General features: G+C 37.5%; 1 non-coding gene across 1 annotated transcript; it reads left to right on the plus strand.

Moving 5' to 3' along the window:
* Positions 1 to 38279: 38279 nt before the first annotated feature.
* On the plus strand, positions 38280 to 38409 carry LOC139001403 (small nucleolar RNA SNORA18). The gene has a single exon (XR_011469994.1). It is a non-coding gene; the product is annotated as a small nucleolar RNA SNORA18 (small nucleolar RNA).
* Positions 38410 to 72089: the final 33680 nt, after the last annotated feature.

Here is a 72089-nt window from a genome sequence, read left to right on the forward strand (position 1 = left end):
CTACTAGAACAATTCTTACACTTTACTTATCTTTTGGCCTGTGTATTTTAGAATGAATTTGCATCAGCAAAACCTAAGGGTTTTACAGATGACTGATGCCCCTGAAAATGAGATTTCTTCCCTGTATTTTCTTTAATTAAAATGCTGCAAGTAAGGGAGCATTTTTATGTGCCAATCTTCATGTATTTTTAATGCTGGCATATCAGAGACCTCTGCTGCACAGATTCTGTCCTGTTTATACGAGGATTATTTAATACTTCAGGTTACCTCTTATTGAATAATGTTGCATAAATGATGGCCAAATGAATAAGAGGTCTTTAGTTATTGATACATCTTCTCCTGGTTTGTTTTTTGGTGCCTCATTTTTTTATATATAAAGTGTTAATATATATAAGTTGGTAATAATACACTTATATGCCAAGAAAATTCAAGTTGATGGGCTAGACTTGTAGACATAGAAAAGCTATTTTTGAAATGAGTCTTCATCTTGTTTTCATAGGAATCAGAACTTTGATAAGTAACATATCATCTTAGAGTGACAGAAAAAAACCTTTTTTCTCCACTAATTATTTGCTCTATTGTTTCAGATCACAGAAATGCTCATAAGCAGTTTAATAAAGGTTAGCTAGCAATTGATATGGGAAAGTTGGACTGGAACACGTGGAGTTCCTCTGGGCAGAATGGTTCCCAGGCTCTAGTCTGGTGGAGCTGAAGCATGAAACCACGGATGAAAGATGGTATAGTAAAAGGTAAAAAATTTATTGAGAAACTGTTGTAATGTCCCCACAAATGACACACAGGATACAAGATTATATCAATGAGTCATTTAATCAATAAAGCCGGCGACTGCGAGGGAGATGCGGCTCCAAATCTCGCAGTGCCCCCTTGGCAGAAACAACAGACTTATATAGGCAAATATCACAAAGGTATCGATTACATATCCAGGTTTGGAATGAGGACCCTGGTTTGCAAAAAGCAGTTTGTTACAGAAGCTTAGATTGAGCAAGTTAGTTATCTACAAAGATTAATTATAGTTTCAGGTCTTGGTACCACTGAGTCAACGGAAACATATTATCTGGAGCCACTGAGGCAATTTAAAGTAATTGTGCTGTCCTGGTCAGGTCTTGGGACCACTGAGTCAATGGAAACACATTATCTGGAGCCACTGAGGCAGTTTAAAGTAATTGAGCTGTCTTGGTCTCCAGGTGCGTAAGAATGTGTTTCAAAAGGTCAGTAAGACCACAATCAATGGGGTATTCAATCGAATGGTATAACTTATATAAGTTCAGAAAATCAAAATAAGTTTTCTATTATTTTAGCAAGAAAATAATTACAGAAGCCAGAACTTTGGGTTTAAAATATTAAATGGCAAATTTTACCCCAGATGGTTGCTATCATGCTTCAAAACAAGCACAGACTCCCACATGGGGAGGGGGCAAGAATACCACTGAGTCCCTTTTCCTTTGGTTTATAAAGGCTGCAGATCTTTGTGCCTTGATATCCCCTCTTATTGGTCACTATTCCCTTTGATTTGGTCTCTATAGCAACTCCTGAGCGCAAACCTCATGTGAAGTACACAGGTTCCCTCCTTCTTCTCCCTTATTGTTTTCTTATTCCCTTTGGTGTTCCACTTCCATCTCTGAATGAGGGCATTCCTTCCCTTTATTTTGTAAATGTGTACCTTCTGCAGTGACCAGCTCCCTTATTCTATGGAAATGTATCTTCTGCAGCTCTGTAGCCCTGTGCTTTTTCCACGGACTTCTTAATTCCTAAAATTTCCTAAACCTGCTTATTTTACCCCTAAAAACTCCTATTTTACTCCTAAAAACTCCTTTCACAATGACCCGGAGGGAACATTTTATCACCCTGTAATGATTACCTGTTTACAAAATCTATAAACATTGTAGACTGTACTCGCATTTAATCTTCTTAACATATTATTAATATATATATGTAACCTTTTTGGCTAAAATCTATACACATATCCTCTCTCCATCACAATTAAGTTATAACATAAATATAAATTATATATGTGATTATGTAGAGGGATTTAAAAAGACAAATATAATCATAAATAAAAAGTTATTAGATTGACTTTTTCCACAGATATCAATTTCAAAAGTGGTAACTTACCTAAATCTCCTGAAATGTGAAAATAAAATGAATATGTCTATAGCACTATATGCTGCAGTTTCTCTGTATTTTGTTTTTTATTTCTATGATTATAGAGACATTTCCAGATTCTATCCATGATTATTATTGTTTAAAAAATCAAGTACAATAGCACTGTTCTAAATGCTACAATATATTGTTTCTGGGATTCTATGAATAAACCTATTGTTAGGGACAGAAATAGAATATTGGAAATTAATTATAATTATAGGAAATATTAATCAAGCTCTGTTAACCGAGGTCGTTCTTTTCTGACTAGAAAGCACATTCTAACCTTGCTGAGAGTTGTGCACCCTAGAACATGGGGACTAACATCAGGATGCAGTCCCTCCTTCTTCTGGGAACTGCCTATCATTATGAAAAGATTTACAACCTCATGGGTGAAACAATCTAGTCCAGGAGGACTAGCCCCTATTACCTGTAATCTGTTCCCCGGGGTGCCCGGAGGCACTCACTCTCCTGCAATCCCCAATCCCCTACCCAACCCACATGACTTGTAACCTGTAATGATTATCCCATGCCTACTTTCCCATGCCTGCAATTCCTACTTCCCAACATAATCTTTGCTCTTCTGTCCAATAGAAGCTGTTGGCTTATGGTGGGGTGCAGAGCAGATTTTTGTGGGATGACTTGCTGCTCTCCCTACTGCCCTATTAGTTCATGGGCTGATGCTCAATCATTGAGCCACACTGGCCATGCCATTTTTTTTTCATGCTTTATTTAATATCGTGTGTGTAAAATCCCTTATTTTTAAACTCTCTGATTATTATTCAGTGACCCAGGTTTCAGATTTTTAAGCTCACTTAATATTTTATGTTTTCTTATTTAATTTATTTTTAGTTTATTTTACTTTTCAAACTGAATGTCATTATTTTGTTAATAGAAGTCCTTTGGAAGTTATTGATAATGATACTTAATAAGTAAAGCATGTAAGCTTAGATTAACTTGTGAATGAAACTTTGATAATATTCTATAATATTGACAGTGTTATTTTGAATACTGCTAATTTGTCTTTATTCTATAATTATAATCTTGATGTTTATTTTAGCAATAACATTATTTGGGAAATATTTTAAAATTGCTACATAGTTGAAATAATTTATTCATTTATTGTGAACTTGTGATTGCCTTGTAATAATAAACTATTATTTACATTGTCTATTTTTAAATGTATTGATCTATATTTCTAGATTTGTTAAATTTTCCTCTATATTTTTATTTAATGTTTTCTTTTCTAAATTTATGGCATTGAATGTAAAATGATGGTATTCAAATACTGCTTAAAATTTCTACTACTTTTTTTTCTTTATTGATTAAGGTATTACATATGCATCCTTATCCCCCCATCGCTCCCCCCCCCACTTGTGCCCTCACCCCCCTAGTATTTGTGTTCATTGGTTATACTTATATGTATGCATAGAAGTCCTTTGGTTGATCTCTCCCCCTTCCCCTCACCCTACCCTGCCTTCCCTCTGAGGTTTGACAGTCTGATGGATGCTTCTCTGTCTCTGGATCTGTTTTTGTTTATCAATTTATGTTGTTCACTATATTCCACAAATGAGTGAAATCATGTGCTATTTATCTTTCTCTGACTGACTTATTTAAATTAGCATAGTATTCTCCAGTTCCATCCATGCTGTTGCAAATGGTACGAGTTCCTTCCTTTTTACAGCAGTGTAGTATTCCAATGTGTAGATGTACCAGGGTTTTTAATCCACTCATCTACTGATGGGCACTTAGGCTGTTTCCAAATCTTAATTATTGTAAATTGTGCTTCTATGAACACAGGGGTGCATATATCCTTTCTGATTGGTGTTTCTAGTTTCTTGGGATATAAAAAAAATATATTACTTTAAAACAAAGCTTTCTTATTTTAGTAGAGTAACACTGATGGTCAATATTATTAATATATTTGTCTAAATCATTAAGCTTTTATAGCTTTGAGGAATACAATTTAAAAACTTAAAACATGTTATTAAAATGTATCATTTTGAAAATATAATTTTGATGAAAAATAATTCTAAACCATTTCTATCAAGCAATCTTCTTTCCTCTTTCATAATATTGAAGGCCTGGAACAAACAGGAAAACTGATATACACATAGCTTCATATTTGCTCTACATATTATCTTACTAGAGGCTCAATGCATGAAATTTGTGCAAGAATAGGCCTTCCCAGCCACGACGGCTACCTCGATCCCTTGCAGCCACAGTAGCTGCCTCAATCCCTCCCTCACAGCCATGGCGGCTGCCTTGATTCCAATGGCTGTAGCCCTGGTTTCATCTGGAAGGTTGTCCGGAAGGACATATGGACAGCTGTTTGGTCGATTTGCATATTACACTTTTATTACTATAGATTGCCAAAATTAACTCTTTCTAGGGTATATTTTTTATTAAAAATATATAATTTTAGGGAAAAGTTAACCTTTAATACATTTTTTAAATAAGTGAAAATGAACATAATATTATTATAGAATTCTACTTAAAATACCTGTCACACATTTTCTTAAATGGTATAAGTCTCTTAAATTTATGTGGTGACTTTAGTTTTCTACCTTTTCTTATTCCAACAGGTTATTTTAATACCTATAATATTCTTACAGCATTCTTACATTTAGTGTTTATTGTCCTATGAAACCATCCCAAATTCAAAGAATTATAAAAAGACAATGGAAAAAGGCTTGACTCTATGCTAGGAAGATTTAATAAATCATGGAATTTTTAGTATGTGGATAATGACTTGTGAAGCTGAGGACAAAAAGGGGCCACAAGCTAATCTGACTACCTCATGCAAGGCCTGCAGGGCAGCCATGCAAACTCAGAGACCTAACAATTTTGGATGGCCTGAAATTAAAACTCTTTAAATTAAAAATCAGTCTATGGTGGGAAGTCATGTCCAACACAGGTAACTTTCCTAAGAAAGATCAACTTTGATCTTAACTGAGCCTATTGTCTTTTTGCATCTACTACAACATGGTATGTCAGGGTAACCTACAATCTCCCTTTTCCAAAGCCCCCAGGGAACAACCAAGGTACAGGGCTGAGACTACTTTGTTAACTATCCTCTACCAATCTCTGTAAAAGAAACCTGTGTCTTATCATTTTACTTTTTATCCAATCCCAGAGGTTCTCTCTCTCCACATTTGCTTTCTCCCAACTCCCTAATCTATCACCAATGGGTTTCACGTAAGGCACTCATGTATTCTCCTTTGATTATAATTTATAAAAAAGGGTGAAAACTGCCATTCTCCAGAACATCATCTCAATTCCTTGAGATTCTGCTTCCTGGCAATTTTCCACAGTTTGGCTCAAATAAACTCACAAAAATTCTTTTCAGGTTTGAATGTTTCTTACATTACCAAACCTCACCTTGTAATTTAGAAATTATATTTTAGTTTTAATTCCACTGTATTCTGCTTTAATATTTTTACTCATGACCACTTCAAAGACACTAAATTCTACTTGCTTTCTTTTTTAAGGTCAATCAATTAGTATGTTTATTATTTATTTCCCCACAATTTCTGTGTCTTCTTCATATAGAAAAAAAAAAGATATAATATTTTAGAATTAATAATTTCTTACTGCATATATATTATTTTTTAAATGTTATATCATTCAATAGAGCATATATTTTAAATGCACAACAACATAATGCTATAATTATTTATTTTGAGTACTTGACAAAAATCATATAAAACAATATTCCTGTGTACTTATTTTTAAAATGTATGTACCAGTGTTACCGGTTAATAATGCGGATTTTTTTCAATAGATGGAGTTACACATATGTTGATATATATGCAATTTGATATGTATGCTATTTTGTTGTATTGACAACAAGCTTCAAAACTTCATATGTCAAATTTGCTGAAGGTGTTAATATCATAGATATTTTTATGCTTAAAAATGTCGAATTTTGTGCCAAAAAAAGAGCATTTGTGGGAATTTTTAATTCATTACTTTATTTTGAAGAAAAAGTTATCGTATACTTTGGGAAGCTTATGGTGAGCATGCTCCATCTCATGATACTTGTGAACGCTGGTTTAAATGCTTTAAAAGTGATGATTTTGATGTGAAAGACAAAGAACGTCCAGGTCAACCAAAAAAGTTTGAAGACAAACAATTACAAGCATTATTGGATGAAGATGTGTATTAAACTCAAAAACAACTTGCAGAAAGATTAAACGTTGCTCAGCAAACAATTTTCGATCTTTTACAAGCAATGGGAAAGATTTTAAAGGAAGGAAAATGGGTGCCGCATCAACTGAACGAAAGACAAATGGAAAAGGGAAAAGTCATCAGTAAAATATTGCTTCAGCCCTAACTGGTTTGGCTCAGTGGATAGAGCTTTGGCTGCGGACTGAAAGATCCCAGGTTCAATCCCGGTCAAGGGCATGTACCTTGGTTGTGGGCACATCCCCAGTAGGAGGTGTGCAGGAAGCAGCTGATTGATGTTTCTAACTCTCTATCCCTCTCCCTTCCTCTCTGTTAAAAATCAATAAAATATATTTAAAAAATAAAATTTAAAAAAATGTTGCTTCAACGGCACGAAAGAAAGTCTTTTTTGCATCGAATTTTGACTGGCGATGAAAAATGGATTTATTTTGAGAATCCCAAATGCACAAAATCATGGGTTGATTGCTTTGGAAAGAAGACAATGCTCTGCGTTTGGTGGGATCAGGAAGGTGTGGTGTATTATGAGCTTCTAAACCCAAATGAAACCATTAATACTGATCGCTACTGACAACAAATAATCAATTTGAACCATGCTTTGATTGTGAAATGACAAGAATGTGCCAGAAGACACGGCAAAGTAATTTTGCTTCGTGATGACTCACCATCACACACTTCAAAACCAGTTAAAGACACGTTAAAAGATCTTGCCTGTGAAGTATTAACCCACCTGCTGTATTCACCAGACCTTGCTCCTTCAGATGACCACTTGTTCTGATTGATGGCAGACACACTTTCTGAGCAGCTCTTCAAAACGTACAAAGAAGTGGAAAATTGGGTCTCTGAATGGTTTGCCTCAAAACAAGAAAAGTTCTATTGTGACGGTATGCACAAATGACCTAAAAGATGGGGCAAATGTGTAGCTAATGATGGACATTACTTTGAATAAAGCACTTTTGATGTTTCTCTTGAAATTATCGTGTTTTCTTTGACTACAAGATCTGCATTATTAACTGGTACACCTAGTATCCTTGCTTCTAAATGTTTTGTATATCTTCTCTTAAATTTCAAGATGAGATTAAAGAATCCTTCAGATCCATGATATTCCCTCAAAGAATGCAATTTTTGAATTACTTTAGCCTTGAGCATTTTATTCAATATTTTGGTTAAAGCCAGTATACCATATGACCAATCAGTTTTGGCTTTCAGCTTTCTTGATAGGGGATATAATTTTTCAACCACAACTTAAAAAGGAAAATAACTCCCTTGAAAATTCTTCTCAGAATTGCTACAACCCTCCTAAACTTTGTTGCTTACTATATCATGTAGTCACATATGTCTGGGGTTCCTAGTTCCAGCTTTGCCAGTCACCTCCATAGTAAAACAGGAAGAATCATGCCACCTTAAAACATTTGCTTTGTTTTGCAGTGCCAAGGTGATTGAGTTACCATAGGTTTTCTGTTCCTTTTCACTATTTGTATAGTTGAACCTACAACTTAATTACGTCAATTCACTCATTGAAGAATAAGTAAAAAGTAAAATCATGACTACATCCCTTGTTCAGTATTGCTGCATATGTAACCAGTTACCACAAATTTTGTGGCTTAAAGTAACGCACATAATTGTCATCTCACCATTTCTGAGTCAGGAGTGTTTGCATACTATGCATGGATCCTCTGATCAGTGTTGTACGTGGTTCCAATGAAGATATTGGCCAGGTGGAGTTTCATCTATAGACTAGCCTGGGGAAGAGTAAACTCTAAGTTCATTGGGAAAAGTAATTCCTTTGTTTGAATGACTGAGGGTTCTTGGCTAAAGGTCACCTGTCAGGTTCTAGGCCACTTAGAATTCTGTGACCCCACTCAGCTTCTTGCGGCCAGGACTTCCTCAGCATAGCTATTTCTTCATTAAACCAACAAGGATAATCTTTTACTGTAGTCTACTAAGACAAAGTCTTACATGTCATAGCATAATCAAAGTAATGACATCCCTATAGTCCCTTAGAAGTGTCAAATTCTGTTGGCCTGAAGCAATGTTTAAGGTATCAAGAAGTAAAATTTAATAATGGTGTTTAACACAACTATTGTTTATTTTAAATATAACTTTGGTTATTTCCTGTTATATTTTTACTATTTTCTAAATTATAACAATATATTAATACACACACACACACACACACACACACCTCTGCAAACTCCCCCCAACAAAAACAAAACAAAACAAAAAAACCAAACTTATACTAGTAGAAGGGTCCAGTCAGTTTGAGGGAAATTTCCCTTTAAATATTTCTTTTAAAACTCTCATATGCTTTAGCTACCAGCACAGTTACTGAAGAAGTTGTGTAAAACATTCATCCTTAATGGGCTATAGATGGAACATTGATCTTAAAGTCTTGGAGGAAAAAAGATAATGGGGTTCACTTATTTAATTTATTCTAAAGTTGACATCAGAATACAACATTTACAGTTCTTAATAAGTGTTGTGATTTCAAGTTTTAAAAGAAACATTTCTGTTTTAAATTTTAACCCACTGAACAACATATTCTTATTCTTTTCCTCTAATCTTAGATTCTGCTGCCTCTAATCCAAAATTACATTACATATATTAGTGGCCTGTTGTACGAAGATTTGCACAATAGGCCTTCCTTCCCTGGCTGCCGGCACCGGTTTTCCTCCCGGGACCCAGGCCTTTGGTCCAGCCCCAGCAGTGAGGCTTGGTTTCTCTGCTCCAGGTGCTCTTAGCCCCTCCTTCTTTTTTTCCACCTCCTTGAGTGGAGCCCAGGCCCCCAGCCCCTCCTTGAGCAGAGCCCCAGCCCCTCCTTGAGTGGATCCCAGGGCTGGTGGGAAGCTTGGCTTCCTCCGTCACTGGGAGCAACCCCAGCCTCCTGCTTGCTCTAGCTCTGTGGCTGCCGCCATCTTCAGTAGTCTTCAGTCTTCACTCCGCGCCTGCGTATGCAAATTAACCGCCATCTTTGTTGGGTTAATTTGCATAGTCACTCTGATTGGCTGGTGGGTGTAGCAGAGTGGTGGAGTGATGAAGAGATGGTTAATTTGCATGTTTCTCTTTTATTAGTGTAGATAACTTAGGTTATTAATACAGAGAAGAATTTGCAATGGATTATCAGATTTTCTTTAAAAAGTAAGTGACTTTTAAATTTAAAATAACCAAAATTCAATGAATTTGTAACATAAATATTTGAGAATTAATAAGATATATTTGATGAAACTCTAATTAGAAACAATAATAATATTTACCATTTTTGTTTATAAAGCTAAATGCATGTAATAAAGTTGGCAAGAAATTTCAGGCACTAGCATAATCAAATAGTTTTGATAAATCAAATATGTCTCTGATATTATTAAGCCATTTCAAAAGAAAACACCACTTGTGAACTAATATAAGTAGTGATAATTACAGCAGCTAGAAATAAAGTTCATCTTTCTTGTTTGTCCATTAGAAATATTGCCCCCAAAGAAATAAATATGATTTTTAGTCATTTACCATTTGAAAGACATGTAACAAAGTAAATTTAGAAATATAAAAAGATTTTGTATATTTCTATATCAAAATAATTTAAAGTTATATAACTGTCCATATATGTGAAGACTATCATTGACTAAGTTCTTTAGAATCCACTAGGTCCTTAAATAACTCATATGTAGTGGGAAACACAGAACATACAACATTGAAAGGAATTTTAGGAATAAAATAGGCAGATTTAGGGAGTCTTAGGAATAAAGAGGGTCCATGGGAAGGAAAGCATAGGTGAAGGTTTGGAGCCACCAGAAAGCACACAGTCACAGAAGATAGAAAGGTGCCACAGATTAACGGGAGAGGAAGACATACATTCACAGAGGATAAAGAAATGGCAACAGATGCTGGAAGAAGGGAAACATATGTTCAGAGGAGAGAGAGGAATGTTATGAGATAAGGGTGAGAGAAAGAGGGGGGGGCACCATGTGGGTTTTGGACTTTGAAGCTGATATTCTAAAAAAGAGTGATTAATTAGAAAAGCACAAGATCATAAAATGGGGAAGGGGTCCAATTAGAAGGAGGCATGAAAGAACAAAGAACTACAGCCTTTACTAACCCTATCAAAACCCACTACATGGGAGTCTGTATTTGCTTCCAATAAATTTCCACCCTTTTACTAACAAGTTCTTTAAGTCTGAGACTTTTATTCTTCTAACTTTGTGAACCCACAAGGGGAAGATCCACTCCATGTACCCCACGTTTCAATATGACCCTTGGGTAGCAGTGGAATAAATGAAACATTTAAAGGAACATTTGGGTTGTAGCAAATAATTAAGACTGGTTAGAAACCAAGCCATCATTATGATTTTGTAAAATAATAGACATTTTTTAAGCCTTAAAGTAGAATGTATTTTATAGAAAAATAATTGGGCCTGAAGGACATATATATATTGCCCTGTAATAAAAAATGACCAGAAAGGCCTTAAAATTCCTCCAAGCTTGACCAAATTTTGGACTGGCTTCTTCCTGATACAAAGTCCCTGATCTCCTTTTTCCTAGATCCTTTACAACAGAAAACTTGCAAGTTTTTTCTCTGTCATTATGAGATTAAACTTTTTAAAAATCTTCTTGCTAGTTTTGCATCCTAGGACGATCTTTCTCAAGGACCCTGAGGCCACCGTTTAGTTATGTGACCATCAAGAGAGATAGTAGTGCCCTGTGGCTTTCCATGGGAAGGTGGAAATTTAACTTCAGCGGGAACCATGCTCTTAGTTGTAAAACTACTTCCTTCTTCAGTGAGGTAGTTTCCAACCTATCATGCTGATAAGATAAAAATTATTCTTAAGTTAGGTAAAGACAATTAACAAATACAGATAGCCTATGAGCCCTCCACCCCAGCTCTTAAATATCTCTGCCATTAATTTCAGTGGAGCTGAGTTTCTACTCTTGGTCTATGTTCTACAGGTGTGATCAATTTCTGCTACGTATCTTGTGAGGTGTGATGTCATTTTCAACAGTAGGATTAACTAATAGAGCAGCGGTTCTCAACCTGTGGGTCGCGACCCCTTTGGAGGTTGAACAACCCTTTCTCAGGGTCGCCTAAGACCATCCTGCAAATCAGATATTTACATTACGATTCATAACAGTAGCAACATTACAGTTATGAAGTAGCAATGAAAACAATTTTATGGTTGGGTCACAACATGAGGAACTGTATTTAAAGGGCCAGAAGGTTGAGAACCACTGTTAGAGTGACAAACATTTTCCTTTATACATCAAGTAGAGGCCCAGTGCTGGAATTTGTGCACTAGTGGGGTCCCTCGGCCTCGCCTGCGGTATTGGGCCAAAACCGGCTCTCCAACATCCCCTGAGGGGTCCCAGATTTCGAGAGGGTGCAGGCCAGGTTGAGGGACCCCACCAGTGTATGATTGGAGCTGGGGAGGGATGTGGGAGGTTGGCCAGCCAGGGAGGGATCATGGGAGGGCTCCAGGGAATGTCCAGCCCATCTCACTCAGTCTCTGCCTGACCGCAGCAGCAAGCTCACCTACCAGTCAGAGTATCTGCCCCCTGGTGATCAGTGCATGTTATAGCGAGCAGTTAAGTGTCCTTAGCATATCATTAGCATATTATGCTTTGATTAGTTGAACAGATGGCCAGACGAACAGAAACTTAGCATATTAGGCTTTTACTATATGCTAAAGGCCCGTTTCAGGAGGATTCCTGCAAGTATAGGGCTTCCTGCGGCTGGAGCGAAGCAGAGAAGGGAGCGAGACCCGCTGAGGTGGGCTTCGCTCCTGCCCCGCCGCCCGGCTGGTTTCCCTCCCGCCTCCAGCCTCTGCTGCCTTGGCTCCGTTCCTGTCTCCACCACCTCTACTTTGCTCCCTTCTGCAGCGCTTTGTTTCCACGTTGTCTTCAGTCTTCGTTCCCAGCCGGTATATGCAAATTTACCGCCATCTTGGTTGGGTTAATTTGCATATAGTCACTCTGATTGGCTGGTGGGCGTAGAGAAGGTATGGTCAATTAACATCTTTGTCTTTTATTAGTGTAGATGATTTTAAATGAAAGATGTCCATAGCTTGAACTTTTGCTTATAAATTATGTCCTAGCAAAGCAGAAATTAAAGGTGTGAATAAAATGATAAAGCAGTGCCAATTTTTTTGGCTAAACCTTCTGTTAAAAGGAATAATAGGAAAGAGATGTGCAAAGGATGATGAAAGATATTTTTAGATAAGGACAATAACTATGATCACTAATGTTTTTCTAATTATGTATTTGCCTATTTAGCAAATAACTGTATACCTAAAAATAAAAATTTAAAATTCTTGCAGGCATTAATTTACTTTTCATTTAATATAGAGCCATACACAATAAGATACAATTAAGTAATAATTTAGAGCAGAAAAAAATGAATAATACAGGACACAACATTTTACAAATTCCAACCATATGAGGTTAGAATTTGGAAAAATATTTGTGAAAATGTAAAAATTACCTGGGTCTTGAACTATGAGAAGAAATTAGAAAAATAGAAGAAAAAAAAGGATAGTGTATTCAAGAAAGATACAAATTTCCTGTAATATTTTTTTTTTTCTGATATATCTCCTTTGGAAAAAAAAAAGAAAAGAAAAAAATAAACAAATGGGACTACATCAAGCTAAAAAGTTTTTGTGCAGCAAAGGTAACCTTCAACAAAATGAAAAGGCAAACCATTGAAAGAGAGAACATATTCAGCAACGATGTATCTGAAAAGGAATTAATATCCAAAATGTATAAAGAACTTATAAAAATCAACACCAAAAAGACCCAAGCAATTCAATTAAAACATAGGCAAAATACCTGAATAGACACTTCACCAAAGAGGACATACAGATGGCCAATAGGCATATGAAAGGGAAACGGAAAAATTGAACTGGTACGCATGATGTTCCTCTGGGCAGGATGATTCCTAGGTCCTTGTCCAGTGGAGTTGAAGAACGAAACCATGGACAAAAGGTGGTATCGTAAACAATGGAAATTTATTGAGAAACAAGCACAGACTTCCACGTGGGAGGGGGAAAAAGTCCCACTAAGTCCTACAGTTTATAAAGGCTGCAGTTCTTTGTGCCCTGCCATCCCCTCTGATTGGTCATTATCCCCTCTGATTTGGTCATTATAGCAACTTCAGAGCTCAAACCTCACGTGAGGTACATGAGGTTCCCATCTTATTCTTCCGTATTGTTTACCTATTCCCTTTGAGCTTTCCTCTTCCTCTGAATGAGGGGCTTCCTTCCCTTTATTTTGTAAGTGTATACCTTCTGCAGCTCCCAGTTCCCTTATTCTATGGAAATGTGTACCTTCTGCTGTTCCCAGCTCCCTTATTCTATGGAAATGTGCCTTCTGTAGCTCTGTAGCATTGAGCTTTTTCCATGGACCCTTTAATTCCCAAAATTTCCTAAAACCTGCCTATTTTACCCCTAAAAACTTTGTTCAAAAGGATGCTCAATGTCACTAGTCATCAGAGAAATGCAAATTAAAACTACAATGAGATATAACCTCACATCTGTGAGAATGGCTATCATCAATAAATAAACAATAAGTTTTGGTGAGGATGTGGAGAAAAGTGAACCTTCATTCATTCTTGATGGGAATGTAGATTGGTGCAGCCACTATAGAAAGCAGTATGGAGTTACCTCAAAAAAGTAAATATGAAACTACCTTACGATCCAGTGATTCCATTTCTGGAAATTTATCTGAAGAAACGTGAAACACTAATTTGAAAGAATATATATACCCATATGTTCATTGCAGTGTTATTTACAACAGCCATGATCTGGAATCAGCCCAAAGGTCCTTCAGTAGATGAGTGGATAAAAAAGCTGTGGTACATTTACACAATGGAATACTACTCTGCCATGAAAATTTACCCTTTTCGACAGCACAGATGGACCTGGAGAATATTATGCTAAATGAAATAAGCCAGTCATAAGTATCATATGATTTCAATTATGTATGGAATTTAATGAGCAAACTGAACTACCAAGCAAAATAAAGCTCTGGGGTTGGGTAGGGGTAGTGAAGGACATGGAGGGATTGAAAAAAAAAAAAGGGAGAGAATTATGGACATGGAAAACAGTGTGGTGATTGTGTTGTGGAGGGGGATTGTGAGGTGGAAGATGGTTTAGAGGGGGTAAAGGTGATGGAAAAATTAAATTTAAAAAATAATATAAATTAATAAAAGTTTTCCAATCAAGGCTGGCCATAGTACATTTTCTGGATTACCTAGAAGGAGGAAAGAGGATAAGGACAGATTTCGTAGGCTTTAAAAAAGTGGTTTACTTATAGAAGAATATAAAACCAGTAGACTTGAAGTACCTATGTAAGCTGATTAGTTGTAATGAGTCCTGGACTCTACAATTTGGCAGTGTAACAAGTGGTGGAGAGTGCTCAACTATGAGATCCTCAAGTGTCATGCTAGGGCAGATTTAAGTGTAGCCTACATTTGGATATAATGAGAGAAAATCAATTTCAGTAAAATATAAATCAAATTATCTTTAATTTCTTACATGCAAATTTGTACAGTAATCAAAAATATTTAACCTCAGCATCTTCCTGTTAAATAAAGACCCTACCAAGGAAAGGTAATTTTTATATCTAGAGAGATTCACACTGTTTTGAAAGCAATTATGGGGACTATTTATTATGAGATAATTTTTAGATGATTCAATTTAAAATATAGCCAGAAGCTAACAATTTAAATGGACTTATTCAGATAATGATCACTATGGTTAGTAATCTCTATGTAGATCAGTGAATGACAAAGATTTGAAATAATTAATGCCAGTAATTCAGAGTAAAACTCTGGCATTAATTCTTAGTCAACATTCACATTTTCAATGCTTACTCAAACTGCCGCAACACCTCTAGAATCTAGAATTCATGGATATAACTCCTATGTAAATTCATCCCTCATTTCACCACATTTCTTATTTTTCCTCATTGTTTGATTTATTGTTTTTCCTCATAACACCTTGCCTGTCATTTCTTGAGATTATAGGTATAGGCATTATAGATGTCTATGTTCAATCTTTATTTTGAGACAGTTTTCACTGGTTTTTGTAAGATAAAAGGCAATTGTAAGAAGACACAGAACATTAAGCAAATAAAATAATTGTGAAAGGAATGTCTGTTTTACTTGTTTAACAAGCTACCTATTCATTTTGTTTTTGACAGTTATTTCTGAAGAATATCTTTAATAAATATTTTATGTGTACAAAACAACAGAGAGTAGAAGACATTACTGGAAATGTTTTAGTACATTAGAATTCTTTTAGTATAAAAGAATACCACAGATTTTAAAATATGAACTAATTTTGAGAACACAAAAATAGTTTCTTTCTAAAGTTTGCTTTAGTCTCTTGTGGAAAATCACTTTTGAAAGTAAAGTTTTCTCTGACACCTTTCCCATTAATCTCATGCTGCAAAATGTTTGTAAAGAGCATATTTAAATGATGAGATTTTATCCCAGGATTTGGCAACAGAAAGGGAAGAGGATTCCCTTTCTTCATCTTTGATATACATTTGGGTGCTGTCAGAATTTGCATCTTAATCAGGCATCACCCATAGGAAAATCTTTTAGGAATTTATCTTTGAATCCCTTGTAATGGAGGGGAAATTTTATTTTTATTTCTTTTGCTTTTTCTGGAACTGGCGATGTGATGAGAATGCTTTTTAAGAAGTGCTCTGTAATATTCACCACAGTAAAATGGGTACATAAAAACAAACAATAACCAAAACAAAAATGAAAATAATTTTCTCATTAGGTCTTCTTTCATCTCCCTTGTAATAATACACACTGTGTTTTTTTCCTACTTCCTTGGAGGTATTCATTTTGTTTGTGTAGTAGGACTACTTTTTCCCCCTAACAATTGCTTAAGAATAGGCAATTGCAGTGCATGGTTTATGAGAGAAAGTGACAATGTGATTCTCCTTAACCCTTTCTATTTGGCTTTATAAATTTATTCAATATTTGATTAATGGTAATTTCACCATGTTTCTAGAAATAGTTGATTGGTACTGGATTTTTCTAATGTGGTCACTTAGCGTTACTTTTTGTGACTTCAAGGGAGAGATGGCAATGCACAAAGGAGGAGTAAAGTTTAGATATCTATCTATATATATATATATGCCTAAGCTACCAAACGATCAAAACAACTAGAATGACTAGAACTACCAGTCACTATGACACACACTGACCACCAGAGGTCAGGCGCTCAATGCAGGAGCTGCCCCCTGGTGGTCAGTGCGCTCCCACAGCAAGAGTATCTCTCAGCTGAGACCTGTCCTGGTGGCCCACCAGCCCCACGGCAGCCACTCACTCAGTAGTCCTGTAGGTCCAATCTCTGGAGAATGGGCCAGGCACTGATGGACCAGTGCTGACAGCACGATCCCGACAGAGCTGCCAGCCTCCTGGAAGTCAGCCTCGGGCACTGTGGCTGCTTCCCCTCCTAGATGCTCCACAAGGAAGAAACAATATACAAGCGGCTGCCAGGTGGCTCCTGACAACTGGTGCGAAGCATGAAAGTCAGCAGGACATATCCAGATCCTGGGCCAGCAAGGGCATCCCACCACCTGCCCAGAGGGCTGATCACGTCCTGGCTCCCCAACATCCCTGTCAGGACCCCACCTGTGCATGAATTTGTGCACCGGGTCTCTAGTCTAGTTAATAAAACACTTTGCCTGCAGAGATGCCCCTTTGCTGTTGCCTTACCATAAGCTTGGCCCTGTTTCTGCAGGCCAGGCCTGAAGAGTTCTAGATAGCCCTTAAGTCAATGGAAATGTGAGTCTGACCTTGAAATCCAGTTGGAAAGCTATTTTTCCCCATGGATATAATTATTTCTCTATTTTCTCTAATTAAATTGATAATTGGCCTCCATTAACCATATGTTTTGTTTATTTTCAATTTAGTGATTAACCTGGGGAGGAAAGAGTGGGTCTGTACAAAACCTTAGATGTACAAATGATCACTATGGGGAAGAAACAGAACATATTTCTACTACCTTTTCTGTGGTCAAACATTGAAATAGATATTGTAGGTAAATTAGAATACTGAGTACAAAAATGACATTGGGGGATAATTACTGTGTATATTATAATGAGGAGGACTTATCTTATGTAATTTACAAATAGTTACATAAGAAAAAAAGGGATCAAATGGGAAGCCATTTCTTCTGACACATGCAAAAAACCCTTGCTGTTTTATGGCATCTTCTCCAGAATTTACATATTTAGAGTGTCCCAAAATATGTATACACATACTGAATAATTATAAAGCTAAAGTTTGGAGAGAAACCAAGATGGCAGCATAGGTAAACACCGGAAATTGCTGCCTTGCACAACCACTTCAAAAATATAACTAAAAGACAAAACGGGCATCATCCAGAACCACAGGAAGGCTGGCTGAGTGGAAATTCTACAACTAGAAGGAAAGAGAAAAGCACACTGAGACTCAGAGGAAGTGAAGAATTAAAGTGCAGAGGTACAGAGGCGCATGTGGAAAGGGCTGGCAACTGAGATACGGTTGTCTTTTTCAATCAGGAGGGAGTCTCAAGCTCCTGACTGCTCTGAACTGCAGTTCCAGGCGAGTCTCTGGAGACCCAGACTCATAAGGGGAGAAACTGGACTGTCTGGCATCGGTGGGAACCTGAGGGCAGCTTTCTCTCACAGGTGCTTGCAGTGATTCCTACAGGACACTGAGACATGGGGTCTCTTAGGGTAGGACTGAGTATCAGCCATAGCTGTTTGCTCCACCCTGTTGAATCCATGAGACCCCGCCCCACCCAAGCTGCAAGCAGAGGCTTTTGCATATGAATGGCCTGGCCCTTTGCAATCTGAAAATTACCTAACAAACTGCAGCTGGGTCAGAGAGACCCAGAACATCCAAAAGAAGGCCCAAGGCCCCACAGCAGCTTGCATTGCTTCACAGCTGGGCCTCATCTGGGCACCTCCAAACCCCAAACAAGGAAGAGAAATCTGAATATCTCTCCATAGCTCCTGCTGGGTAGCCTCAGGCAGAGGCTAAGTTAGCACCTCCTTAGAGATCCAAGAGCCAGTGTACCCAGTGGTCAGAGTGGGACCATCCAGATTAAAACTCCTCAGATCCATAAGGGACACACTCAGGGGGCAGACTCAGTGAGCACTAAAGCCCCACTGAAGCAAGTCTTGCCCCTAAGGGTGTCTCCAGCACAGAAGTTCTCCCACTGTAGACACAGCTGATTTTCACAGCCAATTGGCCTGGAGGTCAATTCCTCCCTGTGATACCTAAAACAATCAAGGCTTAACTACAACAAGACTGTGTACAAAGCCCACAAAGGGGTGCACAAAGAGTGTCCACCCCAGGTAATAGGGGAGGCTGAGCCACTGGGCCTTAGAGGACACCTAGCACATAAAGCCACTCTATCAACACAGGGAAGCATAAAAAACTCAGAGACAAAGAAACAGGCCACAAATGACAGAAATGGAGGAAAGCAAACTACAAGATATAGAGTTCAAAACCACACTTATAAGGTTTTTCAAGAATTTTCTAGACCCCACCGATAAACTTAGTGAGACCCTCAAGAAATCTAGTGAGACCCTCGAGGATATGAAAAAGGACCAACTAGAAATTAAGTATACACTGACTGAAATAAAAAATATTATACAGTGTTCCAACAGCAGACTAGAGGATTGCAAGAATCAAGTCAAAGATTTGAAATACGAAGAAGCAAAAAACACCCAACCTGAAAAACAAACAAAAAAAATAATCCAAAAATATGAAGATAGTGTAAGGAACCTCTGGGACAACTTCAAGCATACCAACATCCGAATTATGGGGGTGCCAGAAGAAGAGAGAGAGCAAGATATTGAAAACTTATTTGAAGAAATAATGACAGAAAACTTCCCCTACCTGGTGAAAGAAATAGACTTACAAGTCCAGGAAGCGCAGAGAACCCCAAACAAAAGGAATCCAAAGAGGACCACACCAAGACACATCATAATTAAAATGCCAAGAGCAAAAGACAAAGAGAGAATCTTAAAGGCATCAAGAGAAAAAAAGTCAGTTACCTACAAGGGAGTACCCATACGACTGTCAGCTGAGTTCTCAACAGAAACTATGTAGACCAGAAGGGAGTGGCAAGAAATATTCAAAGTGACGAATAGCAAGAACCTACAACCAAGATTATTTTACCCAGCAAAGATATCATTCAGAATTGAAGGTCGGATAAAGAGCTTCACAGATAAGAAAAAGCTAAAGAAGTTCATCACCACCAAACCAGTATTATATGAAATGCTGAAAGGTATCCTTAAGAAGAGGAAGAAGAAGAAGAAAAAGGTAAAGATACAATTATGAACAACAAATACCCATCTATCAACAAGTGAATCTAAAAATCAAGTGAATAAATAATCTGATGAACAGAATAAACTGGTGAATATAATAGAATCAGGGACATAGAAAGGGAACGGACTGACTATTCTCAGGACGGGAAAGGGGTGTGGGGGGTGCGGGAAGAGACTCAACAAAAATTGTACACCTATGGATGAGGACAGTGGAGGGATGGGTAAGGGCAGAGGGAGGGGTGGGAACGGTGGAGCGGAGCTATGGGGGGAAAAAAGGAACAATTGTAATAATCTGAACAATAAAGATTTAATAATAATAAATAAAAGAAAGAACAGTGTAGAGAGGGGAGAAAAATGGCATAGCCATTAATATACATGTCTAAGATGCAAATTAAATTATGCCTAGAATCTTGAAAAAGCTTAAAGGAGTGTGAGTTAAATATTTTTGCCTATTCATTTATATTTATTTATTTTTAGACATTATTTTGTTAGCATACATAATACTTATGGCATTATAATGAATTTCTTTTCTTAGTGAGATATTGCAAATATAAATTGATATATTCTAGTATTAATACACTACAAAATTTATATATATACACATATACATATATATATAATTGATTTCAGTCAAAAAGGGAGAGGAAAACAATGATATGAGAGAATCATTGATGGGCTGCCTCCTGCATTTCCCCCACTTGGGATCGAGCCTATAATCTGGGCATGTGCCCTGACAAGGAATCAAACAGTGACCTTCTGGTTCATAAGTCGATGCTCAACCACTGAGCCACAGCGCCAGGCTTATGGATTTTTAGAGAGAGAAGAAGGAAGAGAGAGACAGAGCATTGATATGATGTAAGAGTAAAACATCAATCAGCTGCCTTCTGCATGTCTTTTACAGGGGATGGAGTCCACAACCTGGGCATGTGCACTGACTGACTGGGAATCGATCCACCAACTTTTTAGTGGACTGGATGATGCTCAACCAACTGAGCCACACATACCAGGGCTGAAATTTAGATTATAACAAATTGTACAAGATACTGATTCATTTTTAAAGCAATAAATATAATTTCTCTACTTCTAATAATAGAAGAAAATACTGCAATTAACACATGTAGTTGAAAGATATGTTACATATCTTTCTTACATCTCTCATTGACCTTAAACCCACTGTTACTTTTCCTTGCTTTTAGGTGTCTATTTGTGGGGTTTTTGTTTGTTTGTTTGTTTGTAGGTAGCTACATGCCTAGATAAAGTTTTGTTTTTTTCTTTTTCTCCAGAAGAGCTCAACAATGTTTATTTCCAAATTCATGTATGTTTAAGGACACAGAAATGTAATGTATTTAAAGTATTCTCTATTCATTTTATTACTAGGGAACTGAATTTGTATTTTACAAGAACACCATACACATTGTAAACTCTTTAGTTTGTTCATAATATCTGCCCATTGTCTACTGAAGATGTGACTTTATGCCTTTAATATCTGATAGTTTTGCACTATTCAACTTAAACAGGTTCTTTTTAAAATTTATTTTATTTTTCAATTATAGTTGACATTCAATACTAGATTACTAATAGTTTCAGGTATACAGCATAGTGATGAGATATTTATACAACTTAGTAGGTGATCACCCAAACAAGTCTAGTATGCACTTGGCGCCATGCATAGTTATTACAATATTATTCACTACATTCCCTATGATGTACTTTACATCTCCATAATTATTTTGTAACTGACAATTTATACTTTTTAATCCCTTCACCTTTTTCACCCAGGCCCACAAGCTCCCTCTCATGTAAACAAATACTTTTAAACAAAATAAAGCTTTGACTATCATTTAGGGTGAATAAGGGTAACATATAAAACTAGCAAATTTCTGTGTGCAAGAGCTAGAATTGATACCATTGTAATTAGCTAATCCTATCTAATAAAAGACAAAAAGGGTAATTGAACTTATCTTCGCTACACTTCCCATTTGCTAATCAGGGCGATATGCAAATTAACCGCCAACAAAGATGGCGGTTAATTTGCATACATAGGCGCCAAGCGATGAAGCGAAGCTGGCTGGACCTGGGCAGGAGCAGCGAGCGAAGGCTGGCGAAGAGCAAAGAGAGGGGCCCGCCTGTGCACAGCGAGCCGGGGGCTTAGCTAAGCCTTAGTGCATACTCTCCAGTGGCCCTGCAGCAGGGCATCCTGGCAGCCTCCTGACAGGCGGGCGGCGGGGAGAGCCGAGTGGGGCAGTGGCTGCAGGGAGCCATAGACGGGCAAGGCGGCCGGAGCCAAGTTCCCGGGGGTCTGAGGAAAGTGCCTGACAGGAGCCTGGACTGCAAAGAAGGAAGAGGAAGCGGCCACGGGGAGCTCTTCCAATCCCCCTGCACAGACACCCTACCAAAGCCCCCGCACCCCCAGGGGGACGGGGAGGCTGACCAGACAGGTAGAAGACCCAGCCTTGGGGGTAGCTGCAGCCCGTATCTCCGACTCCCAATCTCTTCCCCTGCCACCCCCGCCAGGGGCGCCCACAACAATAGCACACCTGCGACAACCCATCAGCACCCCTGAGGCACCCAAGGCCCATGGCCTGCCGCTGCTGGGACCCTTTGCTGGGGCCAGGCACGCCTCTCCTCCCTACAACTCCAGACCCCTGGCGGGTGAAGGCAGGCCTAAGCAGCCCCTCAGGGTCAGACTCATCCCCTCCAATACCCCTTCCCGACAGCAGTTGCGCCATCTCCGCAGCAGAAGTGCACTGAACCTTGCCGGGGGTGCAGCTAAACCTGCCCTCCTAGCCCATCTGGCCCCACCCTGGCCTGGCCCCTGCCCTGCTCCAGGAGATTGGAGCCCCGCCCTGAGCACATACAGCTGCGAAAAGGCCATGTACAATTTAAAGAATGGTGCCAAGTGTGGAGGTTTGACAGTTATTCCCCCTTCAGCCTTGCCACCCCCCTAGCGCCCCTCTAGCACTCCCCCCTTCCCCTAGCCAGCGCTTCCAGGACGACCACCGCTACAGGGCTGCTGGCCAGAGCCCGCCCCTCCGAGGCCTGTGGAACCCTCTGCAAAGCTTCCATATCTACAGTCCCAGGAAACAATCATGCCCTCCTCCCCTAATCAGCACCTCCTACCTGCAAGGGTACCCGTGGGCTTAAAAATAACAATCCCTTCCCGTTTAGACATCACTTACTTGATGAAACATTTCTAGGTTTATTAGCTCAGAACCTCCTCATGACAACCCAGTGAGGTAGGCGGAGAAGAGATTACAATTCCCATGGTATATGCGTATATATTCAGAAATGAAGCTCAGAGAGGAAAAGTGTCAAGCACAGTGGTTCCCAAGGTGCAGCACACGCCCCATGGGGCGGGGGGGCGGGGGGGGATTTGATTTTATGTGGGGACCATTTCAGAATGAGTTAACAGTGAATTTTTTGCATTTCTTATGGTTTGAAGGGGCCTCATCTACAGCATATCCTATATAATGAAAGGCTAATATGTAAATGACCGAATGGTGGAATGACCGGTCACTATGCTGTGCGCTGACCACCAGGGGGCAGACACTCAATGCAGGAGCTGCCCTCTGCTGGTCAGCGTGCTCCCACGGGGAAGAGCCACTCAGCCAGAAGCCAGGCTCACAGCTGGCGAGCACAGCAGCAGTGGTGGGAGCCTCTCCTGCCTCGGTGGCAATGCTAAGGATGTCCGACTGATGGCTTAGGCCCACTAAGCCGTCATTTGGACATCCCCCCAGGGCTCCCAGACTGTGAGAGGGCACAGGCTACACTGAGGGACCCCCCCCCCCCTGCACAAATTTTATGCACCGGGCCTCTAGTTGTTAATAATAGGAAAGGAGCAAAAGAATGACCGGACATTATAAGCATGGCCATTTGGGGCCACTTCACAGGAAGCTGTAATTTCAGAGAACCATCAGTCCATTCCCTGCAAATCGCTAGGGAAAGGGACTAGACAAAGAGGAGTTAGGTACATGTGCAATAAAGTCAGGGTGACATAGTGAAGGTACCTGTCATTCTAAATGGGACAGAAACAATCGGCTAGAGGGGGTTGTGCCACAAAACTCTGAAATTTGGGGATTCATAATCCCAAGACAAAGAAGTTCAGTCTCTTGGCTTTTGTGTCTCTCTTGCTTCCACCTGTGTTCCCTTTATTGTCATGAGGCCGAACGGACTCCACGTGCAATGGACTGATGGTCTATAACTGAGAACACAAACTAAGCTAAGCTAGGCTGATGCTGGACTGGACTATCGGAACATGGAACAGAAACTCTGGGCAGCAGCTTTAATCCTAGCCCTGCTAAAGGCACAGCTGGACTTCCATGGCGAGACAAAGGAAATGGGACCTTGGAAACTCAGGGACTTAATTCCATGCAAACAAATGCCACTCATTCTCCTGTGCAAGTCTCAGAAAATTCTTCTTCTTGTAACATTGCAAGAAACTCACTTCCAGTGGCAACCAGTGGGGACACAAAGAGCTCCCTATAGATAAGAGAACGATATATTCTTGGAACTAATACTTTATTTAATTAAAAATTATCTTATGAATCTCTTTTTCTCCACTTCTGAATACTAGAATTCGATATCCTTCATAAGATAAAAATTTTAATTCCAACCCTGCAATTAATAACTTTAGAGCAAAGCTCAATAGATATCAGCCTTAAAAAAAAAAAAAAAGGATATCTTCAAGTCTCTAATTAACTAAAGCTAGCATAATTTACCAACAGAAATACTGGATTTTAACTTTGCCAAGGGGTAGCTTTAGGGCATGATTTAATGCAATAGTTTGCCATCCAAACAACTATCAAATCAAAGTCTATTAGCTAATACTCAGTAGGAAACTGAAGGTTTGAAAAGTGTGCTAAAACACCCCTGAGGTGAAGATTGATGATTATTTTATCTAAACAAATATGAGTGAGATTTATTTTCTTTTAGTATCTTTGTGACCAGAACATCAATGGCTACAGACTCATTGCTCTGTAGCTTGTTTTCAGTATAAGAAAGCTACAGTGAAAAAACGTCTAGAGAATTTAATTGCACTTGAGATTCTATTACATTTCCAGATAGAGAAATTTCTACCCAACACACATTATACAAATGCACTCATTATGTATACCACAGAGTTACTGCATATATGTTGCCTTATTTTACCAAAACAATAAACTTTTCCTATTCAATAAACAATCTTGAGTGAAAATAAAAATCACCAGTTATTTATTGACAAAGGGTTATTATACATTAAAGTGTGTTTTAATGAACCATAAAATTATGACTCCTTTTTGCCATGGAACAATTTTCCTGATGATTTGCAGGATAAGACAGAAGTAGTTACTTCTCTGAGAATAATTTTACCAATAATTACTTAGACTTTAAAAAAAATGATTTAGTTCTTTTAAAGCTCTCAATAGTATTCTAGACAATGATATCTCTGGACAGATTCTTTTGGTGCCACACTCATACTCTCTTGGCCCTTATGGTTCTACCCATTTTTTGTTAAATCCAATTGACAAAACCTTTGAACCTCTGAACCCCTGAGATTTTTTGGCTGAAAGAGCCTGCTCTGTCCACAGGCAAGGCATGTAGGAATTGCCAGAAGTTATACTCACCACCACTCAGAAACATTCTATAAATTACTGACAGGCCCAAATTAGGAAAGCACTCTGTCAAAAACAGTTGTTCAAAAAACACATAAATGTGAACTAGAGTCCGAACCAAGAAGGCTGAAAGTTCCCCATTGCTTAGCTAAACTTCAGACAGGCTCCTTCCTTATTTTGAGCCATTGGCATCTTTTTTTCTTATTGTACTTCTTTAGAAAAATTTTAATTGTAAATCTCTTTTCTGACCCTTTGAGGTGCAAATCTTTTCAAAAGTGTTTTTTTTTTTTTTTTTTTTCCTTTCACGTGGTACAACCCTTACTATCTTTGTCAAGGACCTAGGAAGCAATCTTTTGAAATATAATCATAACATAGATAAGGCCCCTACTCCCTAGTTTCTGTAGGAAGATCAAAGCTCAAATAAACTGGTTTACAAGCTTTTCCTAAAGCAAAAAGTAAATTTATATATTGGTTTTCAAATATCCTGGTCAAGAATCTCCTGGAACAAACAGTTGTAAAGATGCAGTAAACACAAAAGATACTACATGGTGTGACGTGATGGCTGTGGACGTTTAAAAAGATGTATGTAAATGATTTGAAATTCCTCTAATTAAAATACAGAGTCTCATTCCTCTCTCCTCAATATGTGCCAGAAATAGTGACTTGGTTCTAATATAGAAAATGCAGCCAAAGGGACTGGTTTATAAAGCTACAATATGATCCACTGGGCTTCCACTAGGGTATCTCTATTATGGAACTCAGTAACCATATTTTAGGAAAGCCTGGGCTATGTCTCAAGGCAACATCCTTAACCTATTGAGTAATTGTCAGTCTTTGAGGCTTTTACTTGATGACCTAGACCAGTTGTCGGCAAACTCATTAGTCAACAGAGCCAAATATCAACAGTACAACGATTGAAATTTCTTTTGAGAGCCAAATTTTTTAAACTTAAACTATATAGGTAGGTACATTGTTTGCTAAAAACGTCCTCAATCTGATTGAGGTGCATTCGCTGAGGTCGACCCCTTCCAACTCTCCCGTCCACACTCGTCTTGTATACTTGTTTCGTCTATCTCCTTTCGTTCATCCTCTCTATGTGTCCAAACCATCTCAACATACCTTTCTCAATCCTCGACACTACATCTTCTTTCACTCCACAACATTCCCTAAAATTAACTTAATAAACTTTACTTAAAGTTTTAAGTCTTAGTTAAACTATAGGTACATTGAATAAAACTTGATATCATACTTAATAACAATATTATTTATTGATAAAATTAAATTCCTTACAACTTACCTTACAATATCCATAAAATTAAATCATGACAATGACTGACAAACACTAATGTGAACAATGGCCTTGCATCTCCTTGGAAAGTTTGGGTAAGTCAGGTTTGTATGTTGTTGTGTTTAATTTTAGGCATGATTCCAGGTTCTCATCAATAAGACGACTTCTCAATTTACTCTTGATAAGGTTCATGCTTGAAAATGATTGTTCGCATAAATATGTAGACCAGAATAAGGAAAGAACAACAAACGCTAATTTTTTCAGTTGATTATATGAGTCAGGAATACTATTCCAGGTGTTAAAAATCAACATATCTTCCTTCTCCAGGTCTTTCAAAGTAGACCACTTGTGCCGTGAACTAAGTTCACATTTGTTTTTCTCCAGTATTTCTATATCAGCACAAAGACGTTCAAATTTCGAGCTCCACAGTTCTTTGTTTTTTAAATCCAGCAATTGCATTTCAAAGTTGCCAATGTCAATATTAAAAGACGAAAAATTTAATTCTGTTAGAGTAGCATTGAGAGGTTTTTTAACAAAGGCGTTAGCACACATGGTATTTTGTGGAAGAGCCACACTCAAGGGGCCAAAGAGCCGCATGTGGCTCATGAGCCACGGTTTGCAGACTACTGACCTAAACATTGAGGAACAAAGACACACAATCCCTGGTGTGCTCCATCCAAAATCTGGAACCTCATAATCCATGTGTGTTGTTTTACAACACTATATTCTGCAGTAAATTTGTTCTACAATAGTATATAAATAAAACAAATGTATATATACTTTCACAGAAGAAGAATTTTTATTAAGATGTTTCATAAACCTGATAAAGAGAGGTAGTTTTCTCAAAGAACATTGAAAAATATTTAGTAAAATATGACCTCTTGCCAAGACCGGTTTGGCTCAGTGGATAGAGCGTCAGCCTGCGGACTGAAGGGTCCCAGGTTTGATTCCGGTCAAGGGCATGTACCTTGGTTGCGGGCACATCCCCACTGGGAGGTGTGCAGGAGGCAGCTGGTTGATGTTTCTCTCTCATCGATGTTTCTGACTCTCTATCTCTCTCCCTTCCTCTCTGTAAAAAATCAATAAAAATATATTTCAAAAAAAATTTAAAAAATATGACTTCTTTTCTTTCTTTACTTTTTTTTTCTTTATTTCTTCCTCTTTTTGTCCCTCATTCTCTTCCTTCCTTCCTTTCTTTTTAAATGCATATCTTAATTTTAGAGTACTTTTCATTCCACAGAAATATTATGAGCAGAATATGAAAATTTCCCATATATCACCTGCTCCACACATGAATACATTCCCCATTATCAACATTCCCACCAGAGGGGCACTTATGCTACAATCCATGGACTTACATTGACACATTATCATCCAAAGTCCATAGTTTATGTTGCAGGTAATTCTCGGTGTTGTAGATTCTATGGATTTAAACACATGTATAAAAACACGTATCTACCATTATATTACCATATAGAATAATTTCACTGTCCTAAGATCCTTTGTGCTGTACCTACTTATCCCTTTCTCCCATGTCTGCAACTACTATGAGACTTCAACAGAAATTTATTTTCACCCTTTAAGAAAACATAGGGTTGACTATAGCCTTGAGAAAATGCTGAATACATAACTTTTATTGCTTAATTGTTAACGTTGAAATGTTAAATCATGGTTACAGTTTTGCTTTCTCCACAAAGTCATATAACTGGAATCATGCACATGGAGCCTTTTCATATTGGCTTCTTCCACTTAGTAATAGGCATTTAAGTTGGTGCTGGCAGTATTCTATATTTTGGCATTCTACTAGGCATCTTATTGTTGTTTTAATTTTTATTTCACTTATGATAAATGATGTGAATTTTTTTCATGTGGTTATTTGCCATCTGTATGCCTTTTTTGGTGAGATGTCTAATAAGGTCTTTGGCCCATTTTTTAATCAAGTTGTTTGTTTTCTGATTGAGTTTTCAGAGTTCTTTTGATATATTGGATAACAGTTCTTCTTTTTAAGATTTTTTAAAATTGATTTTTAGAGATAGAGGAAAGAAGAGGAAGAGAGAGAGGGAGAAACTTCTTTGTGGGAGTGGAGTATCAATTGGCTATTCCTGCGTCCCTCTTACCAGTTTTCAGCCAGCAATTTGGGCATGTGCCCTGACTGTGAATCAAACTGGCAACCTTTCACTGCACTGTTTGACACCCAAATAACTGAACTACACTAGCCAGGGCTGGATAATATTTCTTTATCAGACATGTATTTTGCAAGTATTTCCTTCAGTCTGAGGCAGGTTTTTCATTTTTTTAACATTATCTTTTTGTGGCACAGATGTTTTTAATTTTTAAATTTTCCAGCTTACCCATTATTTCTTTCATGGATCATGCCTTTGGTGTTGTTTGTAAAGGGTCATCCCCATATCTAAGGACATCCAGATTTTCTCCTGTTATCTTTCAGGATATATTGGCAGTGACCATGATGACTGAAACAACCAGTTGACCGAACAGCAGGCTGCATGGGGCGACCAGGCAGGCAAAAGGGGGCGGGGGGGGCAGTGAGAAATGACCAGGCCAGTGGTGGGGGGGAATTTGGGGGCGACCTGGCTGGCAGTGGGATGGGCAGTTAGGGGCAACCAGGCCAGCAGAGGGGGGCAGTTAGGGCTGACCAGGTCAGCGGGGGGGGCGGGGGGGGGGAGTTAGGGGCAATCAGGCCAGCAGGCAGGTGAGCAGTTAGGAGCCAGTGGTCCAGGATTGTGAGAGGGATATCTGACTGCTGGTTTAGGCCCTGGGATCAGGCCTAAACCAGCAGTTGGACATACCCCGAGAGGTCCCGGATTGTAGAGGGTGCAGGCTGGGCTGAGGGGAACCCTCCCCCTGTGCATGAAGTTCTTTCACCAGGCCTCTAATTTAAATATAAATATTCAGGGTATCCCAAAAATGTAGACACACTTTAAAAGCTGATAGCTCAATTTTGGAAATGAAATGTGTTTTAATTTTATACACACATACATACATTGAAACAGAAAACTAAAATCTCTTAACAATCTAGTAATACTGATGCATTTCTGGAAGTATAAAACACTATTATTCAACCAAAAGAAAACAGCATAATCAATAACAACATACAAAACACATAAAAAAGTAATTGCTGCAGAACACCAATCCAAGGTTAATAAGTGACACTTGAAAATTTCAGAATACTTAACATTTCAATGGAGACTAATTTTTATCAGAAAACATTGAAAAAATAATGACATATAATATTGGTAGATTTCATTATATGATGTTTAATAATTACTGATTAGCCCACACTAAACCCTATTCATCTAAAAAAAATGGCACAACTAGAAAATATTTGTAAAATTTACAACTAGGCCTTAATGTTCTGCAAAAAAAATAAAAGAAATATTGCAACAGAAAAATAGAGAGAGAACAAATGCAGATAATTTACATAAGCAAAAATAGATATAATTAATAAATAATTTAAAATACTAACCTTGGAAGTTATGGAAAATTCTCAAAATTGCACAAAAATAAAATTTATTTCCTAATTGTAATGTGTTTTTAGAAAATCATTCTTAAATATATCTTATTGATTTTTACAGAGAGGAAGGGAGAGGGATAGAGAGTTATAACCATCGATGAGAGAGAAACATCCATCAGCTGCCTTCTGCACGCCCCCTGCTGGGGATCAAGCCTGCAACCAAGGTCCATGCCCTTGACCAGAATTGAACCCAGGACCGACCCTTCAGTCCACAGGCCGATGCTCTATTCACTGAGCCAAACTGGTTAGGGCTAGATAGTCATTTTTTTATAGTTTTTAAGTAATTCTTACATATTATTTTTGCTAAAATATTGTTTTAGCTCCTACAATCTTTGTTAAACATATTTAAAGCATTAAAAGTTGATAAAACTGGATTAGGTTTTTATAATTTTATGAACCATTTTTGATGAAAGTTTAGATATAATCAAAGGCAATACAGACAGAATTTTTTTAAATGGAATAACCAGAAAGGAAATATGTTTTAACCAATTATGATACAGCAATACAAATGAATAGTATATAGCACTGAAATATAATTTTTACTTTAATGAGATAGGGACAAATGTTTGAAATACAGTAGCACATGAGTAAAGCAAGTGAATTTATTATTTGCAAAATAAGATTTCAATTTTGTCATATATATAAAATGTATATATGCATCTAAGACAGATTTATATCAACCACATTAGTTGTGGACCTCTATATTTGTGGACTCAATATGTATTTTTAAATTCTTTCCAACAAATTTTAAATTTGTAATCAGGAAAAATATAATCCAGTGTTAAATATTCTTTAAAAATTTCAATTTTTTCAAAAAAGAAAGAAATTAACAATCATGAATAAAAGTCAGAGATATTTTATTTTGTTAATCCTCACCTGAGTATATTTTATTCCATTGATTTTTAGAAAGAGAGTGGAAGGGAGGGAGGAGAGACAGAAAGAGAGAAACAACTATGTGAGAGAGACACATTGATTGGTTGCTTCCTGCATGCACCCCGACTAGGGCTAGGGATCCAGCTGCAACCAAAGTATGTGCCCTTGACCAGGATAGAACCCAGGACCCTTCAGTTTTGGAGCAATGTTCTAAGCACTGAGCAAAACCAGCTATGGGGAGTCAGATATTTTTATAATTATCAAGCTAATTTGCACTATTTAATAGTTTATGCACAATATAAAAGACAAATATTTTTAAAGTATTGAAATAAACCTTTTTGATTAAGCATGAAATCATTTCTCAATAATTTCTGAAATAAATAAACAAGAATCAGGGTTTTGACATAGCAGGAAATCAAACAAATATCACCCCCTGCATAAATTTGGTTCAAATGATGCTTTTAAAGTTAAAAAATAATTTTAAGTGTATTTGAAAATTTTATTACATCATAAACAAGAAAATAAAGGCCAAAAGCAGTGCCTATACTGTGCTTTCTTTATATATTGTAATGTGCTGGAAAGAAAAACTATTTCTGTTTAGCTGTTCAAAACTGTTTTTGGTTTCTTATTAAGGTGGCAGAGCTTTACCTCTGGAAGCCTGGGGAAACACTCAGCAGGATTTAACTTTTTATTGTGGGTCAAAACATTTTCCCTTCAGGTGAAAGTTTGCTTTTTATTTGTGAGAAGGAATCCCCTGGTGAGCTGGGTTTTAGCAGAAAAAATACAATAAAACATATATCTTGAGAATGGAAGGTATGCACAATTGAAGATTTACCCATTATCTATATTATAAAAAACAATAAAACATTCTTTTTGAAGTAGATGCCAGAGTTTTGCAAAAGGTTACTTAAATATAAAGCATTTAGCTTTGTCTTCACATTATCGTAGTATTTATGGATTTTATATAATGTTAAGTTTCAAAGTCCTGATTGTATTCTCCCTTCTATATTATTATTATTATTTTTGTTTCCCCTCTTTTTTGCACTATAATATCTATTTTACTTTTCTTCTTCAAAAAAATTATTATTTTTTACTGATTTCAGAGAGAAACATCACTGATGAGAGAGAATCATTGATCAGCTGCCTCTGGCATGCCCTCTCTACTGGGAAGCAAGCCCTCAACCTGGGGGTGTGCCCTGACCAGGAATCAAATAAGTAACCTCTTGGTTGAAGGGTTGACCCTCAACTACTAAGTCACATCAACCAGGCAACTTCTCTTCTTTTTAAAATTTTATTTTTCAATTACAATTTTACATTCAATATTATTTTGTATTAGTTTCAAGTATACACCATAGTGGTTAGATAATCATATACTTTACAAAGTGATCCATCCCCTCCATATTTCAAGTACCCACCCAGCACCATTCATATTATTACAATACTAGTGGTCCGGTGCACAAAATTTGTGCACTGGAGGCAATGTGTCCCTTAGCCAGCCTGCACCCTCTCCAATCTGGGATCCCTCTCACAATCTGGGACTGCTGGCTCCCCCCAACTTCCCTCCCCTGCTGTTCCAGTCACCCATAACTTCCCTCCCCTGCTGGCCTGATCCCCCCAACTTCCCTCCCCTGCTGTCCCAGTCACCCCCAACAGCCTTCCCCTGTAGGCCTGGTCTCCCCATCTGCCCTCCCCTGCAGGCCTGGTCCCCCCCAACTGCCCTCCCCTGCCAGCCTGGTTGCCCACAATGGCCCTCCTGTGCCGGCCATCTTGTGGTGGCCATCTTGTGCCCACATGGGGGCAGCCATCTTGTGCGTGGCCGTGACAGTCAACTTTATTATATAGGATTATGACTATACTAGAGGCCCAGTACACGAAATTCGTGTACTTGGAGGGAGGTGTCCCTCAGCCTGGCCTGCATCCTCTCGCAATCCAGGACCCCTCGGGGGGTGTCCAGGTCCCCTTGCTCTTTACTGCCTGCCTGCTTGCTACTCCTTACGACTGGGCTTGCTGCTCCTTAGCAGAGGTGGAGAGGCTCCTGCCACTGCTGCTATGCTTGCCAGCTGTGAGCCTGGCTTCTGGCTAAGTGGTGCTCCCCCTGTGGGAGCGCAATTACCACCAGGGGGCAGCTCCTGTGTTGAGCATCAGCCTCCTGGTGGTCAGTACACATCATAGCAACCTGTCATTCCACCGTTCGGTTGATTTGCATATTAGCCTTTTATTATATAGGATTCCCTATGTTGTACTTTATATCCCCATGACTATTTTATAACTTCACATCTATACTTTTCAAACTCTTCACTCAGCCCCTCAATCGTTCTCCTCTCTGGCAACCATCAATCTATTTTCTGTATCTATAAGTCTGTTTCTGTTTTGTTTGTTTGTTTATATTGTTCTTTAGATTCCACATGTACTAGTAAGTGATATAAAATTTGTCTTACTATAAATCATTTCACTTTGCATAATACCCTCTAGGTCCATTCATGTTGTTACAAATGGCAAGATTTTGTTCTTTTTTATGGCTTCCTCCCATATTATTTAATTCAGTTGTAATTTTTCTATAAACCATATTTCCCTCTATCGTACTTTCTGTCACAAAGATGTTAATAATTACAAAATTAGTGTTTTGTTTTTGTTTACTGGACTTCTGCTTTCAGAATTCCTTTGACAATGTACAAGATTCTGCTACCATAACTTTTCATTCTCTATTAGGTATAGAGATTTCTGGTTAGTTGAAAATCTCTGCAAAACTTCCGTTTTTATTCTATCATGTACTGTATCCACTGAAAATCATTCAAAATTCTTTTATAACTAGAAACTTATAGCACTTTGGCCTTTGTTTCAGCTCAAGCTGTAATAACAAAATACCCTTAAACTGGGAAGCTTAAATAACAAACATTTTCCAGACTTCTGGAGGCTGGGAAGCACAACATAAAGGTACTTACAGAGAAAAAACACTTTCTTCTCTCTTCTTCTTATAAGTTCCATTCTCAGGATTTCACCTAAATTTAATTACCTCAAAAGACCCCTACCTCCAGCTCAGACAGTGTGGTTCAGGAGTTTAGTGTTGACCTATGAACCAGAAGATCAAGGTTCAATTCCCGGTCAGGGCACAGGCCCTGGTTGTGGGCTGGATCCCCAGTAGGTGTGGAGGAGGCAGCCCATCAAGATTCTCTCTCATTACTGATGTTTCTTTCTCCTTCTCCCTTTCCCTTTCTCTCTGAAATAAATAAATAAATAAATAAATAAATAAATAAATAAATAAATAAAAAAAGACCCCCACCTCCAAATACCAAATTAGGAATTTGGTCTTCAATCAATGAATTTTGGAGACCATAAACATTCAGTAAAAAACAGCAATAAATGAAACGATTTTTAAATTTTTTTCTGTGTTGAGAGTAATACATTACTGATAATTTTTTTATTTTTATTTTTTATTTTTTTTTTATTTTTATTTTTTAAATATATATTTTTATTGATTTTTTTTTTACAGAGAGGAAGGGAGAGAGATAGAGAGTTAGAAACATCGATGAGAGAGAAACATCGATCAGCTGCCTCCTGCACATCTCCCACTGGGGATGTTCCCGCAACCCAGGTACATGCCCTTGACCGGAATCGAACCCGGGACCCCTCAGTCCGCAGGCCGACGCTCTATCCACTGAGCCAAACCGGTTTTGGCTGATAATTTTTTTAGAGAAATTCTGACTAAAAGCCAAAAGTTACTATAATTTTCCATGTTATGTAGAAATACTTACTGCAAACAATTCTGAAAAATATAAAAAAGATGTCCAACTGCTATTTTCATAGAGAGTATCTAAATTCAAAAAACAATATAGTTATTTCATATTTTTTCCTCTAAATAAAAAACCATGGGAGACACTGATTTCATTAGAAAATGAAATAGTGAAGCTATAGGGAGATTTTAAATATTTATATAAAGAAATATGTAATTTGATGCCATTAAGTTGTTTTAGGGATTGGTGGACAGGTACTAAAGTAGGTATGAAAGAACAAACTGCAGAATAAAATATACAGGTTAGAATATTTTCACCACTTGGTGTCTATGTGGCCTTGAAATATATTTTTTTAATCCTCACCTAAGGATATTTTTTCCATTGACTTTTAGAGAGAAGAGGGGCAGGGAAGACATTGACCTGAGAGAGACACATCCATTTGTTGCCTCCTGCATGGGTCCCGACTGGGGCCAGGGATCGAACCTGCAACCCAGGTACATGCCCTTAACCAGGCTTTGGTGCACAGGCTGAGGCTCTAACCCCTGAGCAACACTAGCAAGGGCTTAAAATATTTTTTAACGCATTATACCTTGGCTTCTACATCTGCAACATGGGAATAATAATAATGATTATGTGGTAGATTTGTCAGGAGTATGAAATAAGACATCTGTAATGGTAAATTTTATGGTACTTGAATGGGCTAAAAGATCCCGCATAGCTGGTAAATCAGCATTTCTGATTGTGTCTAAGAGAGTGTTTACAGAGAAGAAGAACATTTGAATTGGTGGACTCAGTAAAGAAGATGGTCTTCACCAATGCAGATGGACATCATTCAATCTGTGAGAGTCTGAAGAGACAAAAAAATCAAGGTGGTAAATTTGCTCCTTTTGCTTAAACTGAGACATATATTTCCTCCTGCCTTCAAGCATCAGAACTCCTGGTTCTCAGGTATTTTAATTCATATTGGTGGTATTTATATAACCTAGCCCCCCAGTTTGGCTTTTGGACTTAGACTGACATCACTGACTTCCATGGTTCCCATGCCTTTTAGACCCAGACTAAATCATACCACTGTTTTCCCTCATTCTCCAGCTTACAAATGTCAGTTCACTTCTCTGACTTCATTTTTTGAGTCAATTTCCTATAATAAATCTTATCTATATATCTTATCTATATCTATCTTTCTATCTATCTATCTATCTATCTATCTATCTACTTATCTACCTATTTATCTATCTATCTAATTTCCTACCGATTTTGTTTCTCTGGAGAATCTTTACAAAGGTCAAATTAAGGTGCTAAAAATAAACTCTTGCATAGTTGATTTTTATGAATCAGTGGTCCATAAATATTATTTATAAGAATAAATATAAATTATTTAAAGTCTAAATTCAATGTTTGTATTTATATTAGAGAGAATAACAAATTAAATACTTTTTTGTAAAATATTTCAATATACTCAATGCAAAGTTAACATTCAATTGAATGATTTTTAAATAAACTGAAGTAATAACCAAAATATAGCTAAGAAACTTCAACATTTGTAGTATACACTATATCATATGAAATAGAAATTTAAAATAATTGCTTTGAGGTTTTAAACATATACCCAAGATTATATTATTATAGATTCCCATTCATAAATGAATTCCTTATCTTGAAGAAAACAATATTTTAAGAATGCCTAAAATAAATATTTTAAATGAAAAAAAAATTTCATTCAATAGGATGGCTGAGTTTATATTGTGCCAGTCAATTCAAATTCAAATAATTTCCAAACCATAAAGACTTAGATAAAAAATGCATTAAACATTTTATGGAGTTTGATATCCTATGTATTATGCAGTAAATACAAGAAGATCTCACAGATTTATTGTTGCTTATTCTGTTTGTTTTTATTATCTTCCATTTATTTCTCTACCTTGGGTTAGGTGGGAAAACTATTTTGATTAGTGTATAAAATTCATTTGCCCCTAAAAGTTGAATAAAAGGACAAATCCTGTGGTCACTGGTTTGCCAAAGGAGAAATAACTAAAGATTGATTGTCTGAGGGACAAGTTAGCTCACTAAAGTATTTTATTGCATTGAGTTTTCCCTAATAGTTTGCTAGAAATAACATGAACCCACTGGCAGGTCTCAGCCTATGCAATCCCCTCAGCTTTAACTCAGAATTCCTTTGTAAATGAAAGAACTTTACTCTTTCTAGAGTTAGAAAGATATGCTATAGGAAACTTTTAATTATAAGGAATCAAACTCAATAGAATATCAATCAATTACTAATTCGTATAGGTAGTAAACATCTTGCGTTACTATTGAAAAAATAAGTTAGTAGCTTAATAAGCCTATATCAATTTTCCCCAGTTTTATAGAATGTGCTTAAGTGTGGCTTTGTCTACTGATAATTGACTTTCTGCAATAATGCTATTTCTCCCTGATTTTTTGAGAAACAATTTTTGTATTTTATATGTTTAAAACCATGTTTCTTTTTCAGTTATTTGAATGACTTATATGAATTCATTGAGTATATAGAATTTACTTATGATGGACTTTTCATCTGGGCCTTACTATGAAAATATGCTATTAAATAGTACTGGCATATTGCTATCCACAGATATTTTTTTTTCTATGTTTAAACCACTCTTTATTTTGTTGTCCTAACTGGAATAAAAGAACATGAGTTGAATATTTCAAGCTGTGCTGGTATGTATAATTCATGATTAAATTCTCCTAAACGAAATAGATAAGAAGTACTGAAAGCTATAAATGAAATATTTTTATGCTTAACAGAGGAACTGTGTAAAGATCTTTTAGGTCTTTTCTCCACTGATGCCATGAAGAATTATAAAAAATAACAAGTCACTAAGAAATCAGCGAAGAGAGACAGAGAGAAAAACAAACAAACAAAACAGAAAGGCAGAGAAAGAGGTGAACAGAAAAATAGATAACTATCCATATAAATTGCAGAAATACTTTTCTCACAAATAATATATAAAAATGTTAAATTTGGGCACAAGATATTTTAGTCTTACTGATTGCTTCCATTTATGCTGGGGATACAAAGTGATTGATCAAGTTTTTAAAAAGAGGACATTGCAAAATATCTTTCAAAACTACAGAATGAAGCATAACTGGAATCAGTTCATTCATGTATTTAATTGGTTATTCATTTAATTGGTTATCCATGTATCTTTATTGAGTGACCATCACTTTCCTGGCTTTCTGGTAATTAGGTTATATGGTTTACAAATGGAGTGACTATATAATTTACCATTCAAACTAGTTCACTTTGTTTTTGTTTTTTTTTTAATATTTTAATAATTTTTATTTCTTAAAGTATTACAAAGAGTATTACATATGTCTCCTTTTTCCCCCCCCTTGACATTCCCCCGGCCCCTACCCCCCGCCCCCCCCCCCCCCCCCCCCCGCCCCGTGTCTTGTGTCCATTGGTTAATCTTATATGCATGCATATAAGTCCTTCCAAACTAGTTCACTTTGAGTATAAAAAAAAACCCCAAACCAAAAACAACAACAAAAAACAACACAAAACACTGATACACAGGATGCTGAAGAACCAGTTAGAAAAAGAGACTCTGATTGAGGTCTATCCCGATGGGTCTTTTCTGTAGACTTACATCGTTGGAAATGCCTCATAGAATAAATATGTTGTTTCCTTTATTCACAGAACTGTGTGTTAGATCTGTGGGAAGGAATTACAAGACAGCTGCTAAAACTGACAGAATTAATAATCTAATTTTTTAAATCTTAGGTATTTTTATATATCCTGAAGATCTGTACTATTCTAAGGAATGATAGCTTAGGAGTAAAGATTTGAACTTACTCATGTTTAGAGGGTGTCTGAAATTAAAAAAACAGTCAGATCCATCTACTCAGACCCTAACCACGGCCCTAAAGTAAATTGCTTGAAGAAATTAGTTCCCAACAATTATAGGTGCAGAGTTTTAGAAGTATGTCCATATTCAAGTGTAGATCAAAGAAGCTCAACTAAAAGGATTGTGGACTGACTGAAATGACATCAGGATTGAGAAAAAAAGGGAATAAGATGATTAAGACTCAAACTCAGGAGGAACTAAGGCAGTGGAAGAACTCAGAACATGTGAAATTCCTTAAATAAAAGTTTATTAACTTAAAAAAAAGAAAAGAAAATGAGACTCTGGGTATATGGGGTCAAGATGGCCACAGAGGTAAACATGGTACTTGGAAGCTTCCAAAACAACATCAAAATTACAACTAAAATGTAGGAAACCATCACTTAGAACACTAAAAACCTAGCTGAACAGAAGTTCTATAAAAGGATATGTACAAAGAAGACACTCAAGGCTAGCAGGAAGGGCAGAGACACAGGACTAGCTGTGTCCACCTGTGGCAATCCCTTGGCTATGAAAGTCCAGTCTAAGGATGAAGGGATCCAGGCCCTACACCAGAAGCCCCAGCCCAGGGTTCCAGTGCCAAGAAGAGAGTCCTCATAAAGTCTGGCTGTGAAAAACCAACAAGGAATGTGGCTGAGTGAACTGTGGAGTCTGCCTCTGTACAGTGGATCCTCTGTTGCAATTACAGCTGGTCCTCGCAGCCTATCAATCTGAGAGTAAATCCCTCCCAGTGAAGTGCCAGCATCAATCAAAGCTCAACTATAACAGGGCAGTGCACACAGCCTGCACAAGAGGCTTACCTAGAGCACCCAGCTGGGGTGAATGAAGAGGCTGTGCCACTGGGACCTACCAGACACCTGCTATATAAGGACACTCTTGTAAGTCCAGGAGATGTAGGAACTCTGCCTAATATGTGGAAACAAACATAGGGAAGTAGGTAAAATGAAGAGACAAAGAAACAAGTCCCAAATGAAAGAACAGGAGTAATTTCCAGAAAAAGAGCTAAATAAAATGGAGGCAAGCAAACTATCATATATAGAGTTCAAAACAATGGTTATAAGGATGCTCAATGAAATTAGTGAGAACTTCAACAGCATAAAAAAAGGACAAAGAAACTATTTAAAAAGAACCAGTCAGAAATAAAGGATATCCTATCTGAAATGAAGAATAAATTATAGGGAATCAACAGTACAGCAGAAGAGGCCAAAATCAAATCAGCAATTTTGAAAATAAAGATGCATCTAACAACCAATCAGAACAGCAAAAAGAAAAAAGAATCCAAAAAATGAGGAAAGTTTAAGAAGCCTTTGAGACAACTTTAAGCATACAAACATAAACTACAATGTTGTATAGTGTATTAGAAGTATGTATAGGTTGAAAATAACCAAGTTGTATGAGGCCATGAACAATTTTTCAAGAAAATAACTTCAAGCTGAATAAAGGGTAACATTGATTAGATTAAAACTGTGTAATATTGATTAAATGTCAGACTTAGAAACATACTAAAAAAAAACTAAAACCCCCAACTAAATGAATCAACCAGTATAAGGAAAGATTACACAATATCTTCATAAGAAAAAGATAAAACTTGTGTGTGTGTGTGTGCCCAAAGTCATATAGTAGGTAAAAAGAAATAACTACTTTGAACCCTAGGTTCATATTGTTATGAAAAACTGCTAAAAGACCATAAAACTTTTGTTAGCCTGATAGGGTAATCTGACATGGATTAATACAAGGAAACAATATAGTGTTTTCTATTATAAATATAACATTTTTTTCTGAAGAAGAATCTCTGGTATCTGCAAAAAAGTTCAAGGAATTGGCATTTCTCCTGGATTGCCCCTCATTTTCAGGTTCAATCACACCATTGAACTAGGACACAGGATTTTGCTATCTTGTTATACACCTAAAAGGATGTTTAGAAACTCTTAAAAGAGGAGATAATCCACATAATACAGAGATAGTGCATTTCCCTGTCAGTATTAAATGCTTTAGGTTATTTTGAAGAGTCATAAGATAACATTTTAATATCTTTTAGCAAGTAAGATTTAAAAAGTATATACATATACAGGCACACACACATATATACGTATGTATCATCTAAAATTTTAAAGAAATAGTTCTTGCAAAAATATTCTCTCAAAATATTCTAAATATGTTTCAATATACATAATTGTTCTCTCAATATTTTTATCTGTTAGCATTTTTATAGCTTAATGGATGGTTATAAGTAAAAAAATAAATGTAACATCGAGGTATAGGACTAAATATTTCCTCAGAAATCTATTCTTATTGTATAGAAAAAAACTTTAAGATGCTTTATGCAAAGTTATTATCTAAGAAGCATTGAATACACATCTATTTCATGATGCATATACATGTGTTTGTATATTGTCACGCTCATCCAATGACTATTGTCTAAATCCAGTATCCTATATAATAAAGAGGTAATATGCAAATTAACCATCACACCCTTGCTCAAGATGGCTGCCCCCATGTGGTCACAAGATGGCCGGCAGGGGAGGGCAGTTAGGGGCAACCAGGCCAGCAGGGGAGGGCAGTTAGGGGCAACCAGGCTGGCAGGGGAGCAGTTAGGCGTCGATCAGGCTGGCAGGGGAGTGGTTGGGGGTGATCAGGCAGGCAGGCAGGTGAACGGTTGGGAGCCAGCAGTCCCAGATTGTGAGAAGGATGTCTGACTGGCCATCGGACATCCCCCGAGGGGGCCCACTTTGGAGAGGGTGCAGGCTGGATTGAGGGACACCCACCCACCTGGTTGCCCCCAACTGCCCTTCCCTGCTGGCCTGGTAGCCCCTAACTGCCCTCCCCTGCTGGCCTGATCACCCACAACTGCCTTCCCCTGCTGGCCATCTTGTGGTGGCCATCTTGTGACCACATGGGGACGGCCATCTTTGACCACATGCACCGGGCCTCTAGTGTAAATATATGTTGTTTTGACTAAAGACCAGTTAAATAGCCTCAGCTCACAGTTTATATGATCATACTTTTGAGTCCTTAATCTCCAGTAAATTTCAGCCATCCATCTACATGGCACTCTTTAAACCTGACATTATAGGAAACTTCCACTTCCATGGTGGTACTCACAGCATTCTCTTCTCTTCACATCCCTTGCCTTTCATAGGTTCTAATTCTACATGATTAATCAAAACCTCCTTTTCTCTCAGTTCAGCAATGCTCTTTTATTTTTCTAATCTTTGATTTCTTTATAGCTAACTAACACTCCCTGCACCTTCCCCTAAAACTTCCTCATTTCACTTTCATTGCAATATTTGTCAAACAGCTATGGAGAATCCTGCCTCACCTGTCACTCTACTTGCTATTGGTTATGGCTATGGAGTTGATATCCTCTGAAATTGTACTCAAATTCCACAAAATAATCATAAAATGTTTGTCAGTGTATATATATATATTTCTTTGGTGGCTGTTTCTGTTCTTTTATTCCCTGAATCCCTCACACTTTTATTCTGAAGGTCTCAGTTTATGATGTATTTAATGAAATATGGCATTATAGAAATATGCCCTCATTTCTCTTATTTTCCACATTCACTGAAAAGATAGTTATTTAGGGAACCAACTCATTTGAAAACATGAAATTTATTCTTTTTTAAAAAAAATATATTTTATTGATTTTTTTACAGAGAGGAAGGGAGAGAGATAGAGAGTTAGAAACATCGATGAGAGAGAAACATCAATCAGCTGCCTCCTGCACACCCCCTACTGGGGATGTGCCTGCAACCAAGGTACATGCCCTTGACCGGAATCGAACCTGGGACCCTTCAGTTCCAGGCCGACGCTCTATCAAGTGAGCCAAACCAGCTAGGGTGTGAAATTTATTCTTATCAATGTGCAGTCTTTATCAATTAATTTACTATAGGCTGTGTTTTTCTGTATGTTATTCAGGAGGGTACTATCCTTCAACTTCAATCATTATTGTCTGAAATATCTAATTGCAGAACTTTATTTCATTCTTATTCTCCCTTACCTGTGGGGATGGCGAAAGTGCTAGAGGCATCATTTCTTCATTGGGACTTCGGATCAAACAGACCTCTTGTTGTATAGTGCTACATGTTTTTTAATGCAATTCTTGCTAAATATTTCCTGAGCACCAGTGGTTCCTGGCTTATGAAATAATAACTTCCATGTCCATTGATATACTCTCAATAAACACCAGGTGCTGCATTCAGTTGTTTATCATTTTAAGCTAAAGAGATATGTCCCACTTATGAAATCTCAGGTATTATTAAATAAAGAAAATTTAAATGTTTTTGAATTTAGAGTACTTTTCTTTTGTTTCTTAAATTATATTAATGTACAAGTTTATTTATTCATTCAATAAATATTTATCAAAAAGGAGGATATAAAAGAAAAACAAACAAACATAGGTGTCAGAGTTATAAAGATCTGGCTTTGATTTTCATCTCCCTTACTTAGTAGGTGTTTGACTTAGATAGGTTATAGAATCTCTTTAATCTTCAATTTTCAGATCTGAAAAATAAAAGCAATGATTTCTATCTCATAAGACCATGAAGACTAAGTTAGAATAAATGCCTAGAATACATTGCAAAATGTGTAAGTAAAATCACATAGGTGATAAAGGGATAAATTAATATTCTGTACCAATTTATAACAACAAATTTAGTAAATTAGGTAACATAGAAAATCCATTAATGACATCAACGGTCAAAGCTCACACAAGGAAAAGTGGATGACTTACTAGCTCTCTATCTAAAAAAGAAATTGAAATTGTAGTTTAAAACATTCATACTTTAGTCCCAAATTGCTTCTTTGGAGGATTCTTCCAACCTGGAAGGAAGAAATTGTAATTTCACATATATTTTTTCAGAAAATTAAAGAGTAGTACATTAGAATGTAATATATTCTACAAGGCAACCATTATCCTCACACTAACACCAGTGGAGAACAGTATCCCTCATAAACATAGGTGAAAAATTTCTTAACAAAATTTTGGCATATTGATCCAAAAATATTATCATCACTAATTGAGAATACATGATTATTTCTTTAACATTCCAAAACTTTCTAAATGATTATGTGAATCTTTGTTAAGCTGGCACCACAGTTTCATTTCTCTTTCTGCCCAGAGAAAACCTACTCTTTCAGATGTTTTCTTTCTTAACAAATACAATGCATCCTAAAACATGTCAACTTCTGGCTCCAAAGGACAATAACTCTGATAATATCCATTGTCAATTTGCTTCCAACACAATCTTTAATGATTGAGGTAAGTGTCAGAAAGATTGTGCAACTTGTCACGGTTTCACAGATAGTAAGTGCTGATATTTAAAAGTACAGTACCTGAGTCCAATGTCCAACCTCTCCGTAGCCTTACTGGGCTGCTGTAAGTCAGTGGTACAAGTACAGTGAATGTGTGGTAAGCAAAACACATACAAATACAAATAAAAAAGAGTTACATGATAAACTGAATAATATTATTAACTCACAGATTAAATTAAGATAATGTTTTGCCAATATTTTATTTAAAGAATATCTGCTTAATTTCAAATTTAAAATATAATTCTGTCATCCTCATATCATTATCATAAGTATGACAATTTATAGTTTCCCTGAAAACTTATTTTGTGACAAGTGTAGAAAAAATAATTTTGTTTCCATTAGTTAAATAACATCACTAGCTTTATCTGACTCATTAGCAAGAAATGCTAAACAGCCTGAAAATGTTGTAAATTTGTTTGTTATAGTAAATTGTTTTCAATCAAAGTATTATAAAATCATGCTTACGTTTATTATTAAGATTTTTCTTTCTGAAATTAGATAGTCAAATTAGGATAGTCATTTGCCTATATTAGAATGAATGCTGTGTTCAATTCTAAATCACACATTTATAATATTTTAGAACTTAATCTTATTTTAACCAAAGCATAGCAAAATATGAAATTAATCACTAATTATTTTTAAGGCATTGTTTTATAAATGGCTTCCACAAATTTTGGAATTTAGATTTTAATTGTAATCAACATTAATTATATTCTTGATTATTTTGGATTCTAATATAATTTTAAGGGTTTTTGCAAAATCTTCAAAAACAAGGTAATAGCTTTCCAGAAAGTCAATTCTGGCACTTGGGATATGCATGCAAAAAACTGACAAACCGAATGCAACAGAACATTAAAAAAAATGACTAATAATGAGTTACCAAATAGGACTTAATTGGCACTGTAAAACAATTTAAAGTCTTTTTCCTCATTGAATTTCATAGCTCATTGAATAGTTAACATTGTTTGTTTTATATCCTTTGGGTAGTGCTTGTTCTCCAAGCTAGATTAAAATTTATTCTCATACTACATCCACAAAGGAGGGCAGCCAGATAGTTTCCAAATATGCTGGAAAATTAAGTAAAGTTTTTATGTGTTTCATTTCAGGGTAGCTTTGAAAGGGGGGAAAGATAGATTTCTGAAAGGCCATAGAATTAATTTCCAAAGGTTCGATATTTTAGCACCATATACAACTCAAGGACATTTGCAACAATCAAATAAATGGTGGTTTCTTTCATCATTTTCATCAGAACATTAGAGTACCTACTTAGAGATGCAGTTTTTCAGACAAAAATTTTCATACATGCCCTTAAGGTCTCTCAAAGCAAAACTACCTCCACATTTTCTGTATCCTTTGTTGTATTGCAGAGCAATTTCAAGTTCTTTCATGAGAAAAGTTATTGATGTTATCTGTTGGTAACTCTGCAACTCATAACTGTAGATATTTAGTGACTACTGCTGAATATGTGGGATAGTTTGGTACATAATTCATATTGCCTTTCTCTATATATGTATACTTTCAAAAAAGTATATATTTCTCTGTGTAAGCAAAATAATAGAATTTGTAGTTTAGTCACTTGTCAGAATCTTTACTCTTGAATTAGGTGACTTTCAAAACAGGTTAAAGTATCCTAGGAAATTATTTCATTGAGAGACTTAACTATATCTTACTCTATATGCTTTAAGTTATCTTTATGATTTATTATATTATATGAATAATTCCACTTAAGTTTTCTTATTATTGAAGTTTTGGTTCAATAGTTATCAAGGGTTGTAATATGAAATAATTTTAAGTAAATTTCTATTTTAAAATTCTCTAAAATGATATAAATCTTACTTAAATTATTTGTATTATCAAATAAAAAATAATTTTTTTGTTGAAAGTACTACATGTGTCCCCTTTCAAACTCTTCTAGCCTGCCCTCACCCCATGCCTTCACCACACTATTATCTGTGTCCATGGGTTATGCACATATGCGTACAAGTTCTTTGATTGATCTCTTCCCATCCCCCCACCCACACCAACCTCCCATTTGAGATTTAACAGTCTGTTACATGCTTCTATGTCTCTGGATCTATTTTGTTCATCAGTTTATTTTGTTCATTAGATTCCACATATGAGTGAGATCATATAATATTTGTCTTTTTCTGACTGGCTTATTTTGCTTAGCATAATACTCTCCCAGACCCCTTCATGCTGTCTCAAAGGATAAGAGAGCCTTCTTTTTAATTGCTGCATAGTATTCCATGGTGTAAATGTACCACTGTTGTTGTTTTTTTGTCCACTCATCTACTGATGGGCATTTGGGCTGTTTCCATATCTTAACTGTTGTAAATTGTCCTACTATGAACATTCTTTCTGATTAATGTTTTCAGTTTCTTAGGATATACTCCTAGAAGTGGGATTACTGAGTCAAATGGCAGTTGCATTTTTAATTTTTTGAGGAATCTCCATACTGTTTTCCATAATGGCTACACCAGTCTGCATTCCCACTAGCAGGGTAGTAAGGTCCCCTTTTCTCACCAGCTCTTGTCATTTGTTGATGGTAGCCATTCTGACAGGTGTGAGGTGATTCCTCATTGTCATTTTAATTTGCACCTCTCTGATGATCAGTGACTTTGAACATTTTTTCTTATGTCTCTTGGCCATCTGTATGTTCTCTTTGAAGAAGTGTCTATCTAGATCCTTAGCCCATTTTGTAATTGGGTTGTTTGTCTTCCTTTTGTTAAGTTGTATGAGTTCCTTATAAATTTTGGAGATCAAAGCCTTATCAGATGTAACATTGGCAAATATGTTCTCCCATACAGTCGGCTCTCTTGTTATTTTGTTGATGGTTTCTTTTGCTGTGCAGAAACTTTTTTTATTAGTTTTTATTTTAGCAACATCTTTTGTATTTTGTTTTTAAATTTATCTTTATTGTTGAAAGTGTTACAGATGTCCCCTTTTCCCCTCATTGACGCCCCCTTCCCTTTTTCCCTTCTTCCCCTAGGCCTTCACCACACTATTGACTATGTCCATGGGTTATGCATATGTGCATGTAACTTCTTTGGTTAATCTCTTCCTGTCCCCTTCCTTCCCTCTGAGGTTTATACTTTATTTTATTTTTTTAAATTAAATCTTTATTGTTCAGATTATTACAGTTGTTCCTCTTTTTCCCGCCCATAGCTCCCCTCCACCCTGTTCCCACCCGACCCTCTGCCCTTACCTCCCCCTCCCACTGTCCTCATCCATAGGTGTACGATTTTTGTCCAGTCTCTTCCCTTACCCCCTAAACTCCTTCCCCCGCCCCCGAGAATAGTCAGTTCACTCCCTTTCTATGCCCCTGATTCTATTATATTCACCAGTTTATTCTATTCCTCAGATTATTTATTCACTTGTTTTTAAGATTTACTTGTTGGTAGATGTGTATTTGTTCTTCATAATTCGTATCTTTATTTTTTTTCTTTTTTATACCACAATTTATTTAAAAAGTTAAAACAAACCAAAAAAACAGTTGTCCCAATAATAGTACAAGATAAATTTGTTGTAAATCAGGAGCCACACATTTAAAATGAAATTTGAAAAAAAAGGGGGGGGAGATAGCTGTAATATTTTCAACAACAAAGATAACTTTGAAAAATAACATTTGAAATTATTTTGACTTATGGGTAAGTGCTAACAATTAAATTAAAACAAACAAACAAACAAAAAACCCAAAAGCATAATTTCAAAAATAGCTAAAAATAGTTGCACATGGAGACTTAAACCTCTTTTGGATAATTTGGAACTTAATCATGTAATTATGATTCATTGAAATAGTTTTGGAAAAATGTTCTACACCAATTTAGCACAATTCCTTTTAATTTAATAAAAGGCCTTTTATGTTTGATTTTATGATATGGTCGGATTCTCTTAAGGTGGGCAATAAAATTGTTATTTTCAAATATTATAGATGAGTATGTCACAATAAAAAAATATAGATTAAAATTATCAAGTTCTGGTAGAATAAAATGAGACAAACATGAACTTTGTTTTTTTATTGTCTGGTTTTTGTGAAGCCAGGAAACATGTTAAATGGTTATTCTAACAAAACTACTACAACAGGGAAAAAACAAAAACATTTTCAGTTTCATTTTATTGGTACACCCCTTGATCAATGCATCAGAATTTTTAGAATAGTGTTAGGCTCATAACCGGTGTGAACGCACTGAATAAATATGTAAAGGAGACTTATAAAGTAGAATATACGTTTTATAATATATATATATGCATGTACATATAGATAACATGCGTTAACTATTTGTCTAACTTCCCAACATACCTCTAGAATGGTGCTTTTGCAAAACCTAGTAATGTTTTGAAAATGCACATTAATTAACTGCCAAATTAAGCTTTATTATTTTGCAATTTCTTGCAACATAATAGGAAATTTCTGGTTCAATCATCAGCCCATTATTCTATGTGTCATTGTTTCCTTTATACCAGATAAAAACTGGACTCCATATTATATTCACATGAGAAAAGAATCAAGGGTAACTGTAACTTCGATTACTCAGATAGGAAAATGTTACTGAGAAATGTCAAACTGTTAGCTTAGCAAAAATTCTGATGCATAATTTGTATCTTTACCTTTTTCTTCTTCTTCCTCTTCTTAAAAGATACCTTTCAGCATTTCATATAATACTGGTTTGGTGGTGATGAACTCCTTTAGCTTTTTGTTATCTGTGAAGCTCTTTATCTGACCTTCAATTCTGAATGATAGCTTTGCTAGGTAAAGTAATTTTGGTTGTAGGTACTTGGTATTCATCACTTTGAATATTTCGCCACTCCCTTCTAGCCTGCATAGTTTCTATTGAGAAATCAGATGACAGTCGATTGGTACTCCATTGTAGGTAACTGACTTTTTTGTACCCAGTGGTTAGAGTGGGACCATCCAGATTACAACTCCTCAGATCCATAAGGGACACACTCAGGGGGCAGACTCAGTGAGCACCAAAGCCCCACTGAAGCAAGTCTTGCCCAGAAGGGTGTCTCCAGCACAAAAGTTCTCCCACCGTAGACACAGCTGATTCTCACAGTCAATTGGCCTGGAGGTCAATTCCTCCCAGTGATACCTACAACAATCAAGGCTTAACTACAACAAAACTGAACAAAGCCAACAAAGGGGTGCACCAAGAGTGTCCACCTCAGGTAATTGGGGAGGCTGAGCCACTGGGCCTTAGAGGACACCTAGCACAGAAAGCCACTCTATCAACACAGGGAAGCATAAAAAATGCAGAGACAAAGAAACAGGTCACAAATGACAGAAATGGAGGAAAGCAAACTACTGGATATAGAGTTCAAAACCACACTTTTAAGGTTTTTCAAGAATTTTCTAGAAACCGCTGATAAATGTAGTGAGACTCTCAAGAAATCTAGTGAGACCCTCGAGGATATGAAAAAGGACCAACTAGAAATTAATCATACAGTGACTGAAATAAAGAATATTATACAGAGTTCCAACAGCAGACTAGAGGATTGCAAGAATCAAGTCAAAGATTTGAAATACGGAGAAGCAAAAAACAGCCAACTGGAAAGGCAAAAAGAAAAAAGAATCCAAAAATATGAAGATAGTGTAAGGAGCCTCTGGGACAACTTCAAGTGTACCAACATCCGAATTATGTGGGTGCCAGAAGAAGAGAGAGAGCAAGATATTGAAAACTTATTTGAAGAAATAATGATAGAAAACTTCCCCTACCTAGTGAAAGAAATAGACTTACAAGTCCAGGAAGCACAGAGAACCCCAAACAAAAGGAATCCAAAGAGGACCACACCAAGACACATCATAATTAAAATGCCAAGAGCAAAAGACAAAGAGAGAACCTTAAATGCAGCAAGAGAAAAAAAGTCAATTACCTACAATGGTGTACCCATATGACTGTGCAGAAACTTTTTACTTTGATATAGTCCCATTTGTTTATTTTGTCCTTAGTTCCCTTTGCCCTAGAGATGTATCTGCATACATACTGCTATGAAAGATGTCTGAGGTTTTGCCGCCTATGGTTTCTTCTAGGATTTTTATGGTTTCATGACTTACATTTAACCTTTTATCCATTTTCAGTTTAATCTTGTGTATAGTGTAAGTTTCCAGTTTAATTTTATTGCATGAACTTATCCAATTTTCCAAACACCATTTATTAAAGAGACTCTTTAGACTCCATTGTATACTCTTGTCTACTTTGTCAAATACCTATTGAGTATAATGGCTTGGGTTGATTTCTGGGTTCTCTGTTCTGTCCCATTGATATATATACCTGTTCTTGTGCCAGTACCAGGCTGTTTTGATACAGTGACTTTGTAATGTAATTTGATACCTGGTATTGTAATTTTTCCAACTTTGTCCTTCTTTCTCAAGATTGCTGTGGATATTTGGGGTCTTTTTTGGTTCCATATTAATTTTTGGAGTATATTTGTTCAAGATATGTGAAATATGCTGTTGGTATTTTAATAGGGACTGTATTGAATCTATAGATTGCTTTAGGTGGTATGGACATTTTAATGGTGTTAATTTTACAAATCCATGAACATGGTATATTCTTCACCTTGTTTATAACTTGCTCTATTTCTTTTTTTTCAATATCCTCTAGTTGTCCAAGTTTAAGTATTTTTTCTATTTGGTTAACTTTATTCTTAAGTATCATAATTTTTTGTTGCAATGTTAATGGCATTGCTTTTTAAGTTTCTCTTTTTGAGAATTCATTATTGGTGTATAAAAATTGATTTTTGGGTGTTAATTTTGTACCCTGCTACCTTGCTGAATTCATTTATTAAATCTAGTAGTTTTTTGGTGGAGTCTTTAAATTTTTCTATGTATACACTATCATGTAATCTGTGAAAAATGACAGTTTTACTACATCCTTTCCAATTTGAATGCCTTTTATTGCTTTTTAGTGTCTGATGCTGTGGCTAACACTGCCCGTACTATGTTGAATAAGAGTGGGGAAAGATGATATCCCTCTCTTGTTACTGTTCATAGGGGAAATGCTTTTAGTTTTTGCCCATTGAATATGATGTTGGCTGTAGGTTTTTCATATATTAAATTTATTATGTTAAGTTGAGATCCTTCTGTTCCCACTTTGCTGAGAGTTTTTATCAAAAAAGAGTGTTGGATTTTGTCAAATGCTTTTTTCTACATTTGTTGATATGATCATGTGGTTTTTGTCTTTCAATTTGTTTATATGACATATCACATTCATTAGCTTGCAAATATTGTACCAGCTTTGCATCCCTGGAATAATACCAGTTGGTCTAGGTGTATGATTTTTTAAAAATATATTACTGGATCTGATTTGCAAATATTTTTGAGGATTTTAATATCAATGTTCATCAGAGATATTGGCTTGTAATTCTCTTTCTTTGTACTATCTTTATCTGGTTTTGGAATTGGGATAATGCTGACTTCCTGAAAAGAGATTAGAAGTGTTCCTTCCTCTTGGGTTTTTTTGGAATAATTTAAGAAAGATAGGTGTTAGGTCTTCTTTGAATGTTTGGTGAAAGTCCCCTGTGAAGCCTTCCAGAAAAGGGCTTTTGTTTGCTGGGAGTTTTTTGATAACTGCTTCAATTTCATCAGTTTTTATTGGACTTTTTAAGTTTTCTAATTCTTTCTGATTCAGTTTTGGAAGATTGTATTTTCCTAGGAATTTTTCCATTTCATCCACCTTGTCCAGCTTCTTGGCAAATGCTTGTTCTTAATATCTTCTCACAATCCTTTGTATTTCTGTCTAGCTAAATGTTGATCAATCTTGTTTTTCTTTTAAAAGAACCAGCTCTTGGTTTCTTTGATCTTTTGTATTGTTGTGTTTTGTTTGTTTGTTTGTTTATTTATTCTCTGTCATTTGTTTCTGCTCTAATCTTTATTATTTCCTTCCTTCTACTTACTCTGGTCTTGTTGTTCTTTTTCTAATTCTTCAATTTGAAAGGTTAAATAGATTATTATTAATTTTTCTTGTTTTGTTTTTGTTTTTTATTTTTGCTGTGACTCTTGTGTTTTGAAGTAAGTTTATAGTGCTATGAACTTCCATCTCAGTATTGTTTTTGCTGTGTCCCAAAGATTTGGGGTTGTTTTGTGTTCATTTTTCTTTTTGTCAGGAATGTTTTCATTTAAAAAAGAAATCTCATTGGTAGCTCATTCATCCTATCTAATAAAGAGGGAATATGCTAATTGACCCTCATGCCATTGCAAAGATGGTGACGCCCACAGCCAATAAGGAGAGAATATACTAACTGACTGCCATGCCCTCAAATATGGCAGCACCCACAGCCACAAGATGGCGGCACCCAGTCCCCTCAGCCCCACCAGGGTGGCAGGCACAAGCCTGTCTCCAGAGTCCCCCAGTTCTCTCATCCCCCCAGCCACCCAGGGCTTGCCCAAGGTGCAGGCAAGCCTCGCATGGTGGCTGCCCAGCTTCCCAGGGCCACCCAAGGCTCAGGTAACCAGGGCCAGCCTAGGCTAGTGCTATTAGCAGTGGAAGCAGCAGAGGTGTGATGGGGGCATCACCTTTCCCTGTTGCCAGGTTGCCTCCTGCCCCATGAGGGCTCCCGAACTGTGATAGGGGGTAGGCCTGGTTGAGGGAAACCCCTCCAGTGCATGAATTTTCATGCACTGGGCCTCTAGTTGTTTAATAACATGCTGTTTAGCCTTCATGTGCTTGAATGTTTTGGAGTGTTTTTATTGTAGTTGATTTCTAATTTCATTCCACTGTGATCTGAGATTGTACTTGATATAATTTCAATCTTCTTGAACTTGTAGAGACTTGTTTTGTATCCTAACATGTGGTCTACATTTGAGAATGGCCCAGGTGCACTTGAGAAGAATGTATATTTTGCAACTTTGGGGTGAAATATTCTATAAATGTCAATTAAATCCATCTGATCTAGTGTATCATTTAGAGTCACTGTTCTCTTATTAATTTGTTGCCCAGTAGATCTATCCTGTGAAGCCAGCAGGATATAAAAGTTCCTTACTATAGCTGTATTGCTGTTAATCTCTGCCTTAAAATCCTCCAGTTTATATATAAACTAGAGACCCGGTGCACAGATTCGTGCACTGATGGGGTCCCTCAACCTGGCCTGCAGAGATGGGTCCAAAACCAGCAGTCTGACATCCCTCAAGGAGTCCCGGAGAGTGAGAGGGCACTCTGCAAAGTTGCTATTGCTCGGCAGCTCCTGCACTGAGCATCTGCCCCCTGGTGGTCAGTGTGTATCATAGCTACCGGCTACCAGGGTTATATCCCCTTTTGGAATCGATCCATTCAGTATTATGTAATGACCTTTATTGACTCTTGTGATGGTCTTCATTTTGAAGACTATGTTGTCAGATATAAGTACTGCTACTCCAAAGTTTTTTTTCATTTCCTTTTGCGTGGAAAAAAATTTTCCATTTCTTCACTCTAATCTTGTGTCACTCTTTTGTTCTGAGGGGGTCTCTTTTAGACTGTATATACTTGGGTCATGGTTTTTATATCATTTTAGCTACTATATGTTGTTTGATTAGAGCATTTAATCCATTTACATTTAAGGTTATTATTGATAGGTACTTATTTAATTCTTTATGCCTATGTTTCTCTCTCTCTCTCTCTCTCTTTCTCTCTCTCTCTTTCTCTCTCTCTTCTCATTACAGCTGATCTTTTAGGATTTCTTGTAGTTCTGGTTTGATGGTGAAAATTTCCTTTAGCCTTTTTTTTCATCTTAGAAACTCTTTATTTCACCATCTATTTTGAACGATAGCCTTGCAAGATTTAGTAACCTTGGTTTCATATTCTTGCTTTTTATTATATTGAATATTTCATGCCATTTTCTTCTGGCCTATAAGGTTTCTGATGAGAAAATAGCTTACAGCCTTTTGGGATCTCCTTTGTAGGTAACATTTGCTTTTCTCTTGCTGCCTTTAAGATTTTCTCTTTGTCTTTAATTTTGGCATTTTAATTATCATGTGTCTGGGCATGGGCCTGTTTGGGTTCTTCTTGCTTGGGACTCTGTGCCTCCTGAACTTGTGTGACTTTTTACCACCAGGTTAGGAAAGTTTTCAGACTACTTTTTCAAACGGGTTCTCTATCCCTTGCTCACTTTTTTTCCCTCTTCTGGTCCTCCTATGTTGTGATTATTGTTAAGTTTCATGTTGTCCAACAGCTCCCTTAAGCTGTCCTGTTTTTTTTAATTGTTTTTTTCTTTTTGGTTCTTTGATTGAGTGATTTTTCTCTACCTTGTCTTCTAATTCACTGATCCAGTTCTCAGCTTCACCTAATCTGCTGTGTATTGCTTCCAATTTGTTCTTTATTAGTGCTATGTCATTCTTTACTCTTTATTTTTTCATATACCAGTCATGATGTTTTTTTCATGCTGTTGAGCATCCTTGCCATCATTATTTTAAACTCTATATCTGATAGATTACTTAGCTCCATTACGTTTAGCCCATCTTTGGAGAATTTTCTTGTTCTTTCATTTGGGGCTTATTTTTTGTCTCCCCAGTTGGCTGCCTGTATGTGTTTGTGTCTATGCATTAGGAATATCTGCAATGACTCCCAATTTCTGATGCAGGGCCATGTCAGATGCTGTTTGTGATTGGCCCTGAGTACCCTGTTTGGAGCTGTCAGCAATCCATAGCTTGTGGCTCCCTCTGCTGGGGCTGGATGCTTTTGGAAAGGACCAAGATGTGCACCAGGGTCTGCTTTTCCTAGTCCAAGAACCAGAATTTGATCAGGCAAAAACTCAAAGCATCCAGAGACCCACCTCTGCCTGCAGTCTGATTTTTATTCAGTCTTGATTAGCCTCAGGCTATCGACCATAGGGTGGGGCATGAGGTATTCCAACAAGGTGGGACAATTAGTTCTGTCTGCAGGCTGATTGCTATATTCAGTCTCTTATTGGGCCTCAGAAACTCCACAGGGTGGGGTAAGGGTTTTCCAATAAGGTGGGACAATTGATCCTCTCCCTACCCCCAGGCAAAAACTGCCTGCTTGGCAAAGGTCTATCTGAGAAAGTTGTCCTCTGCAGTATGAGAGAATGACTCAGCATAGGAAACTGGGGTGTCTGCCTTCTGAGCTCTAATCCCAGAGACCCAACACTGGCTTCTGCTCACACTCCGCTCTCTCTCTGCCATTGTTTAAGGTGTGTGGCTATAGACAAAATGTTTTTCATTGGCCCTTTAAGAGGGTGCCTGCATTTTTAGACCTCTCTCCCTGGCAGACTGCAACCCTGCTGCTTTTCACAAACAGATGTTCTGTGGGCATCTTTTTCAATTCTGGTGCTCTGTGCTGGGGGGCTAAGCTTAGGGTTAGACCCCAAAATTCTCACTGGGAACCCTCCCACCTCCCACCATAACTGAGATATCTCTCTGGAACTTCAGCTGTTGTCTGTAGGAGCCTGGTCAGCCATTTCATGCCTCCACTCTTCCTACCAGTCTCTATGTGCTCTCCACTTTCTGTCCTTGTTTATCAGGGTTCTATCCAGCTGGTTTTCAGTTGATTATTCAGGATTGTTTTTCTGTATTTTAGTTGTAATTTCAGTTTGGTCCTGGGAGTGTGTCATTGTAGCATACACTTACTCGGTCACCATTTGGAATCTGTCTCAGGTGCTAATGGCAATATAAATAAATGCCTCTGCAAACAGTTCTCTTTTTCAATGCCTCCTATATAACTCAATGCTTCTCATTTTTGCTTTGTCTGTCAATAAGGACCAGATTTGTTGCTAAATTGAACTAATTAATATGTTCTAATTGATGGAAACTTTTTTGACCTATTAGATATATATAGGAGATAAATCATGATGCATTTAAGTAGATGAATGGTACAGGCAACAATATAATATATTCTGTTTATATGATTTATGGTGTTTGAAGGAGAATTAGTATATTGTAAAGGTATTGATCATGAAAACATTATCCATTTTACTTTTCTCTCCTCTCTTTGAGACAATGATGAAGTATTATTTTTTGTGACCTAAAATGCCATATTTTCAAATGTGTTTATCAGTCCACTAACTTAATGATAGCAGCCAAAAATTTATTAGCCTTTTTAAAGAGTTATTTCAAATTGGAAAAGATATAGATAATAAGAAATAGAGGTTCTTCAGCTGTTTCACTTTTAGCTTTGTCTTTATATATAAACCATGTGAATTCACTTCACTATAGTTTTTCAAGTACAAGTCCACATTTGTTATAAAAGTAATAGGATGCTGATGGTGTTCAAATGAGAATATAAACATTTGGTATTGCTTTATACAGTATAGTCCAATACCTATGCTACTAGATGGATTGAAATACATTACACTACATGTAGTGGAGCTATGGATTATGTAATAAATAAATATAGAGATTCAAATCTCAGTTCTGCCATTTACTGGCTTTGCTTCTTTGTCCATTTCAAAACACTGTTCTGAGCCCAGTTTCCTCATTTCTAGGTAAAAGAAGTATCAGCCCCAACTCCCATATTTCTTACTTTAACTATTAGGACAAATTTGATGCTCGTTGTCTCCATTGACAAGGGTGAATGCTGGAAATTTATCTTGAAGAAAAACAGCATAATAAAGCCAAAATTAAATCATCACACTTAGACTTGTATTGATAATAGGTAGAATGGAGTTTTATATTAAAAAATTCTACCCAATCTGTCCTCCTTAGGTAGGATTAATTTCTTTCTGAGAATATAAAAATTCTCTTTTTCAAGGAAGTTTTCTCTCTTCAAGAACATTCTCTGCCTTTGTGGATACCCACAAAAACATTATATGTGCATCCAAGTGTTGTTTTATTTCAGGAAATAAGTATCAGTGAGGTGTAATTTTTTTGCCATTACATTATGAGCATCTTAATCAATAGGCTAGTTTTATTTTGTTTATATTTTTAAAAATATATTTTATTGATTTTTTACAGAGAGGAAGGGAGAGGGATAGAGAGTTAGAAACATCAATGAGAGAGAAACATTGATCAGCTGCCTCCTGCACACACCCTACTGGGGATGTGCCCGCAACCGAGGTACATGCACTTCACCAGAATCGAACCTGGGACCTTTCAGTCCGCAGGCCGACGCTCTATCCACTGAGCCAAACCAGTTAGGACAATAGGCTAGTTTTAAATACTGTTTAATAGCTGTCTGAAAAATCAGGCTGAACCAAATGCACAAGGATTATACAAATATAGGATGTAATAGCACATACAAAAAAAAAAATAATGTCTCTAGAATCATTTTGTGAAGACAATGTCCCTACCAGCATTGCACTTTGGACACCATGACTATCCTTGGCAATTAAATGTCTCTGCTACTACCATACCTCAGGAATGAATTCCCTGCTCCAATTTCCTTTACATCAATAACTTCTGATTCACAGCCCTTAGTCTTAACTTTTCATAGGAGATGCAAAGACTGGGTGGTATGTAAGAGGAGGGGAAGTGAGGAGAACAGTGGAGTATGGTATATAGAGAAAGTGATTATCTGGCCATTTTAGCTTCAAAGCTGGAAGTTGTACTTTTTCCCTGTCAATCATATTCCTAACATGGAGACATCTCCAAATATAGGAATAGTTCTTATGTGCCAGGCAACTGAATAAAAAACATCATCTACTCTAGTTTAATACTTTGGCTGCCCAACATTCTCATATGCCCTAATTTTCAAACTTATACTTTCACAATTAATTATCTGGACTATTATAATAAAACTAGAGGTCTGGTGCATGGAATCATGCACTGGTGGAGTCTCTCGTCCTGGCCTGTGGGGATCGGGCAGAAACCGGCTTTCCGACATCCACCCAGGGGACCCAGATTGCGAGAGGGTGCAGGTCAGGCTGAGGAACCCCACCAGTGCACGATTGGGGCCTGGGAGTGACCACAGGAAGGCTCCAGGCCCGTCTCATCCAGTCCCGATTGGCCGGACCCCAGCAGCAAGCTAACCTACTAGTCAGAGTTAGTACACATCATAGCAACCAATCAAATGGTGGAACAAATGGTCATGCACTTAGCATATCAGGCTTTTATTATATAGGATCATGCCTTGAATAACAATAGGAAATGTCAAAAACGTCCACCTGAATGGAAGTAACTCATAGTCTTACCAGCTATTTTAACTAGGTTTAGGCCAATGAATCTCAGGTAGACACAAAGAACCATAGCTAGACATATAGAGAAACTGCTGAAAGCCAAAGACATTCTTAAAGAAGAATAAAGAAAGGAAGAAAGAAAGACATCTTGAAAGCTCTAAAGGTTATCTGGTGATAATAGAATGTCTTCCTTTGAAAGTAATACCAATATGTTGCCAGAAGTCCATTCCTTAATTTACCACTTTCAACTGAAAATAAATTGGAGGCATAATCTCCTAAGTTCTAATCACTGTCCAGTTGATATGTTTTTCTGCAGCTACTCTTGGTGGCAATATTCAAATTAATTATGATTTTTAGTTTCAATCGACACAAATTAAATTGCCAAATAAAACCAAAAGGGAATTTATTAGAAAATAACTTGTCACTTGCAAGATAAGAAAATGGGCCTCAATAAATGAAGGAAGGATCAGAAATAAAATTTTATTCAAAACATATCCAGGAAGATGTGAGGTAAGTAAAATACTACCCGTTTCCGGTTCCCTGCTACCAAAGCTTCACCATTAACACCACATCACTGGCACTATAAGCCCAGCTGGTACAGCTTCCCCTGGAAATGGAAGGCTGCAGCTACGACAGCTGTCTTCAAAGCACGCTTCCCATTGTGCCGGTCCTTCAGTTTGAGCTATAAATCTGTCAGCCCCTACACAGTCATAAATTTAAAAGTCTTGCTGAATTGCAGATATATAGACCAACAGACATGTAGAGAGAAGGCTTACAATTTCAATATTAAAATTTCAGCCATGGATAAAGAATAAACATAGGAGCAACAACAATAAAACAACTTTGCTTCTCTTGCCTAGCTGGTTTGGCTCGGTGGATAAAGTATCAGCCTGCGGACTGAAGGGCCCCAGGTTCAATTCCAGTCAAGGGCACATGCCCAGGTTGCAGGCTTGATCCCCAGTAGGGGCTGTGCAGGAGACAGTCAATCAATGTTTCTATCTCTCTCTTCTTTTTTTTTTTTTTTTTTTTTTATATTTTTCGCTTAAAGTATTACAAAGGGTATTACATAAGTGTCCTTTATTTCCCCCCCGCCCTTGACAAACCCCTACCCTCCCTTACCCCCCAGTGTCTTATGTCCATTAGTTATGCTTATATGCATGCATACAAGTCCTTCGGTTGAATTCTTACTCCCCTCCCTCCCGCCCCCCAACTCTCTCTGGCCTTCCCACTGCAGTTTGACAATCAGTTTGAGGCAGCTCTGCCTCTGTATCTATTATTGTTCAAAAGTTTGTAATGGTCTTTATTATCCATGAATGAGTGAGATCATGTGGTATTTTTCCTTCATTGACTGGCTTGTTTCACTTAGCATAATGCTCTCCAGTTCCATCCATGATGTTGCAAATGGTAGGAGTTCCTTCTTTTTAACAGCAGCATAGTATTCCATCGTGTAGATGTACCACTGTTTTCTAATCCATTCATCTACTGATGGGCACTTAGGCTGTTTCCAGATCTTAGCTATGGTGAATTGTGCTGCTATGAACATCTGGTTACATATATCCTTTCTGATTGGTGTTTCTGGTTTCTTGGGATATATTCCTAGTAGTGGGATCACAGGGTCAAATGGGAGTTCCATTTCCAATTTTTTGAGGAACCTCCATACTGCCTTCCATAGTGGCTGCACCAGTCTGCATTCCCACCAGCAGTGCACAAGTGTTCCTTTTTCTCCACATCCTCTCCAGCACTTGTCGTTTGTTGATTTGTTGATGGTGGCCATTCTGACAGGTGTGAGATGGTACCTCATTGTTGTTTTGATTTGCATCTCTTGGATGATTAGTGACTTTGAGCATGTTTTCATATGTCTCTTGGCTTTCTGAATGTCCTCTTTTGAAAGGTGTCTATTTAGATCCTTTGCCCATTTTTTGATTGGATTGTTTATCTTCTTTTTGTTAAGTTGTATGAGTTCCCTATAAATTTTGGAGATTAAGCCCTTATCAGATATGACGTTGGCAAATATGTTTTCCCACGAGGTGGGTTTTCTTGTTGTTTTGTTGATGGTTTCTTTTGCTGTGCAGAAGCTTTTTATTTTGATGTAGTCCCATTTGTTCAGTTTCTCTTTAGTTTCAACTGCCCTAGGAGCTGTATCAGTGAAGAAATTGTTTTGGCATAAGTCTGAGATTTTGTTGCCTTTGTATTCTTCTAGAATTTTTATGGTTTCCTGTCGTACATTTAAGTCCTTTATCCATTTTGAGTTTATTCTTGTGTATGGTGTAAGTTGGTGGTCTAGTTTCATTTTCTTGCATATATCTGTCCAATTTTCCCAACACCATTTATTGAAGAGACTATCTTGGCTCCATTGTATGCTCTTGCCTCCTTTGTCAAAAATTAATTGAGCATATTGGTTCGGGCTAATTTCTGGACTCTCTATTCTATTCCACTGGTCTATATGTCTGTTCTTGTGCCAGTACCAGGCAGTTTTGAGAACAGTGGCTTTGTAATACAGTTTGATATCTGGCATTGAGATCCCACCTACTTTGTTCTTTCTCAGGATCGCTGCAGCTATTCGGGGTCTTTTTTTATTCCAGATGAATTTTTGGAGAGTTCGTTCTAGATCTTTGAAGAAGGCCATTGGTATTTTAATGGGAAGTGCGTTGAATTTATAGATTGCTTTGGGTAGTATGGACATTTTAATGATGTTGATTCTACCAATCCAAGAACATGGTATGTTCTTCCATCTGTTTATGTCTTCCTCTATCTCTTTTTTCAACGTCCTGTAGTTTTCTGAGTAGAGGTCTTTAACCTCTTTAGTTAAGTTTATTCCTAGGTATCTTAATTTTTTTGGTGCGATGGTAAATGGGATTGTTTTTCTAATCTCTCTTTCTGAAAGTTCACTATTGGTGTATAGAAATGCCTCAGATTTCTTGGGGTTAATTTTGTATCCTGCTACATTGCCAAATTCATGTATTAAGTCTAGGAGCTTTTTGATGGAGTCTCTAGGGTTTTGTATGTATAATATCATGTCATCTGCAAATAAGGACAGTTTTACTTCCTCTTTTCCAATTTGGATGCCTTTTATTTCTTCTTCTTGCCTAATTGCAATGGCTAATACTTCCAGTACTATGTTGAACAGGAGTGGTGAGAGTGGGCATCCCTGTCTTGTTCCTGTTCTTAGGGGAAATGGTGTTAGTTTTTGTCCATTGAGTATGATGTTGGCTGTGGGCCTGTCATATATGGCTTTTATTATGTTGAGGTATGATCCTTCTATTCCCACCTGTCTGAGAGTTTTTATCAAAAATGGGTGTTGGATTTTGTCGAATGCTTTTTCTGCATCAATTGATATGACCATGTGGTTTTTTTCTTTCAATTTGTTTATGTGATGTATCACATTTATTGATTTACGGATGTTGTACCATCCTTGCATCTCTGGGATAAATCCTACTTGGTCATGGTGTATGATCCTTCTGATGTACTGCTGGATCCGATTTGCTAAGATTTTGTTGAGGATTTTGGCATCTATGTTCATGAGGGATATTGGCCTGTAATTCTCTTTCATTGTGATGTCTTTACCTGGTTTTGGTATTAGGGTGATGCTGGCTTCATAGAATGAGCTTGGAAGTGTTCCTTCCTCTTGAATTTTTTGTAGTAGTCTGAGGAGGGTAGGTTTTAGTTCTTCCTTGAATGTTTGGTAGAATTCCCCTGTGAAGCCGTCTGGCCCTGGGCTTTTGTTTGCTGGAAGCTTTCTGATAACTGCTTCAATTTCTTCCATAGTTATTGGCCTATTGAGGTTTTTAGATTCTTCCTGATTGAGTTTTGGAATGTTGTATTTTTCTAGGAATTTGTCCATTTCCTCCAGGTTGTCTAGTTTGTTGGAGTAGAGTTGCCCGTAGTATTGTTTAACAATCATTTGTATTTCTGTGGGGTCTGTTGTTATTTCGCCTCTATCATTTCTGATTTGGTTTATTTGGGACCTTTCTCTTTGCTTCTTGGTGAGCCTGGCGAGGGGTTTGTCAATCTTGTTTATCCTTTCAAAGAACCAGCTCTTGGTTTCATTGATTTTCTGTATTGTTTTTTTGTCTCTATGTCATTGATTTCTGCTCTAATCTTTATTATCTCCTTCCTTCTGCTGACTCTGGGGTTTTCTTGTTGCTCTCTTTCTAATTCTTTGAGTTGTAGAGTTAGATGATTAACTACCATTTTTTCTTGTTTTTTGAGATAGGCCTGTAGAGCTATAAACTTCCCTCTCAGGACTGCTTTCATTGTGTCCCAGAGGTTTTGGATTGTTGTGTTTTCATTGTCATTAGTGTCCAGGATGTTTTTAATTTCTTCTTTGATGTCATCGGTAACCCAATCAATATTTAATAACATGCTATTCAGCTTCCAAGTGTTTGAGTATTTTGGGTTGTTTTTATTGTAGTTTATTTCTAACATTATGCCATCGTGGTCTGAGAAGATGCTTTTTATGATCTCAATCTTCTTGAATTTGTGGAGACTTTGCTTGTGACCCAATATGTGGTCTATTTTTGAATATGTCCCATGAGCACCTGAGAGGAATGTATATTCCGCAGCTGTGGGGTGTAGTGTTCTGAAGATGTCAATTAAGTCCATCTGATCTAGTGAGTCATTTAGGATTGCTGTTTCTTTGCTGATTGTTTGTCTAGCGGATTTATCCAGTGATGTCAATGGTGTATTAAAGTCCCCTACTATGATTGTGTTATTGTCGATATCTCCCCTGATATCTTCCAGAAGTTTTCTTATGTATGTGGGTGCTCCTGCATTGGGTGCATATATGTTTACCAGGGTTATATCTTCTTGTTGTATTGATCCCTTTAGTATTATGAAGTGGCCTTCCTTATCTCTGGTTATGGCCTTCACTTTGAGATGTATTTTGTCAGATATAAGTATTGCTACCCCAGCTTTCTTTTCCTTTCCATTTGCGTGAAAGATATTTTTCCATCCCTTCACTTTCAGTCTGTGTGAGTCCTTTCCAATGAGGTGGGTCTCTTGTAGACAGCAGATGTATGGGTCATGTTTTTTTATCCATTCAGCCACTCGATGTCTTTTATTTGGAGCATTTAGTCCATTTACATTTAAAGTTATTATTGAAAGGTACTTGTTTGTAGCCATTTCTTTTGTGTGTGTGTGTGTGGCTGTTTTCTTTCTGAGCTTGATATTTCTTCTTTTACACCAGTCCCTTTAGCATTTCTTGCATGGCTGGCTTGGTGGTGATAAACTCCCTTAGCCCTTTTTTGTCTGTGAAGCTTCTTATTTCCCCTTCAATTTTGAATGATAGCCTTGCTGGATAGAGTATTCTTGGATTCAGTCCTTTGCTTTGCATCACTTTGTAGATTTCCGTCCATTCTTTTCTGGCCTGATGTGTTTCTGTTGAGAAATCATTTGATAATCTAATGGGAGATCCCTTGTATGTTACTTTCCGTCTCTCTCTTGCAGCCTGTAAGATTCTCTCTTTATCCTGAACATTTGCCATGGTAATTATGATGTGTCTTGGTGTGGGTCTTTTCGGGTTCACCTTGTTTGGGACTCTCTGGGCTTGTGTGACTTTTTTCTTCCCCACCTCAGGGAAGTTTTCTGATATTATTTCTTCGAATAGGTTTTCTAATCCATGTTCATCTTTCTGTTGTTCTGGCACCCCTATTATTCGTATGTTGCTTCGTTTCATGTTGTCCCAGAGTTCCCTTAGGTTCTCCTCCTGTCTTTTAATTTTTTTCTCCATTTGCAGTACAGTTTGAGTGTGTTTTGCTTCCTTGTCTTCTAATTCACTGATTCGGTCCTCCGCTTCTCCCAGTCTACTATTGATACTTTCAATGGTGTTTTTTATTGCAGCTAAGTCGCTCTTCATTTCTTCTTGGGACTTACTTAAGTTGTTGATTTTTTCATCTGTTTCTTCTAGCTTCTTGCATACGTAGTTGAGTTTTTCATCTGTTTCTTCTTGCTTCTTGAACATCCGGTGCATGTACTCTAGGAACCTTATTCTGAATTCTTTTTCCGTCATGTTGCATATCTCTGTCTCACTTAGCTGCTTTTCTGGCGAGTCCTCCTTTTCTTTCCTTTGGGGGTTTCTTTGTCTACCCATGTTTGATCTCACTGACATTACTAGTTGTTGAATCGTTCAGTGGCTGGACCCTAGGTGGCAGTGGCTGCTCCCTGGGTGGCAGTGGCTCCTCGGTCTGTGGTTGCTCCTTGGGCGGTTGTGGTAGCAGCGGCTCCTCTGTTGATAGCAGGGCCTCTGATGGGTGCTGTTCACAGTTGTGGTGGCTCTTCTGGCTGGTGGAGGGAAGCTTCAGACGCAGCAACTGTTCCCCAGGCAGAGCGTGTGGTGATCAGGAGGCCGCTGTTGCTTGAATCTTTCCGTGGAGGGGTGCAGGTCTCCCCTTGGCTCTTGCAGTCGCGCTGTTTGCGAATCGTTGCCTCCGGGTTAGTAGCCGATCTCTGGATGCTGGTAAACGCTGCCTGAGATGGTGCGGTCTCGCCGCTGCGCTGGCGCCCAGAGGGAAGTTTCAGCCTCAATCTCTAACCATCCGCATTTTTTAGGAGTTTTCTGTCTTTCCTGGCTGCAGACTGTCTCTCAGCTGAACCTCCCCAGCTTGAACGGGCTGATTGTTACCCGTTTCAGCTGCTCTCCCCTATCTGGTCCGGGACGAAGCACCAACACGTCCGTCTAAGCCTCCGCCATTTTCTCCTGTACCACAGATTTTTCCTATCTCTCTCTTCTTACTTCCTTTATCTGAAATCAATAAAAATGTATATTAAAACAAAACAAAAAACAAACAAACTTTGCTGGTCCAGATACAAAAATAGTTCTCCTTTTAGACACAAACAATTGATTAGAGCTCAAAATAGGCAAAGAAACAAGCAAATCCGAAAAAGTTTACACACCAGGTTATCTCTCAGCCACCAGATAATAGAATCATAAATTATTAATTTTCAGAGATCACAAATAATCAGACATAAAATCAACTGATCAATGATTCCTGCCTGCAATGATTCTGGCTGCAGACAAGCCAAATATGAAATTAGAAAAATAATATAAAATGCGAAAGTGGTAGAAAGGATAAATAAAAGTAGGACAAAATTAAAAAAATAAGAGCCAGCAAAGTTCTGTTGACCCTTTGGTTTCTCTCTTCAACAAAATACTCAACTAGACTTGAAGTGTCATGAGGTATACTTCTCTGGGAATTAAGTCTACCTAGTTCTATTACATGAAACCAGTGGGCATCACAGGGAAGATCTCCAACTGTTAGAGATTATTTTACTGAAATTGTAAAATCATGATTTTTATACAAATTAACACGTTAAAAATTTTATTTAACTATCATGGGGGAGCCAAACAAACATTTTAATAGATTCAAAGGAGAATTCTGAGACACGCATACAGAAGAGGAAATTTTTAAAACATGTAACTGTAAAAGTGGGAACAGAACTGGATTGTTCCATAGGGGGAGAAATAAATTAATTGTAAGTCCATCAGAAAGGACAGAATTTACATGGAAAAGGTTTGTCTGTACTAATGATTTCACATCACTACCAGATAGTTATCATTTATAGAATTGTTAGATAACTTCCATAAACTCAGACTTATATAACTTGGAATGATATGCTATAGACCAGTGGTCGGCAAACAGTGGCTCGTGAGCCACATGTGGCTCTTTGGCCCCTTGAGTGTGGCTCTTCCACAAAATACCACAAGCGGGCGCACACATACAGTGAGATTGAAACTTCCTGGCCCATTCGCAGAAGTAGGTTTTCGGCCTGGGCGAGTCTATTTTGAAGAAGTGGCGTTAGAAGAAGTGGGGGGTGGACATATAGAGAGGATAAACAAAAGGAGATAGACGAAACAAGTATACAAGATGAGTGTGGATGGGAGAGTTGGAAGGGGTCGACCTCGGCAAACGTACCTCAATCAGATTGAGGATGTTTTTAGCCAAGGCCAGCTTAGGAGTACCCTAATTAAATTAATAACAACGTACCTACCTATATAGTTTAAGTTTAAAAAATTTGGCTCTCAAAAGAAATTTCAATCGTTGTACTGTTGATATTTGGCTCTGTTGACTAATGAGTTTGCCGACCACTGCTATAGACAATACTAGTATATAGTTTTCAGTGAAGTCTGCATTTTCTCCAAATATGTTCCTTGTAAGGTATGTGGTGATAATTTACCACTCTATTTCTCTATGTTTAATCTAATAAGATATTATGTCTATAGAATTATCTGTCTATAGAATTATCTGTCAAATATACCTTTTCTTGACTATTTCTGAAAGTGTATTTTCTGAAACATAAGAGTACATTCAAAAGTGCAATCACACACTTGACAATTTCACCTATATTGCAGTATGTTTGAATGCATTAAAATTAATTAAAAAATTTAGTATAAACCTTGTTTTTTACATGTAAGCTGAAACTAAACCATCTAAGGTACATTGATTTTCTAAAGTCCTAAAGTAAATATTTTTGTAGAAAACAAATAAGGAATATTTTCTTTTTCTTTTTTTTAAAATATACTTTATTGATTTTTTACAGAGAGGAAGGGATATAGATAGAGAGTTAGAAACATCGGAGAGAGAAACATGGATCAGCTGCCTCCTGCACATCTCCTACTGGGGATGTGTCCGCAACCCAGGTACATGCCCTTGACCAGAATCGAACCTGGGACCTTTCAGTCCGCAGGCCGATGCTCTATCCACTGAGCCAAACCGGTTTTGGCAAGGAATATTTTCTATAGCATCCAAAACTATCAAAGCTGAACAGCATAAAATGATTAAACATACCATTTCCTTCATCTTTGTATGCCTTTAAAATACCAGAAAAGGTCAAAATGAAAAATCAGGCAAAGGGGTAAAAATGACATACTAATTATATACTAATTTAAGAATGATAGTCTTTTTCAATGTAGAAATTTTTCATCGAGATAGTAAGTTGCTATTTTGTAGCTTTGGAGATTTACATAAACTTGTTCAATAACTAACCCAAATGCTTGACTTCCAAGAACACTTTTTAAAAAAGAAAATTATTATGTATTGCATCTTCAGAATGAAAATATAATTTATAACTTTAAATCTGAAGGCACCCTGATAATAGGTACATATATTTCTTATCTCAGATTAACATAATTTATTAAATACTAAAGTGTATCACAATGCTATCTGAGTTTTGGCATAGTGAATTAATTCTTTTGTTGTTGTTAATCCCCACCCAAGGATATTTTTCCCATTGATTTTCAGAGAGAGTGGAAGGGAGGGGACTAGGGGGAGAGAAAGAGAGAGAAAGATCAATGTGAGAGAGACACAGCTCCCACAGGCACCCCAACTGGGACCAGGCAGGGATCGAATCTGAAACCCAGGTACATGCCCTTGACTGGGAATCGAACCTACCACCATTCAGTGCACAGACCAATGCTCTAACTACTGAGCACACCAGACAGTACAATTACTTCTTTTTTTAATTGCATTGTTTTATAATGGCATTTGGCAGAGAAACATCTTGAAGTGTTCATAAAAATAGCAGTTTTATCCCTCTCAAAACAAGTCATTGAGAAGTAACTTACCATATAAAGGGACTTCTCACTAACCTGTCATTTTCAGTCAGTTAAAAACAAAGATAATTGGCCTTTATTGGCCAAAAAATGCTATATATTGTTGGGATTTCTATATTGGTTTTCCTCTTATTCCTTTTACAAGTTCTTCAATGATATTTGCTTCAGTTGTTAGAGGAAAAATAATCTGATTAGACCCATTGACTCTGAGATGTGAGTTTATGAGAATGGTGATTACTGTGTTGTGTTTTTTTTCACTTTCTGGTATGCAAAGTAAAATATAAATCAGAACAGAAAGTAGTCTGGTTGATGTTTTATTTTCACATGTAGGGGAGGATTTGGACTCGGGCTCTGACTGAGGCTGTCAGGGTAACTAGTTAGAAGTCTGCTCTACCACTTGCAGACCTTTGGTGTGCCATTCAATGCTTCCTCAGGGATAAGTTAGAATTATACTGATATCACACACAGGACTTAAGAAGATTAAAAAAATACTACATTGTATTTCAAGATTTCTTAAAAACAATAAGCTGCAGAACATTGTTATTAGCAAAATATTGTATAAATTTCCAAAACATAAGTAAAAATATGGAAGAGATGATTCACTTCCGGTGTTGGCAAAGGTTTTCTGGAAAGGGCGGGAGAGTAAATATTTTAGGCTTTGCCAGCCATATGGTCTCTCTTGCAGCTACTGCACTCTGCCAACACAGAGTGGAAGCAGCCATAGTGAATAAGTAAATGAATGAGCATGGCTGTGGTCCAATAAAACTTTATTTATGGACAATAAAATTTAAGTATCACAGAAATTTTATTGTGTCATGGAATATTATTTTTTGACAATTATCAAATTATAGTTATGTAAAGCAGCATTCTGAGCACACAGGTTGTACAAAAAAAGCGATGGGCTGAATATTGTTCCCATTTAACTTCCCCTCTTTGCTTAGTGCGGCCCCTTCATAACTCCTAGGAAACCCCATAGACAATGATATGAACGTGAATGATACAATGCAACTAAAAGAGTCTTGCAAGTTGTAAAATCCTAGACAACAAGTTATTGTCTCACTAAATTATTATGAATATATCAGCTTGGCAGCTTATGATATATGTTTTCTATTAAAATAATCTTTGAGATAATTTCATTAATTTAGATCCTGTTTTAAATTCAAGCCAGTAAAATAGGCTTGTTTATTTTTCTGTTTATGTCAGGAAAGATAACACAATATTTTAATTACAGTAATATGTACAGGTTTTTAAACTGCTTCATGAGTTCAAAGAGAAAAACAAAACATTTAAAAAGTAGTAGTATGCAGAGATCAAAAGAATGGGAGTTCTACCACCTTTAATCTTGTTTTTTATACTGGCATATCACCATTCACTTGACCTCTTTTAGCGTGTGGAAGTCCAAGAGAGTAGGTAAGCCCAATATTTCTTTTTAATATATTTTTGTTTTTGGAGATGGCATGGAATGTTTAGAATCAGAAATTAGGGATTGATATTTCTTAATTTAATGACAAACTGCCTATTGAATATGCATGATTAACTTTATTAAAGCTTTGTTCTCATTCTAGATACTAGCTGATGTTTAAAATGTAAACATATATTTCATCACTTTCCCTATTCTCTCAAATTCATTTTATTTTTCTATTCTAAATTGTATTTTTTCTGTTACAAAATTTATCTTTAGCTCAACAGGGTTATCATCCTTGCTCATCCTGAAGTCATGTTTCATTTAAAATAAAATACTGAAAGTTATGTTTCATAAGGAGGTTAAGGATTACACTAGTTAGGACATACTTGTGGCTTCTCTTGGAGTTCCAAAGCCACAGTGGCTTAATTGAATTTATTTTGTCCCACATGAAAATCTAGGCTGATATATCAGCTCTTCTCTCCAAGTAGAACAAGGCTACTTCTACTTTTGTGCTCCTTCATTCTTATGGTGTGTTTTAATACACATGGTGCAAACTGGCTCATCACAAGTGCACATTGTAACCTGTAGTAAAGGAAGAAGAGGAACTTGGGCAATCATTACCTTTATTATAAATATATGAACTTGAACTAGACATTGCATGCATTCCTCCTCCTTCTGCTCACACTGACTAGTAATTATGCACATTATAGGCTAATAGACAAGGCTGAGCAATACAGGCTTTTGGCAGCCATGTGCTTGCTCAACATTGAGATTATATTACTAAATGGGTGAAAGAAAGAATAGATATTTGAAGACAATAAGCAGGTTTGCTCCAGCTATATGTAGGCTTTGATAAGAAAGACTTTTGTGTAAAGAGATAGCACAGACTTTGGAATAAAAGTAAATTTAAAATTTTTCTGAAGAAAATGAATAAACAAACTGTAATATCTACACTAATAAAAAAGAAACATGCAAATTGGTGTCACTCCGCTACCCTTCCCATTGGCTAATCAGGGCGATATGCAAATTAACTGCCAGTCAAGATGGTGGTTAACCGCCAACAAAGATGGCAGCTAATTTGCATACTGCAGGCAGGATGGGACAGCGCTATTCTGCCTGCTCCATCACCATCCCGGCCTGCTATCTGTGACCCTGATGGCGGGCGACCCCTGTGCAACCCGACCCAGGGCTGGCAGGCGTGACCCCAGCGATCTGCCACTGGCCAGGCCCCCAACCGGCTCTCCCTCGGAAGATCCCCCGGCACTGGCGGGAACTGCTGCCCGTCAGCCAGCAGTCACGCCCCCAACAGGCCCTCCCACCAGGAATGAGCAACCGAAGATCCCACAGCAGGAAAGGGCGGCCTGCAGCCAGCCCCTGTGTGCGCCTGCCCATGGGATCTCCGAGGGATCCCAGCAGGGATCACGGAGCAGGATAGGGCGGCCTGTAGCCAGCCCCTGTGTGCGCCTGCCCCTGAGTCACTGCTGAGATCCCCGAGCAGGAAAGAGTGGCCTCTAGCCAGCCCGCATGTGTGCCAGCCCCTGGATCACTGCAGGGATCACAGAGCAGGAAAGGGCGGCCTGCAGCCAGCCCCTGTGTGTGCCTGTCCCTGGGTAGCCCTGGGGATCCCACAGCAGGAAAGGGCGCCCCACCCTGGCCAGAGCTCAAGGGAGAGTACAACATGCAGTGGAGGCCAGGAGCCTAAGAGATCAACAGAGAGGGGTGCCTGCTCGAAGCCTTCAGGGTGTGGCTGGGGGTAGGCCCCCAGCAGACACACACACACACACACACATACACACACACAGTGCCTACTCTGAGCTTCCAATTTGGTTGGGAGCAGACCACCAGTGGACACACACACACACACACACACACACGGCAACTGCTCGGAGCCTATGTGGCCGGGCTGGGGGCAGGCCCCCAGCAGACAGACAGACAGACAGACACACACACACACACACACACACACACACACACAAACACACACACACGGGGACGGCTGCACTGAGCCTCTGCTGCCAGACTGTGGCCATCAGTAGGACATCCACTGAGGGCTCCTGGACTGAGCGGCAGGCTTGGCTGAGGGAATCCCATCCCCCAGTGCATGAATTTCATGCACCGGACTTCTAGTCTATATATATAAAAGCCTAAGTGACCATTCAACTGTTATGGTACAATTCACTAGTCCCACGATTCTAAAGAGAATTCAGTTGTTATTATGTCATTGTCAATACATTAAAATCTTCCCCTGGTTTTCTTAGCACAGAGTTTATGCATCACTATTGTGTCTCATTTCAACATGAACCCAAATATATTTTAGATGGAATGATAAAATTTTGAGAAAGAAGTGCTCTGGCAAAAGATTAGTGGTATAGCCCAAGTGTATTCTCCACTTCTACCCAGCAGCAACACATAATAAGGTGGTGTGAGGTGGGACTAATGCCTACTTGGCTGCACACTCCCATAAAGGTGTTAACAGAGTTGAGTGGAGAGTTGAACCTCTATCTCCATTGTTGTCACCGAAATGAAATTAAGTGATACAGGTCAGGGTAGTAGACATTGTTTCCTCCCTCACCTGGAGTCAGCAGAGCCATATGAAAAGCTACGACCTTCACCTCCAACCCCAATGAAGGAGACAGATGAGAGGTGAAAGGTAGGTAAGAAATGGGGTAGTTGGGATTCTTCTTTCCCCATATTAGTAGGGTCAAGCAGAGTGATGACTTTCTGCAACTAACCATGCAGTAACACAGTGGTGTGAGCAGCCTCCACTGCCCCTCCCGTACTGCAAATTGGGTCCAGAGGGGAGCACATTGTACACTCCCTCTAAGAGGCAACGAGGCGGTGCAAGTTGGTGGCCACTTCCACTGGGGATCTGTCAGTGTGACTGAGAGGTATGTGAAGTAGAATGAGTTTTCATTCTAATTTTGCTGGGTCCAGTGGGAAGCTAATATACATACCTACCAAGCCCCATGTTACAACTCAAAAAGAGGATTGTCTATTGAAATAAAAGAAGATTAATAACAATTCAGTGTCTCATAAATTATATCCTTATTGCCAAGGCTACATTCAGAAGTCACTTGCCACACCAAGAACCAGGAAATATCACAGCGTGAATGAGAAAAGGCAATCCATAGATACCAACACCAAAACGATACAGATTCTGGAGTTATTTCACGGGAATTTTAAAACAAAGTTCATTAAAACTAAATTG

Source organism: Myotis yumanensis, unplaced genomic scaffold (assembly GCF_028538775.1).
Source record: "Myotis yumanensis isolate MYYU_CA2020_CCGP unplaced genomic scaffold, mMyoYum1.0.hap1 SCAF_1, whole genome shotgun sequence".
Lineage (NCBI taxonomy): Eukaryota > Metazoa > Chordata > Mammalia > Chiroptera > Vespertilionidae > Myotis > Myotis yumanensis.